General features: G+C 34.6%; 8 protein-coding genes, 1 non-coding gene and 1 pseudogene across 11 annotated transcripts; 8 read left to right on the forward strand and 2 right to left on the reverse strand.

Annotated features, from left to right (window-relative positions):
• Positions 1-438: 438 nt before the first annotated feature.
• Positions 439-3537, forward strand: LOC135151400 (putative late blight resistance protein homolog R1B-16). Its single transcript, XM_064089838.1, has 3 exons — positions 439-2613; positions 2711-2790; positions 3419-3537. The coding sequence occupies exons 1-3, from the start codon at positions 509-511 to the stop codon at positions 3535-3537; spliced, it is 2304 nt and encodes a 767-aa protein (XP_063945908.1). The 5' UTR covers positions 439-508.
• A 1755-nt stretch (positions 3538-5292) lies between these two features.
• LOC108212336 (putative late blight resistance protein homolog R1B-16) lies at positions 5293-8463 on the forward strand. Its single transcript, XM_017384065.2, has one exon. The coding sequence runs from the start codon at positions 5407-5409 to the stop codon at positions 8386-8388; it is 2982 nt and encodes a 993-aa protein (XP_017239554.1). The 5' UTR covers positions 5293-5406; the 3' UTR covers positions 8389-8463.
• Positions 8464-8839: 376 nt separating this feature from the next.
• On the forward strand, positions 8840-12176 carry LOC108212337 (putative late blight resistance protein homolog R1A-10). The gene is made up of 2 exons (XM_017384067.2): positions 8840-11259; positions 11550-12176. The coding sequence occupies exon 1, from the start codon at positions 8840-8842 to the stop codon at positions 11240-11242; it is 2403 nt and encodes an 800-aa protein (XP_017239556.1). The 3' UTR covers positions 11243-11259; positions 11550-12176.
• Positions 12177-17928: 5752 nt separating this feature from the next.
• On the reverse strand, positions 17929-24679 carry LOC108214066 (uncharacterized). The gene is made up of 6 exons (XM_064089839.1): positions 24562-24679; positions 21874-21910; positions 19354-21328; positions 18866-19107; positions 18665-18770; positions 17929-18576 (listed from the first exon to the last, which is right to left on the reverse strand). The coding sequence occupies exons 1-6, from the start codon at positions 24677-24679 to the stop codon at positions 17929-17931; spliced, it is 3126 nt and encodes a 1041-aa protein (XP_063945909.1).
• A 1382-nt stretch (positions 24680-26061) lies between these two features.
• On the forward strand, positions 26062-28624 carry LOC108212338 (putative late blight resistance protein homolog R1B-16). The gene is made up of 2 exons (XM_064089840.1): positions 26062-27415; positions 27486-28624. Exons 1-2 carry the CDS (start codon positions 26062-26064, stop codon positions 28622-28624), a joined length of 2493 nt encoding a protein of 830 aa, XP_063945910.1.
• Positions 28625-28965: 341 nt separating this feature from the next.
• On the reverse strand, positions 28966-33034 carry LOC108212339 (kinase-interacting family protein). 3 transcript variants are annotated; one of them, XM_064088760.1, is made up of 4 exons: positions 32817-32832; positions 31928-32008; positions 31674-31795; positions 28969-30140 (listed from the first exon to the last, which is right to left on the reverse strand). In XM_064088760.1, exons 3-4 carry the CDS (start codon positions 31783-31785, stop codon positions 29137-29139), a joined length of 1116 nt encoding a protein of 371 aa, XP_063944830.1. In that variant the 5' UTR covers positions 31786-31795; positions 31928-32008; positions 32817-32832; the 3' UTR covers positions 28969-29136. The 3 variants fall into 3 exon arrangements, with proteins under 3 accessions (XP_063944831.1, XP_063944830.1, XP_017239558.2); XM_017384069.2 differs by lacking the exon at positions 31928-32008 and having other exon boundaries at positions 28971-30140; positions 32817-33034; XM_064088761.1 differs by lacking the exons at positions 31674-31795; positions 31928-32008; positions 32817-32832 and adding an exon at positions 31268-31667 and having other exon boundaries at positions 28966-30140.
• A 2295-nt stretch (positions 33035-35329) lies between these two features.
• On the forward strand, positions 35330-36124 carry LOC108212340 (uncharacterized). The gene has a single exon (XM_017384070.1). It carries the CDS (start codon positions 35330-35332, stop codon positions 36122-36124), a length of 795 nt encoding a protein of 264 aa, XP_017239559.1.
• A 7515-nt stretch (positions 36125-43639) lies between these two features.
• LOC108212341 (putative SWI/SNF-related matrix-associated actin-dependent regulator of chromatin subfamily A member 3-like 1) lies at positions 43640-45495 on the forward strand. Its single transcript, XM_064090679.1, has 4 exons — positions 43640-43910; positions 44010-44622; positions 44706-44997; positions 45083-45495. Exons 1-4 carry the CDS (start codon positions 43768-43770, stop codon positions 45085-45087), a joined length of 1053 nt encoding a protein of 350 aa, XP_063946749.1. The 5' UTR covers positions 43640-43767; the 3' UTR covers positions 45088-45495.
• A 1286-nt stretch (positions 45496-46781) lies between these two features.
• LOC135151846 (small nucleolar RNA snoR60) lies at positions 46782-46852 on the forward strand. The gene has a single exon (XR_010290756.1). It is a non-coding gene; the product is annotated as a small nucleolar RNA snoR60 (small nucleolar RNA).
• A 2866-nt stretch (positions 46853-49718) lies between these two features.
• LOC135146731 (putative SWI/SNF-related matrix-associated actin-dependent regulator of chromatin subfamily A member 3-like 1) lies at positions 49719-50552 on the forward strand (annotated as a pseudogene).
• The last annotated feature ends 21537 nt before the right edge of the window (positions 50553-72089 follow it).

Raw genomic sequence — 72089 nt, forward strand, 5'->3', positions numbered from 1 at the left:
TTCCCAGTTTTACTTCGACAAAAACAGATTTGAAGAAGCCCAAGTTGGATTGCAGGTGCAGGGTAGTATACTAGATATTAAATTTCTGTTTCACTGTTTGTCACTAGAAGTAAATAGGCTTTTTACATATCCTCACTGGCTTCTTATTGAAAGAGCTCAAATTTCCTTTTATTATCAAAAGCTGAGCTCCTTCTCCAGTGACTTGCAAAGCTTTACAGTCATAGATGAGGACTTTATACATGCGTTGGCAAGGGACAGAACTTTACATGTTCTTGTTAGTAGGATACTCGACTATAAAAGTGCGAGTACAAGCATTGAAATCTTAGATTTTAATGATCCTCCTGATCTCAACAGTGTTGGAGACAGACTAGCGAATCAGGTGGCTATGATTTATAAAACTTTTCAAGATTCCAGTAAGGCAGTAGAATGCAAGTCCCATGATTTCCCATCCCACTTTCACTTTGATAAAGACAAATATCTAGAGGAGGAAGTTTTCATAGGATTTGGAATGGAGGTTAATAAATTACTCCAACAACTTGTGTCTAACACAAAGAAACAACTTGAAGTGATCTCCATTGTAGGAATGGCTGGACTTGGTAAGACTACTTTAGCTAAAAGACTTTACAATGATCCTTATGTAGTATCTTACTTTTATGTTCAAGCATGGGCCACTTGTTCTCAAGTTTATCATAAGAGGGATCTTTTGCTTTCCATTTTAAGGTCAGTGACTAAAATCGCGGATTATGTTTGCAAAAAGAATGAAAATATGTTAGCCCATGACTTGTATTGTGCATTAAAAGGTCGGAGATACCTTATTGTAATTGATGATTTATGGAGCAATAAGGCATGGGATGATCTTAAGAGATGTTTCCCGGATGACAACAATGGGAGTAAAATTATGCTGACCACCCGGCTCAAGGACGTTGCTTTGCATGCACAATCTAAAGGGAGTCCACTTTCTTTGCGTTTTCTAACAGAAGAAGAAAGTCTTGATTTATTCAAGCAGAAAGCCTGCATAACCGGACCATTTTTTGAGTATTTGAATTTGACTGGAAAAAGTATTACAAGAAAATGTCGTGGTTTGCCTCTTGCAGTTGTTGTAATAGCTGGAATACTTAAAAACAATTTGGAGATGGACTGGTGGGCACAGGTAGAGAAAAGCATAAGTTCATACATTGTATCGCATGAAAATCAGTACATGAATACACTAGCATTAAGTTATAACTACCTTCCTCAACATTTGAGACCTTGTCTTCTCACATTTGGAGCATTCCCAGAAGATCATGAAATCCCAGTACACAAGTTAATTTGGATATGGATTGGAGAGGGATTCATACATCAGAATGGCACAAAAAAGATCTTAGAGGATATTGCAGAGGATTACTTGACAGATCTTATGTGGAGAAGTCTAGTTGTTGTAGGGAAGAAAGGGTCTAACGGAGCAATCAAAACATGTCGTATTCATGACCTGTTGCGTGATTTGTGCTTAAAAAAAGCAGAGGAAGATCATTTTCCGCCAAATATTTACAGGTACAACAAACATTGTTATTCATGTCCTCATTCTTCAACAAATCTTTCATCAGACTGTACTTGCTTATCTTCTAAAGTTTCCCAATCATTTTCCAAGGACCTATCAATGATATGTGATACCTCCAAACATATCCGATCTTTGGATATATCATCCATCGAATTATTTGTATTCCCAAGCGAAGTATTGCAACTAGTACACTTGAGGTACCTGGAACTTCGGTTTAGGTCTGGTAATCCTCCGGAATCTATATCTTGCCTTAGAGAACTCCAGACACTTATCATGTCATCCAGGATGAATATGGTTGTTCCAAATAATATGTGGAAGATAATAAACTTGAGGCATCTTTGCATTAAGTCAGGAGAAAACCTTGTGAAATCCTCTGATGTTGAAGAAGAACCCAGCTTATTGGAAAACTTGCAGACCATGTCACTAGTGAGTCCTACTAGGCCATTTCAACACATCTTAGCCAGGACTCCAAATTTAAAGAAGCTAGGTCTTTGTGGACAATTGACAACAAATAGTGGGGATTTACAATTTCCTGATCTTGGCCTTCTAATGCACCTCAAAGCATTAAAGTTGCTAAACACAATTCCTTTGTGCAAAGCCGGAAGACTGAGCGACTCAATCATATTCCCCAAAAGTCTTACAAGTCTTTCCCTCTCAAATACTTATCTGGATTGGAGTGAAGCTTGGGCCTTTGAAATGATACCTAACCTTGAAGTCCTCAAGTTGAAATTTCATGCCTTTGTCGGTAAAGACTGGGAAACAAGTTTGGGAGCATTCCCTCGTCTTAAATTTCTGAAACTTGATGAACTGGATATCGTGACTTGGACAGCTTCACGTGATCACTTTCCAGTTCTTCAGTGCTTACAGGTGCACCGATGCTCTAATCTGCTTATGATTCCAGAAGACTTTGGTAATATATGCACACTTGAGTGGATTGAGTTTAGTGAGTGTAGTGATGATGCAGCAAATTCTGCAACTTACATGCAGAAGGAGCAAGAGAAAAATGGTAACGATTTTCTTAAGATCCTTCACAACCCTGGAGAAACTTCCAGCTACACAAACACAGAATACAGCAGGTCAGGTTGCTGAATAATTTCAATGGTTTCTGGTTTATTTATGATAAAAATTTATGTAATTTATATTTTCGTGATATGGATGTTTTTGCAATCGCAGTTTGTTGATCAGGCGATCTTGTAAAGTTCTAGCACTATGTCTGTACTCTATGTTATCCCCTTTTGAACTTGACAATACAGGTGCTCTAAATTTATTTTCAGTTTCATAAGAGACTTGGATACGGAGCATTTAAACTTTCGCTATAAGCTGATGATGATGCTGAACCAACCGGAATGGCCTAATTAAAAAGCTTTCTGGATGATTTCTTGAACTTGTATGGACCTTCCTTCTAACGTTAGGTCATGCAGTTGCCTACATTACGGCAAACCAATGAAGATGCAGGTTAGCTTGATTTGAATAAAAAAAAGCTGCTACTCTCTACAGGCAAGTAACCAAAATTAGGTGTCTTGTTTAATCGTTTGTTAGGAAAAGTGAATAGGCTTGTTACATTTACCAACTGGCATACTGTACAAAGATCTCATTTCTTGTTATCATAACATGATGGGCTCCTAGCCTCCTACTTTACTTCCAGAGCTTTAGAATCGAAGATAGTAGGAGGTCCGCCACTAAAAAGAGGAACTTAGAAAAATTAGGGAGAGTTCGGTTGACAGAGATTACTTAGAGATTACTTAGTTTATTATTAGACAACAATCTTGTGGAATTATTTCATATGATTAAGTATCGATCTGATTTAGAATTGTGTTTCATCTTTTTGAACACTATTGCTAGTTCATTGTTTTTGTGTATTTTTTGTTGTTGTTATTTTAGAAAATATGGGAGAAGAGAACAACAATCACAACAACTATGACAACGGGAACAACAACGAAGAAGAGAATGTATTTGATTTACTAGCTCAGACTCCATCCGGACTTGTGATCAGCTACTGAAACCGAACATGATCTCTCATTTTAAACGCTTGAATCCGCCAACATTCAATGGGGCGTCTGATCAGGCCATAGTCGAGATGTGGATACCAGAGATGAAAAAAAAGCTTTCCTTGCTAATGGATCTCCTATCTCGTTTTATTTTAAGAAGTTCGAGTGCTTGTCGAATTTATCTCATTTGCATAGGATTACAGATGATCCAGATTTCAGAATTCTTGAGTATATATGATCTTGTTGGTAGGATATACACTTGAGCACATCATACTCGAATTTTGCATGTATAACCTGATGGGGATCCTCTATATTGAGGCTTTCATTGGTAAGGTTGTAAATTTATGTGGCAGCTGCAGTTTGAATTTGATTAAAATCGCGCTCAACTTCTAACGATTAATTGAATTTGATTAAAATCGCGCTCAACTTCTAACGATTAATTTATGGGGTACCTAGAAATGAAATGAATAGATGAGAAGGAAAAATTAAGAGACTTTTGGATCATGGTTAATGAGCTCGGTTAACGGATATCGGAACTTCAAATCGTGTTAGTGTTCGAATTAGTCATTTTATTGTATGAAATGGAACCTTTGGTGGGTAGATCTTCCATGCCTTTTGGGATAGTCATCTCCGTACCCTTTATTCCTATACCCCTTATTACCATTTCCGCTCCCCATTTTCATTTACCATCCAAACGACCCCTAAGAACATGCGACTTTAAAATGCTGATATTATAAAGTACCTAATCTAAATTATTTATACCATTTAAATTAAAGCCAGAAAGGCTACAGAGCATTCAGTTGCCAAATAAAAAACAGATAGAAGAGAAAGTAAGAATCGATCAGGCATTTGAATATTATGTATGTGAAGTGAGTTGAAGGGGTTGTATGGATCATGTCCGGTTAACGGAATCAGAATCTCAAACCTATGTATTTTTATGTTGATTATTAAATTTTATTATATTTTTCGGTGAATCATTCCCTTCACAGCTCATGATATACGCATTCTCATTCCCATTTCTATCCACAATTCAAATGCTCCATAAAGTTTTGTGTAAACCAGATTATCTTAATTCTTAACAATAGTTAAACAAATGAACATTAAAGAGATGTTTGAATCGTGAGTGAGTATCAAAATCGGAAATGAGAATTAAGGGTATGAACATAAGGGGTATTAAATTGGGTATTCAAGGGGAGTGTAACCCTCCAGGCATGGGTTTGAGGTTGCGATTCCTGTTAACCGGGTTCATTAACCATTAACCAAATGCCTACTAAGAGATTGTTTGGTTTTAACGAACAGGGCGTAACATACTATGCATTGCAGAAAGTGATATGAAGTATTCCCAGAGCCCAGAGGTGTATGAACTATAGATATTGTGTTTAATCAGATGCTACTACAACTGCACAGGCTTCTTAGTTTTCTTAACTCTAAAGGATTTTTTTTACATAGTATTGCTACTTTACTTGTGAAGTGTGATAATTGACATCTTTGTCATCTCTTGTTGGAAATTGTTTACATGAGGAATGACGACACTTACCACTTCATTTTCTTTATTTTGCAGACCTCCTTTCTTTTGTAAGAAACATTGTTGTTAATTTACTTCACCGACTTTTTTTTCTTCAGGTAAGACATGAATTTGTGCTTTCTCTGTTGCTTAAAAATCCTTTTTTTCTTCCAATGAACTAAGCTGTGATTACCTTCTCTACTTTAGCCTTTTCATGTTTGCAGAACTACTTTCTCTTCTTACTTCCTCTAATATTAAGAAACAATTCCCAGCAGTTAAATTTACGAAGTATCAGCCATTTGAATACGAGGAAAGCTGCTTGCTGCCCTCGTAATTAGGCTTCTTGGCTTCAATATATATCCTCCAGGCAATTTAAAATGGATATTTTGTTTCGTAGTATGATACAGGAAGTCAATAGCCTTCTTCGGTATCCATATTGGCTTCCTAAAGAAAGATCTCAGATTACTTATTATTCACAGCAGCTCAGGTCCTTGGTTAAAGAATTCCATAGATATCAAATCACAGATCAGGGTCATATATCTGAGTTATTAATCGATCCAACACTACACATTCTTGTTACCAGGATACTTGAGTATAAGAATGTGACAAGGCTTGAGTTTTTCAAATTTGAGGATCCTCCTAATCTCGCCCATGTTGGGGATCGACTAGCATTTGAAGTGACTCATATTTATGAAGCCTCCAAGCAAGATTCCACAAAAAGAGAAAAAGAGAATTCTGATTCCAAACACTTCTCTACCCGGTTTCTCTCTAACTCTGATCATAACAGAGGGAGCACTAAGGCATGTAAATCAAAAATGGATGTTCTGTTTGATCGATTGTTTGAACAGGTGAATAAGCTTCTTAGATATGATGATTGGCTTCCTTTTGAAAGATGTCAGATTTCTTTTTATTCTGAAAAGCTCAAGTACTTCTCTGAAGCATTTGCAACCTTTACAATTACAGATGAGAACTTTAGATTTCAGTTAACTGAAAGTGTAGAATTAAGTACTGCTATTAGAAGCATACTTTTTTCTAAGTATGTGACAAGCTCTGATCCTCCTGATCTGACCCGTGTTGGAGACCAACTAGCACTGGAAGTGGCTGGGATTTATAAAGCCTCCAACCGAATTGTTAGGAAGACGGAAGAATGGGATCCCCCAGACTTCAGTTCCCACTTTTACTTCGAAAAGAAGTATATTCAAGAGGTCGAAGCTTTTGTTGGATTCCAAGCTGAGGCAAGTGATTTACTCCAGCAACTTGTCTCTATTACTAAGAAGCAGCTTCAAGTTATCTGCATTGTAGGGATGGCAGGACTTGGTAAGACTACTTTAGCTGAAAGACTATATAATGATCCTTATGTTGTTTCATACTTCTATGCTCGTGCATGGATCACTTGTTCTCAAGTATATAATAAGAGGGATTTGTTGCTTACACTTGTAAGCTCAGTTGTTGAGATTACTGATGATGTTTCTATGATGGATGACAACATGTTAGCCCATGCCTTGTACCGTGCTTTAAAGGGTCGGAGATACCTTATTGTGATTGATGATATATGGAGTAAAGAGGCATGGGATGATTTTCAGATATCTTTTCCTAATGACATCAACGGGAGTAAGATTTTGCTGACCACCCGGATCAAAGATGTTGCTGTGCATGCACAACCTAAAGGGAATCCACATTGTTTGCGTTTTCTAACGGAAGAGGAAAGTTTTGATTTGTTTAAAAAGAAAGCCTTCATAATGGGATATTACTCTGGACAAATGTATTCGATTGGAAAGAGTATTGCAAGAAAGTGTCGCGAATTGCCTCTTGCAATTGTTGTAATTGCGGGACTTCTGAAAACCAATCTGCAAATGAGTTGGTGGGCGCAGGTTGATGAAGCTGTAAGTTCATACATCTTAACTGATGAAAATCAATACATAGATACACTAGCATTGAGTTATCACCACCTCCCTCAACACTTGAGACCTTGTTTTCTCTCTTTTGGAGCATTCCCAGAAGATCACGACATCCCAGTATGTAAGTTGACTTGGTTATGGATTGCAGAGGGTTTCATACAGCAGGATGGAACAGAAAAGAGCTTGGAGGACGTAGCAGAGGATTACTTGATGAATCTCATAGGAAGAAGCTTGGTGGTTGTTGGAAAAAAAAGGTCTAATGGAGCAATTAAAATGTGCCGTATTCATGACCTCTTGCGTGACTTGGGCCTAAAAAAAGCTGAGGAAGAAAATTTTTCACCAGATATATACTGGTACAATAAACATACCTATTCATGTCCTCATTCTCTAGACGACTCTTCTACGAAACCCCAACTTTTTCTCAGCACTAATGTCCTTAATATTCCATCAAACCCTTGTTGCTCTTGTTGGGAAGTCTCCAACTCATCTGTTAAGGATGTATTAGTTATATGGGATACCTCCAAACTTATCAGGGTTTTGGATATATCATCCATAGAATTGTTGGCATTTCCATGTGAATTATTGCAACTAGTACAGTTGAGGTACTTGGAACTTCGGTTTAGGTCAGGTAACCCTCCTGAATCTGTGTCCAACCTTAGGGAACTCCAAACACTTGTCATGTCATCAAGGACAAATATGATTGTTCCAAAGAATATTTGGAAAATAACAACGTTGAGGCATCTTTGCATCAAAACAGGGGAAAATCATGTGAGTATCTCTGATGTGGAAGAGGAAGCTATATTAATGGAAAACTTATACACCATGTCACTAGTAAGCCCAACTAGGCCATGTCAAGATATATTGGCCAGGACTCGTAATCTGAAGAAGCTGGGTCTTTGTGGACCATTGACAACTAAGAGTGGTGAGATGAAATTTCCTGATATATGTCATTTAAAGCACCTCAAAACATTGAAGTTGCTAAACACAACTGCTTTGTGCAAAGCAGGAAGATTAAGTGATTCAATTATATTCCCTGAAACTCTTAAAAGTCTTACTGTGTCAAATACTTATTTGGATTGGAAGGAAGCTTGGATCTTTGAAATGATACCTAACCTTGAAGTTCTCAAGTTAAAATTTCATGCCTTTGTTGGTAGAGACTGGGAAACAAGTACGGAAGCATTTCCTCGTCTCAAACTTCTGAAACTTGATGAATTGAATATTCTGACTTGGACAGCTTCTCGTAATCACTTTCCAGAGCTTCAGCGCTTGCAGATTTGTCGATGTCCTTACCTAATGGAGATTCCAGAAGACTTTGGTAACATATGGACGCTTGAGTGGATTGAGTTAAGTGGCTGCAGTGAAGCTGCAACCAGTTCTGCAAGAAATATTCAGAGAGAGCAAGAGAGCTATGGCAATGATTGGCTCAAGTTCCTTCTAAACCCCGCGCTAGCTCCTAGCTAAACAGATATATATTCCTCATTTCACAAAGTTAATTTTAATTTTAATTTTGAATTATGTACTCGAAATGGTAATTTAGCATGGAACTTATTCTTGATTACTTTTTTAATCATGCAAATTACATGCCTTATTACTACTGGCATCTGAGGACTTTTTGGAGTACAGGATAAAACACAAAAAAACATGTGGTCTTAAATTTGCAAAGACAGAAGAAAAGTCTGATGTACTTAACTAGTAAGATTGAATGTTTATAAATGCTACTCACTACAAGCAGGTAATCAGAGATGAATAAGTTGTTTGATCGTTTGTTAGGAGAAGTGAACAGGCTACTTACATTTACTAAGTGGCATCCTTTACAAAGAAACCAAATTTCTTTTTACCACCAAGTGCTCAGCTCCTATATTGAAGAATTCCAAACCTTTACAATCAGAAATGAGAATTCTCTGACTTTCATATGTCAAATGATACAACACTTAATCTTCTTGTTAGTGATCTACTTTCATATGTCAGAACAAGCGTCGATGTTGCAGATTACTCAGATCTTAGTCTCTTAGTTGTTGGAGACCGACTGGCCTCTGAAGTGGCTCAAATTTATAAAGCCTCCATGCAAGACTATGATTTCCGGGACATCACTTCTAAGTTTTACTTCGACAGAAAGAAATTTGAAGAAGAACCCGAGTACGCTGAATCTTCCAGTGATCTTCCGGACTCAGAATTCAAGAGGGAAGTTTTTGTTGGATACCAAGCAGAGGCAAGTAGTTTGCTCCAACAACTTGTGTCTATCACTAAGAAGAGGCTTCAAGTAATCTCTATTGTAGGAATGGCCGGACTTGGTAAGACTACTTTAGCTCGAAGACTTTATAATGATCCTTATGTCGTTTCTTACTTTTATGTTCGAGCATGGGTCACTTGTTCTCAGATCTATCATAAGAGGAATTTATTGCTTGGCATTTTAAGGTCAGTTGCTGAGGTTACTGATGATGTTTATCAGATGGATGATAATATGTTAGCCCATCACTTATATCGAGCTTTGATGGGCCGGAGATATCTTATTGTAATTGATGATATATGGAGCAGGGAGGCTTGGGATGATTTCAAAAATTGTTTTCCAGATGACAAGAACGGGAGTAGAATTATGCTCACCACTCGGCTCAAAGTAATTGCTTCGCATGCACAATCTGATGGGGATCCACTTTGTTTGCGTTTCCTAACAGAAGATGAAAGTTTTGAATTGTTTAGAAGGAAAACTTTCATTAGGGGAGCTTACTTCAGTGATTTGAGTTCGATTGGACATGGTATTACAAAAAAATGTCATGGTTTGCCTCTGGCAATTGTTGTCATTGCTGGACTACTCAAAGATAATTTGGACAGGGACTGGTGGATCCATGTTGCGAAAAGTGTTAGATCTTACATTGTAACTGATGAAAATCAATACATCGAAACACTAGCATTGAGTTATAACCACCTGCCCCAACACTTAAGACCTTGTTTCCTCTCTTTCGGGGCATTCCCAGAAGATTATGGAATCTCAGTACGTAAGTTGATTTATTTATGGATTGCGGAGGGATTCATACATCTGGATGGCACACAAAAGACCTTGGAGGATGTTGCAGAGGATCACTTGACAGATCTTATAAGCAGAAGTCTGGTTGTTGTAGGTAAGAAAGGGTCAAATGGTGCAATGAAAACATGTTATATTCATGACCTCTTGCGTGAGTTGTGTGTAAGAAAAGCCAAGGAGGAGAATTTTTCCTTAAATATCTCCAACTACAATAAACATTCTTATCCATGTTCTCATTCTTCGAACGATCCCTGTAGAGAATCACAACTTCTGCTCAGCCCAAATGTCCCTGGGATTCCATCAATATGTCTTTGCTATTCTACTGAATTATCTGTGAAATTTTTTGATGGTGTATCAATTGTATGGGAAACCTCCAAAGTCATCAGGGCCTTGGATTTATCATCCTTAAAATTTTCTGTATTTCCCATTGCATTAGTTCAACTAGTACACTTGAGGTACTTGGAACTTCGCTTTAGAACTGGTAACCTTCCTGAATCTATATGCCGCCTCCAAGAACTTCAAACACTCATCATGACATCACGGATGAATATGGTCGTTCCAAAGTATATTTGGAAAATGATAAACTTGAGGCATCTTTGTATCAAAACAGGGGAAAATCCAATAGATTTCTCCAATGTCGAAGAAGAACCTAGTTTCCTGGAAAACCTGCAGAGCTTGTCACTAGTTAGCCCTGCTAGCCCATGTCAACATATCTTAGCCAAAACTAAAAATTTGCGGAAACTAGGCCTTTGTGGAACATTGACAACAAGAAGTGGAGAGTTCAAGTGTCCTGATCTAGGCCTTTTGATGCACCTAGAAACATTAAAGTTGTTAAACACAACTCCTTTCTGCAAAGCCGGAAGACTTAGCAATTCAATTGCCTTCCCTGGAAGTCTTAAAAAACTTACAGTGTCAAATACTTATTTGGACTGGAAAGAAGCTTGGGTCTTCGAAGTGATGCCTAACCTTGAAGTTCTCAAGTTGAAATCTCATGCCTTTTTCGGTGATTGCTGGGAACCAAGCCCTGAAGCATTTCCTTGTCTCAAATTTCTAAAACTTGAGGAATTAGATATTGTGACTTGGACAGCTTCTCGGAATCACTTTCCTGTGCTTGAGCACTTACAGGTGATTGGATGCCTACTTCTGATGGAGATCCCCGAAGACTTTGGTAATATATGCACGCTTGAGTGGATTGAAGTAAGCGGGTGTAGTAATGCTGTAACAAGCTCTGTAAGAGAAATCCAAAAAGAGCAAAAAAGCTATGGAAACGATTTGCTTCATATCCGGATCAGATGAACAAATATGCAGATCAGGTAACTCAATATTATTATCAAGTCCAGTAGTAATTGATTTTAACTTTTGTTCGTAAAATTGTTTGAGCAAACTGGGCATGGTCAACTATTACATTAAATTTGTATTGTAATAAGATAATTATTACTCTCATCCATGAAACATAATTAGTAGTATGTTACATTTTGCACGAGCTGCATCGTTTTTCTGCTGATCCGATGCTAAATAACACGATTCTATAAATTTGCAAGATTATTAAAGTTGTATAGCCATTGTCATACAAAATCTTAGTAATGTTTTTATTTGGAATCAGAATTATTTTGAATGAGGTGGAGTGGATTTTGCTCTTTGGGGCTTGGATGTCGATATGATGAACATAAATTACTCAGCTCGATAGGATTGATCCTTCTACTGGCAAAATTCTGGTCATTGCCATCATCAAGGCAGGTCAAATCAGTTTAAATTTCCCTCAAGCAAAGAAAATTTTAAATCTTTCTCAATGCTGAAAGTCAGTACATGTGCTGCCGAGTCTTGTGTTTGCAGAGAAGGGTTTGTTTCTGGCTTCAGCCAGTGTGGAGTTTACATGGGTGTAGGGAAGTTGTTAAGAGTGTAGTTTTGTTGCTGGTGCCTCAGTTATATTTACAATGACAAGGAGAATAACCTTGGGCCAAGAAGAAGAAGATAAAAATATGTGATAATTTCAGTACTAGCACTATAATGAATAATGCCACTGATATATAATCAAATCCATTTTCAGATATTTGGAACATAAATTGATTTTTAGAAGTTGATTGAAAAGCTAGTGCCAAAGATAACTCGGAATTTTAGTTGTCGCCTTTGTCTGAATTATAGGTTCTGGGGAGCATAAGGTAGCAGGGAGTAAATTTGAGAAATATAACCTGCAATTGCTGGAAGTATACAAAGTGTGAATAGCTAAGATAAGGTGTAAAAATTGCTATATTGTTTGTAAAAGATAATGTAATATTAGCTGTATGTCATTCCCACAATCATGTCTATTGATTGTTTTGTCAAATAAACTTTGCACTTGACTCTTTTGATTGTTTGCCTCTTGCAATTGTTGTAATAGTTGGGCTACTTAAAAACAACTTCGAAATAGAAATAGATTGTTGGGCACGGGCTGAGGATAGTAGTTCAGCTATTCAGGTCCTCGATATTTAACAAATACTCCTAAAAAATTCAAAGTGGGTGTTTGGCAACCCATTATAAGCCGGACTTCTCGGCTTATAAGTTAGAAGCACTTATTCGTACCGTTTGTGTAAAAAGTCAAGAAGCACTTATAAAAAGCTAGGAATGCTAGCTTTTGTTTCAGGACTTCTACTTATTTCCCAAACACTTTGATCACTTATAAGTCTTATCTTGCTTCTAACTTCTACTCCGCTTATTTATTTTAAGCAATAAGCACTTATTTTAAGCTCACCCAAACGGCCCCAAAATTTTCTTCAGCACCAATCATGGCCCTGCTATTACATCGACTCCCAACCCAATTTCAAGGATATATCAACTGTATGGGATACCTCCACACTCATTAGGGTTTTGGATATATCATCCATAGAATTGTTCGTATTTATACTGCAACTAGTACACTTGAGGTACTCAGAACTTTGATTTAGGTCAGGCAACCCTCCAGAAAAACTACAAGAAAACAGTCAATAGACATCGGTTTTTAACCGATGTCTATGTTCTTTCAGGACCGATGTCTTTGTCGGTGATGTCTATATATAGACATCGGTCAAAAACCGATGTCTGAAATATATTTAGACATCACCCCTACCATTTTTCATGATGTCCATGCAACCATTATTTACAAAACATGTTGAGAGGTAAATGAGTTTATAATCAAATTAGTCTTACGACATGATATTAAACATATAAGGAGCCTTGTATTTTTCCACATAGACATCAAAACCTTTCCTGAGTGTGATGTCAAAGTGAGGTTTAGACATCTTTTAACATTTTTGATGATGTCCATGCAGCCATTATTTACAAAACATGTTGATAGGTAAATTAGTTTATAATCAAATAGTCTTACTACATGATATTAAACATATAAGGAGCCATGTATTTTTCCACATAGACATCAGAACCTTTCCTGAGTGTGATGTCAAAGTGAGGTTTAGACATCTTTTAACATTTTTGATGATGTCCATGCAGCCATTATTTACAAAACATGTTGATAGGTTAATTAGTTTATAATCAAATTAGTCTTACTACATGATATTAAACATACAAGGAGCCATGTATTTTGCCACATAGACATCGAAACATGTCCTGAGTGTGATGTGAATATGAAGTTTAGACATCGGTTTTTACAGTATAAAAATGATGTCTTTTATGTTTTTAACATCGAAATATAACCGATGTCTTAAATTTCTTCAACATCTATTGTTGAAATATATTTGATGTCTTTTAAGTTTTTAACATCGTTGTTTGAAATATATTTGATGTCTTATATTGTTCTTTAACATTTGTTTAAAATATAAGTGATGTCTTACATTGCATAAACAAAAAATAAAACTTGCCAAAAAACAATAACCAACCATATATATATATATATATATCCAACAAAACCAACCATTCAATAACCAACCAGCAATATCTCCAATCAGCAATATCCAACCAGCAATATCCAACTTAGTCCAAAATGACAACTTATCCCCAAAAGCAAACCACATACTTACTAGCTAGCAATTCAATCCATCCGGAAACTCATACCAAAACACTAGCTAGCTACCATACAAAATGACCATACCAGAACACTAGCTACTTATCCAGTACAACCAAACAAAATGACCATATATACCAAACTGTCCAACTAGTCCACTACATTAGCAGTTTACCACAAATTAAAGATCAGAATATGCAAAGTCATCAGACGTGATCTTGGATGAAGTGGAGTGCCTCAAGACGTATTTCATTTAGCTCGTCCTCAGTGTAAGAAGCTCGAGACTTGGGCAACCACTACAATAAGGTACAAGCAAAATCAATAAATTACAAAAAGAAAGTATAGAAAGTATACAAGACACATAGCAGATAAGGTAGCATAAAATAATACCTTTTTAGCAAATGTCAATTTTGTGTCATTGATTATCTCTTTCATATACCGCATTACTACATAGGCGCACTCATGGCCACCAGGTTGCTTGGGAGATCCCTATCCCGTAAATTGAAGAAACATTAGACATGTTATATAAATAAGCAATATATATCAACTATAACTATGTACTCAAAATTCAGTATAATAGTACTTACACTGAGAAACTTTGCCTTGCCTATCTTGTTGCCGCCCCTACCAGTTTCTACATTAAATTTTTTCAATGCCCTGCATATAAACATAAATTGTGATTAAATTGTCAGAAGATTTTATTTTTTTAGTTTCCCATCAATCTCAGTTCAATACTCTGTACTTGCATTTTTGAATAATAAATCATGTGCAAAATAAATCATGCGCAAAATATATATTTTACCTTGCTAATGCATTCCTCCAGTTCTGGAAACTGTGTCGGGTGAGGGAGTGGATTCAAAATATATATTTCGCCTTCCCAAATAATGGACAAAATCCAATGCATGCTGTTCACAAAAAACAGACCAGGCCAAGATAGTTTTGGCACATAATATATAAGTCTTTGTATTTTTGTCATTTAAAAAATTGAAATTTTGAAGAGAACATAACTTACTTCTTATTATGCGGCAAAAAGAATAGTCGATCTGGGTTACCCTCTCTAAACCGATTGAGAATGTAATCTTCAAATTCAGAATTTACGAAAAATGAGCTTGCTGGATCAACAAAAGCAAAAGTTTCCACAAGTTCCAGGTGCTCACTGATCTCAGCATGCAAGTGCCTACCGAAAAAGTACACACACAAATAAATAAACTAGCCGAGACAATTGATAAATTACTGACACTGCTCACATTCATGTCATATTGAATAAAGGAACTTATGCCATGTACGAGGCAATTACAGCTTGCCCAAGCATTTTATACTCCAACAACGACACAACATTCTCATGCAGCACATATATTATCTTTTGAACGCCAAACACCTCTTTCTCGCATTTAATCTTAATCGAGACCCCTGTTGTTTTCATCCAAGTTGCTGCATGTTTGTACAATAAATTAAAGCCCTTTGGGACTTTTGCACTTGGCTTTACTCGATTGAATTGTGCCTTCAATTTTTCCAACTCATCATTCTTGCGGGTTTTTTCTGCACTTGCTCGAGACCTTTCTTTTCTCTGGATCTGGAGACAATAAAGCAGAAAAAATATGAAGTAGACATTATAATAGCATAATATCCTCAAATGAAAATTTTAAATTTAAATTCTCACCACAGCAGTTGTGTAGGATATTAACTCGTCAGGCCATGCGAAAAAACAGCCAAGTGCATCGCGAATTGTCACCAAATCACCACCTATCTCAGGGGGGAGCACCGCATCTGGTTGTATCAGGCCATCAACAGAGACACATTGGTGTCCATCTGGTATAGTAACTCCATGCATTGAATTACTCAAATTATCCTCGCGAGGATACATCATACCAAATGCAACTTTATTCTCTATCGTCTCGATGGATAGCTCACAAGATCTCAGGCCCTACAATATTTAAATGACCAAATGAAAATCATAGAAGTATCCAAAAAAAAAAAACTGAAATGTATGAAATTAGATTAATTTACCGAATCTTGAGGAGGTGAAGGCCTACGGGGGGCATCTGTAATAACGCATTCTTCATCATCAACTTTTTCAGGTGCCGAATGTGTCTTTTCCATCATTTCATTGTCAAGGTCCTTAGCTGCAGCAGGCTTATCTAGCTCCTCTTGGGGCATTGCTTTTTCAGACCACATTGGGGAATTAAGAGTACTTCCAGAATTCATAATCATCGTCTTCAATAGAGCAATCTCTGCCTCAAGAGCACTTGTTTTTTTCTCAAACTGTTCATCCCTTTGCCGATCACGGGCCATCAACTCGGCCTTTGTGATTCGAATTTTATTCGGCAAATTAAAATATCTTTTTGGAGTGACGTATCCTCCAACTGCCCTAACCCTGCCAGAATGTTCATTACTCCCTAAAGCTGTGGTCAACACATCTTCACCACATTCGAATTGTATTTCACCCTTCACCTTTTTTTCCAACAATTCATCCTGTTGACATGAAATTTATGAGAAAACCGGAAATAATCTTATCGTATAAAATAGGCAATTATTCATAACTTTTAATATTATAAGAGACTTACAATCTTATCGCATACAGTTGACAAATCTTTCTCGACCACTTTGACTTCTTGGCCATTTCTTCTTTTACGAGCTTTTTTCCAAAATATTGCCCTATCTGGTTCTTCTCCCGGCTCTAGCCTTCCTTTTTTTATCTATTAAAAGTACAACAATATTAAAACAAAACTTACTCACACATTTAAGTTATTTTTAGACATTTTAATAATTTTTAGACATTTACTTTTGGAATAAATTTAGACATCTAGACAGTTATATTCAGCAATAATAGCAATTATTTTTAGAATCAGACACAATTAAAATCAAACTTACTTCATCCTCTTTTAAACCGATGTAACCTTTTCTCGACAATCGGTGATGATACTTTCTCTTAGAGGTTATTTCGCTCTGTGTTTGATGAATATCCTAAACAAAAGAATATAAAAGAACATGTCATACAATCCAGTTACTATAAAATCAACAAATGACAGAATTATATGAAACTGAACCATACCATCCACTTAGGATCAGTCCTCTGTTTCACAAACCTTCTCCAGGTTGACTTACTAACATAGCCATAGCCCCTTGGGGGCTTACTCAGTTTCTTCTTGTCTCCAAGAAAAGGCATCACATATTTCCTCGTCAAATCAGCCTTAAATTGTCGCCATTTGGTGCCGGCTGACTTTAGGACCAGATGCTGAGTATATGATTTTACTTTGAAGGTAGACTGAAAAACACACAAGGTAACATATATTAGGAAAATTGTTCAGTTATATTAATTTCTAAATAGACAGTTTCTTGGAAAATTCTTCAAGTACCTGAAGATCTAGCCACAGCTTGGATTTTAATTCAGGATCGACAGTTGGCCAAGAAGGAATGTCGATTGGAATTGTAGTCCTTGCCAACATACCAATATAGGACTGCAAACGGGCCCTAGTTTCCCCACATGGAATTCCCCATTCATTGGTTGTCACTTTAAACTTTTTCCCTTTAGCTTTCTTGACTATCACTTTGTACATTGCACAGACACCGCGCTTCCCACCCGACTTTCTTGTAGCTGTGTCAGTTGGTTGTTCATTGTCGGCTGGTTGAGGTTCTGAGTTGGCTGGTTGATTTTCTGCCTCAATAGCCAGCTGTGCAGTGCCTTCACTACTTACTTTCTTACTTCCTCCCTTTTTTGATTTCTTTTGCTTAGGTGCCATTCTCTCGTCTTGCTTTGATCTGAAAAAAACTTAACATATCTGACCAATTAGAACAAGTACAAATAATCATGAAAAATATGCAAAATGTTACAAAACAAATCATGGAAAATATGCAAAATGCTACAAAGTAATCATGGAAAAATATGCAAACTGCTACAAAATAATCATTGATACACTTGCAAAATATGCAAAATTCTACAAAATAATCATTGATACACTTGCAAATTTTTCAAAATATGCAAAATTCTCATTGAAATTTAGCTAGACATCTATGGACTTTTCAACCAAATCCCTTCAACATTTTCTCTTTTATTACTAACACGTGCATCATCGGAATCATGAGGGTCACATGTAGGGATCTGAGAACAGAATGGGGGAGGGTTCCAGGAGTTGTGTTCTGGAGCATCTTCATTGTACACATCATGGTAGTCTCTAGTTGCCGATGATAGCACAACAGACCAGTTTTTATCACTTGGATCCTCTACATAAAAAACTTGGTTGACTTGGTCCACTGAGACATATTTGTCCTTTTTGTGACCAGACCGATTGAAGTTCATAAGCGTGAAACCAAGCTCATCAGACTTGACACCTCTGTCATTTGAAGCCCATGTACATAAAAACAAAGGGGCCTTGAATGCGTGGTAGTCTAACTCCCATATTTCTTTGATAACCCCATAAAATGTTAGTTCGCTCTCTATAGGATTTATATCCTTAGCACTAGACACTTGGACTGTCCTGGCAACCAACGACACCCCACTATTCTGAACTACCCTTGCATTATCTCGGTCTTTTGTGTGGTAACGGACCCCGTCAACAACATAACTTTCATAAGTCAAGACTGAATATGAAGGTTTTCCAGCCAACCATCGTATTGTTTCAGAAACGTCTCCAGAATTTTCCCTCATTTCTGTACTGACCTACAAGTTTTATTGCATATAAGCTCATTGAAATTAAAGGCATGACTTGCAGAAAATACAAATAAAAAGGAGAAGATTGCAAACAAACTTTTTGTTCAAACCAATCGGCAAATTGTCGATTGTGCTCTCCCAATAGCCACTGCACACTCTTCTTATTCCCTTGATATATGCCTTCCAAATATTGTTTATGCAACCTGATTTAAGTAGTTAGGTTAATTAGTTAGGTTAGCTAAGACTCTACCACATGAAATAGAACTATAATATGTGTACATGTAAAAAATTGACCAACCTAGCATATGGTTCCACTTCAGTATTATTGAGGAGGACTGCAAGATGCGCCTCACTTCTTTCTTTTTCTGGAACTGACTTCATTGTTGCACCACCTACTGGACCAGAAACTTTTTCATCTTTTTGAAGCCCTGCTGTCCTGCTACTCCCGCTAAAGAACTCGGTGCAAAATTCTATAGATTCTTCTTTCAGATAACCTTCAGCTATACAACCTTCCGGATAGAATCGGTTTCTTACATAACCCTTCAATATTTTATTGAAACGTTCAAATGGATACATTCATCTGTAAAAAACTGGTCCACATAATCTCAATTCTCTTACTAAGTGGACTGACAGATGTATCATAACATCGAAAAATGATGGCGGGAAAATTTTCTCCAACTCACACAAGGTCAAAATAACATCTGATTGTAGTTTATTCAACTTTGACACATCGACAACTTTGTTGCACAAACTGTTGAAGAAAAAACACAATCTTATTATAGAGACCCTAACATTTTTCGGAAGCACTGATCGAATAGAAACCGGTAGTAGCTGCTGGAGGAGAATATGGCAGTCATGTGACTTAAGGCCATACAATTTCTGATCAATCATTGATACACAGTTTCTGATATTTGAAGCGTGCCCGTATGGAAGTTTCATGTTGTACAATGAGGACAGCATTGTTTTTTTTTCTTTCTTGGACAAGGTAAAAGGGGCAGGAGGTAAGTATGTCTTTTTTTCACCTATTTCAGGAGCTAAATCAGGCCTTAGTCCCATCTCAACCAAATCAAGACGCGATGCAAGGCTGTCTTTCGTCTTGAATTTCAAATTGAGAAGTGTCCCAATTATATTATCACACACGTTCTTCTCGACGTGCATGACATCTAAACAATGTCGAACATGGTGATACTTCCAATACTCTAACTCAAAAAAAATTGATTGTTTTTTCCATGCAGATTCGACCTTTTTCGACTTCCCCCCCTTTCCAAAACTAAATTTAAGAAGTTGTTGCTGCGCCAAAACTTCTTCTCCGGTAAGTGGTTCAGGCGCAATACCTAATTCCTGTTCTCCATTGAAAGCTGTCCTAAGCCTCCTATAGGGATGATATTTATCTAAGTAACGACAGTGGCCTTGGTAGGACATTTTCCTACTATGGTTTAAATACTTAGCTACAGTCTGATCACCACAAATTGGACAAGCTTTATAACCCTTATTAATGCATCCCGACAAGTTGGCATACCCCGGGAAGTCATTTACTGTCCACATCAGAACTGCCTTTAGAGTGAAAAAAGAATCAGTATGCGCATCGTACACGTTTGGTTCACCTTCCTCCCACAATTTTTTTAAATCATCAATTAGCGGCTCGAGATATACGTCAATATTATTACCTGGTTCATGCGGGCCAGAAATTAATGTTGTTAACATCATAAACTTCCTCTTCATGCATAACCATGGAGGAAGATTATATGTTACTAACATAACTGGCCAGCAAGTATACCGGTTGTTTAATCCGTTATTGTGCGGATTTATACCATCAGCCGCTAATCCCAACCGTAAGTGTCTTGGCTCACTACCAAAATCAGGCCACCTATAATCTATATTTCTCCATGAAGGAGAATCAGAGGGGTGGCGCATCTTCCCATCATTAGACCGATTCACTGAATGCCAATCCATTAATTTGGCAGTAGAAGTAGATTTAAACATTCGTTTAAACCTGGGGATTATAGGAAAATACCACATAACCTTAGCCGGCACATTTACCCTAATTTTACCATCTTTCCCAATTTTCCAGCGAGACAAATGGCAATTTGGACACTCAGAAGAAGACTCAAGGAGTGGACCCCTATACAATACGCAATCATTTGGACAAGCGTGGAATTTTACATACTCAAGTCCTAAATCAGTCAAGGTTTTCTTGGCCTCGTACATATTAGACGGAAGCACATTGTCTTTCGGAAGAAATGACCCAACAGACTCAAGAAGATCAGTAAAAGCCTTATCACTAACCCCAAACCTAACCTTCCAATTATGTAATTTCAAGACTGTTTCTAGTTTAGTGCACTCACTTCCCTCAAATAGAGGTTGTTCTGCATCTGCAACAAACCTCTTGAAGTCTTCAGACTCATCATTATTGTAATCGTCCTTACTATAGGCTGCGTCGCATACGTTGTAGGTTTCTGTTGGTGGTGTGGGCTTTGGAGGAGGGCAACTACTACCAACAGCTAACTTAGTACTGTTACAAACCTCTTCACCATGCCAAATCCATTCAAAATATCCTAAACTAAAACCCGAATCATACAGATGACCTCTGATTATATCTACCGGGAATTTTTTGAAGTCAACGCAGCGTGCACAAGGACAACGAATTTTTTTTGGGTTTTTTGCATTATCCTCGGCAAATATCAAGAAATTTTCAACACCTATTTCATACTGTAAGGAATCCCTATCAGCTTTTATCCACGACTTATCCATTTCAAAGCACCTGGTATGTCAATAAAAAATTTAGTATTACCATAGTCATTAGTTATTTATCTATATCATGGCCTATAAGAGTTTTATAGGTTAATTATCTTCGATATGTCTTAAAACTATTCAAAATCAGGGCATTTCATACACGACTAAAGAAACTAATATTACATGTTTAATCAATATAAATTTAATTACTCAGATCAGACCACATACATGCATACAAATAAGATGAAATTCAAATAAAATGTATAATCATAAGCATACAAAGATGCATAATGGATGTCTATTCTCTATCACAATTATAGGCTTATGTAATATGAAATTCAAACCATGCGTATGCACAATTAGAAGCATACAAAATGCATAATCAGATGCATGATTCGCATATATAGGCATACTTAAATATAACTTAAATCATCTAAAATATTTTGAAAATTTAAACTATATGAAACATGCATACAAATAATGATCATAGTTTGAGCATAAAATGAACAAGTCAGAGGTAAGAAAGGGAACGTGGGATTACCTCTGAATTAATTAGTCCAAGCTTGTTCCAACCTCTGAATTAGTATAGTCTTGCTGCCTCGGGTCAACACTGTAAACATAAAAAGAAAAATCATCAAATCTTGCTAACAAGATTAAATATACAGTCAAACATATAATATATCATCAACCAGCTAATAAACCCAAAGCAGGGCAATTAAACAATACAATAGCATAGAATTTCATAGCTTGTTTACAGTTGCTCTTAAGACATTTGTATAGATAATTGACAACTATATTGTCTCTCTAATAAAATATCTCTATATATATTAGCAAAGAAGATTGAATATAATACAGAGAATTAAAATACTAAAGTACTGGAACGGAAAGAGCATCATCCTGCATGCTAATGAACGGTTTAATAACACATCAGCCCATAAACCTAATCTTATCATCACCCAACTTCATTCTAATTAAAATTATATCCACAATATTGACTAGAGTCCAGCAGATATACAAGGAGATGCACATATATAAACTAAATTTGATTGTGTGGTGGGAGTATATAAATTTGGATAAATATACCAACGTGTATGCAGCGTAAAACATCAAATGGAAACAACTAAACACATTATTTCAAATCAACACACAAGGCGACTAAAAATTTCAACACACAAACCCCAATTAAAATTTCAACACACAAACCCCAAATTTAAATTAATACCTGAAAATTTAATTCCTGAAGAAAGGTCCTGCAAAATATACAAAGGCAGAGAAGTTAATAGGGTTTCGATTTGAAAAAACCCCAAATTTACAAAATTTGGGTTTCGATTTGAACAAAACCCCAAATATACAAATTAGGGTTTCGATTTAAACAAGATATGTGTGAGAGAAGACGTACCCACTTCGATTCAAGCTTACCAAGCTGAGTAGAGAGTAGAGAACACCGGAGATAGGTGATGAGTGGTGGTGAGCGGAGCGGCAGTGATGAGTGAGCAGTACTGTTGAGCGGAACGGTGGTGAGCGGTGGTGAGCGGGCTGAGTGGGTGGTGAGCTAGCTGTGGTGAGTGGGTGGGCTGAGTGAGAGAGATGGTCGAGAGATCAGAGAGAGATGGTCGAGAGAGAGAGGTCGAGTGAGAGAGAGAGAGTCGAGTGAGAGAGTTTGTAAGAAATGTTATTTTAGTTATTAGTTTAGTTTTTTGATTTTAATTTTATGTTAAATATGTCTGAAGAGAAGGAGGGAAGCCTAAAATGTTCTAAGGCGGGGGAATATTTGGTTTTAAGGCGGGGTTTTTTTGACTAAGGAGGGGAGAGAGGGATGGCCGTGTGTTTTGAAATTTTTTAATGATATTTTAGACATCGGTTTAAATTTCATTGATGTCTTAAATTGCTAAAGACATCGCCTCTAGAAGGGGTGATGTTAAAAACATTTTTAACATCGGCGGCAAATCTGACCGATGTCTGACCTATGATGTCTATTAACAGTTTTCTTGTAGTACTAGCACTGTAATGAATAATGCCACTGATATATAATCAAATCCATTTTCAGATATTTGGAACATAAATTGATTTTTAGAAGTTGATTGAAAAGCTAGTGCCAAAGATAACTCGGAATTTTAGTTGTCGCCTTTGTCTGAATTATAGGTTCTGGGGAGCATAAGGTAGCAGGGAGTAAATTTGAGAAATATAACCTGCAATTGCTGGAAGTATACAAAGTGTGAATAGCTAAGATAAGGTGTAAAAATTGCTATATTGTTTGTAAAAGATAATGTAATATTAGCTGTATGTCATTCCCACAATCATGTCTATTGATTGTTTTGTCAAATAAACTTTGCACTTGACTCTTTTGATTGTTTGCCTCTTGCAATTGTTGTAATAGTTGGGCTACTTAAAAACAACTTCGAAATAGAAATAGATTGTTGGGCACGGGCTGAGGATAGTAGTTCAGCTATTCAGGTCCTCGATATTTAACAAATACTCCTAAAAAATTCAAAATTTTCTTCAGCACCAATCATGGCCCTGCTATTACATCGACTCCCAACCCAATTTCAAGGATATATCAACTGTATGGGATACCTCCACACTCATTAGGGTTTTGGATATATCATCCATAGAATTGTTCATATTTATACTGCAACTAGTACACTTGAGGTACTCAGAACTTCGATTTAGGTCAGGCAACCCTCCAGAAAAACTATCCTGCCTTAAAAAACTTCAAACACTTATCATGTCATCGAGGATGAATATGGTTTTGTTCCAAATGGTACGTGTAAGATAAAACGCTTGAGGCACCTTTGTCTTAAATCAGGAAAAATCTTGTGGACTTCTCTAATGATGAAGAAGAGCCTAGGTTATATATCAGAAAACATGCAGACCCTGTCGTCAGTAAGTACTACTAGGCCATGTCCAAACGTCCTAACCAGAAATCGTAATTTGAAGAAGCTAGGTCTTCGTGGAGCATTGAGCCATAATTGACACAAAGTGTGGAGATTTAAAATTTGAGCTTATTGCAATTCGCACCCCTGTACTTCGGCCCCAAAACACTTTAGTATGCAAGCTTTAGATAATTGCACGTCGCCATCCGCTGTTATTTTGTGCGCGGCAATATGCACCCCTTCCGTCAAAATTTAACGGTTCCGTTAAAAAATTAAGGGCAATTGTGGCATTTAAAAAAATTAAAATACAAACCCATTATTAATGGCTTAATTAGACTCTGTGTTCCAGCATGAAGGAAGTTTCTAAAATCATCGATTATTTTGCTACCTTTGTCAACTTCTTCTATCCTGGTCTCTGAAGAGCAGTCGTTTCTAGACCTTGGGGTGGCAGATGATTTACCAGAAGATAGACCCAACCGAAGCTCAAGGCCATTGTCATCCTCCATTTGGAAGTGACACAAAGTGTTCAATATGATTCACAGAAAATAATCAAGTTTCAAAATTGCAGCTTCAAGTGAAGCATTACCTTGATGGTCAACGATGTCAACTTGAAAGTCTACAGACCATCAAAACTGAACTGCGGCATGAGAGAAAGCTTTATTAAAGACTAACTTTAGTCTTTTGCATCAAAACATTTAATTAAATACATACAAGATTTAATCATCAAGCACTAGTTGTATTAAATTAGCCCAGTGGTAGTTAGTGTGGTTTTAAATCTCTTCATAATTCACATAAAAATTACAGGTATACAACAAATATAGAAAACAAACTCCGTTGGGTATCACCCACAGAAAATGTTATCGAATCACTTGATACACCAATATCCTCTTTATTCTCCCTTCATCATCAACCACATTGTTGCAGCGTGTAATATTCCAGTAAATTAGGGTCAATGAACATGAGATAGGGCTTATATAAAGTAAAATGGAGAAGAGGGCAGATAAAAGCTTGATTTCCCGTTTTACCCCCGCTAAAGTAACGTTAAATATGAATAATTTAACGGAGATTGACGGAAGGGGTGCATATTGCCGCGCACAAAATACCGGTGGGTGGCGAAGTACGATTATCTAAAATTTGCATACTAAAGTGTTTTTGGGCCGAAATCTAGGGGTGCGAATTGCAATAAGCTCTTAAAATTTCTTGATCCAGGTCTTTTGATGCACATCGAGACATTGAAGTTGTATAATACTATTCCTTTGTGCAAAGCTGGAACAAGAAATGGCCAGCGCTCCATGGTCCATATTGGAGTTGAATCAGAGAGTGAGAAAATTAGTGATACTACTTTTGGGCTACTAACTTCTGCAACTTGTCATATTTCTTGCCATGTATGTGGTCCAATGACTTGGACTCTCTTCAAATTAAATAATATTTGGGTTGCGTTTCCTACACGATACATTTAAGAGGGTTGAAATCTACATATTTTTCAAAATATATTTGGGAGTACATAAAATACTACAGAGCTTGGATTCTTGTTCAGAGGTGTGCTACTCAGATACTGACATCTTATGAAATTTTTAACTGATGTTTAGCCACTGAACTGTTAATTAATAAGCAGATTTGGTCAATAAACTACAGCAACAACATGTATCGTCCAGTCATTCACATGCTACACTCTATTAACAAGTCTTGGATCAGTATTCTTTCTTTCCAAGATCCATTAAGTTTTACAACTCGAGTTTTGGTTGCCTGAATTTATTCATTTATTGCAGGTAAACAATAAGTTCATATCGGCCAGAAAGATAATACTCCTACTAGAAGAGGAGAGCGTATCAGGCACTAATTTGAATACGTATCAATCTACTTTGTTCCACAAATATACATATCATCCATGGCATTCCAAGTAGATCTTCTGTTTCATGATATGATCCAGCAGGTGAACAGGCTTCTTGAATATCCTAAATGGCTTTCTGTAGAAAGATCTCAGATTTCTTTTTATTCTATAAAGCTCACCTCCATCTACATGGCATTCCAAACGCGTCCAATGAAATGTCAGGATAATTTGTCTGAGTTGTTAGTTGATACAACACTCCATATTCTTGTCAGGAGGATACTTGATAGTAAGAATCTGGGAACAAGCGGTGAGTTTTCCAACTTAATTGATCCTCCTGATCTCACCCTTATTGGAATGCGACTAGCTTTTGAAGTTCAGGTGATTTACAAAGCCTTCATGCAAGATTCTTCATTGGATCTTTCCCTTCAAGATAAGGATTTGAATTTCACTTTCGGTCCATATATGAATCCGGATGGGGACATGAAATTTCAAGAAGTGTTCATTGGATTCAAGTCGGAGGCTAGTGGTTTACTCCAACAACTTGCTTCAATCACAAAGAAAAAGCTAGAAGTTATTTCCGTTGTAGGAATGGCTGGACTTGGTAAGACCACATTAGCTACAAGACTTTATAATGATCCTTACGTTATGCATTACTTCTATATTCGAGCATGGGTCACCTGTTCTCAGGTCTATCGGAAGAAGGATTTGTTGCTTTCTATATTAAGGTCTGTTAGTGACATTACTGATGATATCTGTGAGATGGATGATAATGTGGTAGCCCATCACTTATATAGAGCTTTGATGGGACGGAGATATCTTATTGTAATTGATGATATTTGGAGCAATGAGGCTTGGGATGATTTTAAAAGATGTTTTCCAGATGACAACAATGGAAGTAAGATAATGATGACCACCCGGCTCAAAGATGTTGCATTGCATGCCCAACCCGAAGGGAATCCACTGTGCTTGAGGTTCCTAACTGAAGAGGAAAGTTTTGATTTGTTGAGAAGGAAAGCTTTCATATGGGGGATATTTTCTGGTAATTTGAGCTTGATTGGAAAGAGTATTTCAAGTAAATGTCGTGGCTTGCCTCTGGCAATTGTTGTTATTGCTGGAATACTCAAAAACAAATATCAGGTAGATTGGTGGGAGCAGGTTGCAGAAAGTGTAAGTTCATATATTTTATCTGATGAAAAACAATACATGGATACACTGGCATTAAGTTATAACCACTTGCCTCAACACTTAAGGCCTCTTTTTCTCTCTTTTGGAGCATTTCCAGAAGATCATGACATCATTTGGTTATGGATTACAGAGGGATTTATACTTCCTGACAGCACAAGAAAGAGCTTAGAGGATGTTGCTGAGCACTACCTTATGGATCTTGTAAGTAGAAGTCTTGTTGTTGCGGGTAAGAAAGGGTCTAATGGTTCAATTAAAACATGTCGTATCCATGACCTCTTGCATGATTTGTGCTTAAGAAAAGCTGAGGAAGAGAATTTTTCACCTGATATCTACAAGTACAATAAACATTCTTATACATGTCCTCGCTGTTCAACAAATTCCTCTAAAAAATCCCATCTTCGTCTCTGCACTACCAATGCATCAAACTGTTCTTGCTATACTTTCTGAAGTCTCACAATCAAATCACGTGGATGTATCAATTACATGTGATACCTCCAAACTTATGAGAACTCTGGATCTTTCATCTATAGAATTGTTAGTATTTCCAACCGAGTTGTTGCAACTAGTACAATTGAGGTATTTAGAACTTCAGTTTAGGACTGGTAACCCTCCCGAATCTATATCCCACCTTAAAGAACTCCAGACACTTATTATGTCATCAAGAATGCACATAGTTGTTCCAAACAATACGTGGAAGATGAAACACTTGAAGCATTTTTGTATAAAATCAGGGGTAAATCTCGTGAATTTCTCTTCTGTTGATGATAATTCTAGCTTGCTGGAGCACTTGCAGACCATGTCACTTGTGAGCCCTACTAGGTCATGTCGACATATGTTAGCTAGAACTTATAACTTGCAGAAGCTTGGTCTTTGTGGACCAATGACAACAGCCAGCGGGGATTTGAAGTTTCCAGATATCTGCCATTTAAAGCAACTCACAACATTGAAGTTGTTAAATACAATTCCTTTGTGCAAAGTCGCCAGACTAAGCGATTCATTTCTATTTCCTGAAACTCTTAAAAGTCTTTCTTTATCAAATACTTATTTGGGTTGGAAGGAAGCTTGGGCCTTTGAAATGATACCTAATCTTGAAGTTCTCAAGTTAAAATTTCATGCCTTCGTGGGTAATGACTGGGAAACAAGACCGGAAGCATTCCCTCATCTTAAATTTCTAAGACTTGATGAATTGGATATTGTGACTTGGACAGCTTCTCGTAATCACTTTCCAGTGCTTCAGCGCTTGCAGGTGTGGCGATGCTCATATCTGATGGAGATTCCGGAAGACTTTGGTAATATATGCACACTTGAGTGGATTGAACTAAGTGGGTGTAGTGATGCTGCAGCAGATTCAGCAAGGGATATTATGAAAGAGCAAGGGAGCAATGGCAACGACTGGCTTAAAATCCGTCTTAACCCTGGACTAACACCTAGCTAAACAGGAACACAAAAGGGCAGGTGATCTTACTACATATATTAAGCATTAAATTTTTCTGAAGGTTTATTGAATGTTTAAAAAACATTGGTGGTTTCTCTTTGACGACATTTCAACAATGACTTTGCAAACAGAGTAAAAAAAAGTATCATACCAGAAAACTGGAGCTATGGGAATTCAGTGATCATGCAATGCTGAAGTTTTGGCTATGCAGGGGAGGAAGAGTATATGCAAACTCGACTAAAGCTCCCTCTATAGTCACCAAGTTTAGATCAGTTGATATCCACGACTGTGAAGAATGGAAAATATATGATGTCATAATGCTATTAAATAACTTGTAGCATCAATGCCACAGGCTGATACATAGCAAATTTGGCTTACAATTTGTATACAGTTTTCTTTTTAGCATATTGTAGAATCGTATCATTGCAATTAAAAACAAAGCGTAAAATGCAGTGGCAACAGTAATATCATCTTCATCAAGTCAGCTAATTAAATTAAGAGGAACTCCTATATCAGCAACTAGACGCGTTGTAGTGTGGACCACATAGAAGCATGTCAATGTTCTTCATCCTATCCCAAATCTTGGAAACCCTCCTGCCACTCCCTCTTACATTGCCACCACTGCGCTGCCATCGCGGTTTGGGATCACCATCAGCCTCCTCCTCCTCCTCCTCCTCCTCTTCTACTTGAAAGAAATCCTCCAATGTTGCTTCTCCAGCATTGTGTTTCATTATCTTCTTCATAGTGATCTTAGTCTTCTTCTCCTCTTCTTGTTTAACAAGTTGCTCATAGTACTCCTTGTTCCTCTTTTCCAAACTATATATTTGAGCTTGCAGGTTCTCAATTTTTCGGCTAAGCATACACACTCTATAGTCATCTCTCATCTTCAATACACAACGTGCAAGCTCACCGGCCTTTCTCTTCATGAACAAAGACTCAGCAGACAACCCTTTGTTCTCTTCCACCAGTGTACCTACTCTGTATCCTAACCTAGCATTCTCATTTAATAAAACCAGCCTCTCTGATTCCAAAACTTCCAGCAAGCTTTTCTGGAGCTCTATTTTTCTTGAAAACTCCTTCCACTTGTTCTCTTCTCCATCCAGCTCATTAACAGTGACCTCATATTCCACGTTCTTATTCACAAGGTCAGCAATTATCAGGTCAGCATCCATAACAACTTGATGACTCTTGCATGGGGTCAAAATTGGAGCTTGGAATGACAAAGAGCTCTCACCATACTCATTGTCAACTTCACTACCACAAAAAATTTCTTCATCAGAATTCAATTGAATGCTTGGAATTGAAGATGCTGATGAAGAATGTCGATGCTTATGCTTAGCAAGCGTTTGGCAGTAACGATCAGTTAAGGTGAGATAACCATTGTGGAGGTCATGGAGCAGAGCCAATAGCTGAGGGCGCTTCTCGTAATACGTTGCAGCTTGTTCTGCAAAACTGTCCCCCTTGGCTTCCTCTTTGTTAGCGTTTGAAGACACCATTTTCATCCTATTGTCCAAGTCTGCAATTACCATAATATACATTGACATCATAAGTAAATTTTAGTTCTGTAATCAAACAACAGTGCAAATCCTACTAACTCCGGTCTCCAGATATAGAATAACATTGAATTTAAAACAGATTAATGTACAGTGACAATTTTTCATAACTACTAATCTTAAGAATATATCAATCATTTAGGCACTTCTACTTTGAAAATATGTAAACATACAAATATTATTCCTGGTACCCTAAATTAATAATCGAAAATATGTAAATCCTTATGCTATCAGTCTGAATGATAATATTTTACTAGTCCTAATACATCATATGGTTGTAACGTCTCTATACTCCTCGAAGCAGGGAAGAAGGTCATATGAGACACACTCTCTGTACCCTACTTCCGAGTGAGGATGTTTTGTTTGATTTTATATATCATCGAGATAAGAAAGAAACATTTGGAATCAGAGGAACAATAAATTTCAGCAAATTGGCAATTTTACTGCATGTACCTAAAGTTCATAATTGTTCTTCTTTTACTAAAGATAAAAGGGCAGCCAAAAATCATAATCACAGATCTAGACAAGTCACTGTCACAGTATTAGGTGAGACATAAAATCCAATAACACAAACATCCCTTTCAGCAATAACTTCATAATAGTGCAGTATTCAAATTTTGAAAAACACATAACTCAAAGTAGAAAGACAAATATGAACATCAATGTAGAAGATGGTTACAGCTTTTGCTGTATAGGCCTTTTCATCATCATATTTATAGATCATATACTGTGAACAGAGAGTGACCCTTCAATTAAATCCTCAAATTCTGGCAATTTGAAATCTTTTCCCATATATAGGGCCAAAAGTTTGTGGATCCAGCACAACATGGGCCAATCAAATTATTAATTGAATGGTAGATTGTAGATATATTCTTTGGAGTATAAAAAATTATAAAGTGGCTATTAAAGTTTTTAACTTTTATCTTTGTTCCACTCTGCCGACAAATTGGTCAATTTCTTGCATACATTTTCCCATAGGTGTTAAAAGAGAACACCTTTTTCCTAAAGAAAAGGGATGTCAAAATTTTAAAAGTAGATTACATATGAGTGAAAATAAGAATCAAGATTAGAGTTACAAGTAAAACTTAACCGTTCTTGCCCCACCAATAACCTCGTGGTCACATGGCATCCCTCTCGCATCACTTATCAGAAGCCAAAGACAAGAAGCGTAAGTATACAATATTTGATTTTAAAAAAAAGGTTTCTAGCCTCTTGGTGGGATATTGTAGTACATTGTTTTAAATCTAATGCTGGAAACTTAAATACTGGCACGGATCATTTACTTCACAACTTCTGTTAACGCATACCGTTGCAACTCACATTAATCTCGATGAACATTTTAAAATCTTTAGCAAAACCCGCTAAACTTAAATATATAGATTTGTGACAAATTATAACCATAAGTACCATAGAAAGAATACAAAGGGGCAAATTTTGAGAAAGAACAAAAGAAGAATGAAATAGAGATAGTGCAAAAAGAGGAAAGAAAAACGTACCAGCCACGGAGAGAAGCAACCAAGAAGGCTTGGAACAAGTGCTGCTGCTGCTGCTGTTTTTATTTGATTGCTTCCATACATTATTATCACATTTTTCATCCATTTTTGACATAAAGAGTGTCCTACAACATTATTAATCAATCTTATAACAAATTTGCATGTATTAATATTTTATTTTTAGAAGAACGTAATACAACTTTAAAAACTATGAAATTACAAAATGCAGAGTATATACACCAAACAAGAATTCAAACCTCGACACCGGCAGGCAAATTATGTATGTCTGTGCTCACAGATTGTGTGTGAACATGTTTGTATTGAGTTTCGACAAATTCCTTCAGAATTTCAAATAGTATTAGTACTCTTCTAGGTTTGACTTTTCCCGATGATGTTTTATGCATATAAGTAGGTCTTAATTACTTTAAGCACAAAATAAGGTCCTTAAAATAAGACACTCATAACAAACAAGGGCAAAATCCTACACTATATTTGTATTGATAAGCCCTATACAATAATCAAGAAGTTTTAAACTGAAGTAATGAGACTAAAAATCACTAAAATACATTCAAGATTTGGTGAAGCAACATGTGTGTAAAAACAAAGGTAGCAGTTGAAAATTGAAATGTTGAATACAGTGTGGGGATCCCAATACAGTTTTAAACAGACACAAAATATACTTTAATGTTGTACAGAACTACTGCCAACCCTTTTTTACTTGTGTTCATATTTGGTTTACTTTAAATCTTCAACTTCAGAAAACATTGAAATGCTTATCTATGAGATTGTTGACAGAGAAAGAAAAAACAGAACCCACAGTCCACAGACACGTATGAACATGCAATTCGAAAGAGTACTAGGAACGGGCAACTTCTTGCTCAAAGAAAGCCAAAAATGGGTGGAGTGACGGAACCAGGATTTCGAAACGATTCACAGTATAAATAATTAGACATATTTTTGGATGGCAGCGGAGACATAAAATGTGAATTGTGCAAGATATGTGAATGTACAAAACTGAGTATAACTTGACAAGTATTTGGCAGAGTGAAACTTATAAGATGGAATATACAGGTGAGAATTTAGCAAGTGTCCATGTATGACTATGCATCAATGACACTATATCACTGTATTTTATGCAATGCTTACCTCAGCAAGAAATCGCAGCTGCAGCTTTTACTGTAGACGAGAGAGAGAGAGAGAGAGAGTTAGTTTTTGAGTGTGTTTTGCTTCTTGTCGATCGAGAGAGAGATTTGAAATTGAGGTGCCCAGTGGAAATGGAGTATAAATAAGGGGAACTAGACGGGCTTTGCAGGTATTGGCGTATTCGCTGAAGTGACAGGGGAAACTAAGTCCGAGGGGAGGGGCACTACAGAATTTTTACAGACCTTTTTCTATTTTACAGCAGGTTTTTTTAATTTTGCAAAAGAAGAACTTTAATAGTTTTCTTTTTACTCAATCATACAAAGCAAAAGAACAACTTTAATAGTTTTTTAAGGTTTTATACCCCTCGTCCCAGTTTGATGCTCTGTTACTCGTATATAAGATGTTAAAAATATCTCACTTAAATATAGTTAATTTTTGAGCGATTAACACTTTGCACCTCTTCTCTTATGTTTAGGCGTTTTTTTGATTTGGTCTCAAACAATTTTTTTTGACAGTATGCACTCTAAAGTTTGAAAAGCGCTTCGCTTTGCACTCCTTTAACCACTCTCCGTTTAATTGACCGTTAAAGTTAACAGATGTTGGGTTTACACTTTGCACCCCACATTTATTAAATTTTTTTTCTTGAGTATTTTTTCTTAGTTACCCCAAGTTAAAATAGAACATTTTATGTGTTAATGAATCCGAATAAATGCATGAACACGACACAGACTAAAATAACTGCTAGGAACGACGTAGTATACCTAAGCAAGGAGAAAGTGCATTGCATGATTGAGGTGGTTTTAGATTAGCAGAAACTAGTAGGTAGACTGTCACTCTTCACCCGTTGTGGTAAGGAAAGGTTCACTATATTAATCTTACCGCCAGCAATGCGAACCGACCTTGTAATACATAGTTAAATTTGTATACATGATCTTAGCATAAATGTTTAATAGAATGAATGGGTAGTGCTCTAGAGGTCTTCTTTCAAATTTCACTTAACCTTTTATGGTAATGAATACACTTCTCCATCATCTATCTCTCACTCAATTCTTAGGAAAAGAAAAAAAGAAAGTCCTGTGTGTAGAAAAAAGAAAATACTCATGAAAAAAAAATACTCATAAAAAAATATTAACAGATTTGGGGTGCAAAGTGCAAACTGTGGGGTGCAAAATGTGAATCCCGCATATTATGGTGCAAAATGTGAATCCTGCATAAACGGAGAGTGGTCAAAAGGGTACAAAACGAAGCGCTTTTCAAACTTTAGGGTGCATACTGTCAAAAAAAATTGTTTAAAATTTTAAACAATTTTTTTTCCGTAATATTTTTTAAAATTTTAAAATGTGTAACTAAAATATCAGACATTAATCAGTTAAAATAGGAAAGAAGAAGTATAATACAAACCTAATTCATAATTGTTTTCCAATTTTGTATATATATTATTAAATTATTCTGAAATTTATATTTGAAGATTATTTTAATTTATTGATGATTTTTCGATCCAATAATAATAATAATAAAATAATATTACGTACAGCATCCGTCTTGGAGCAAAAATTAAGTCGCCCTCCAAAGGTCTTTACACAGTGCGCCAGCTCTAATAGCAATTAGCAAGAGAGTTGTATCATTACTCTCCATGTAGTACTTGTTTTGTAGGATTGTTTTATAGTGTTAGGTAAAGGTATACTATAAGTATGAATTAGGAAAAAATCTATCCAATGGATCTAGATTTATCTTTTTAGATATCTTCATATACTTTGTGGCAGTTTCTTTTTCCGTTTTCTTTTCTTTTTGTTGCTAAATTCTTTAATTTGATCTTTTTCTCTGGTACTATAATATTGAGCATGTTCTCATAATAATTTTTATACATTTATTTATCAAAACAGTTACCGCACTTTCTCAAGAAATCTTGATGTTTTCTAGGTTACAAAATACTCGTGTATTCTCGTTATATTATGTAAATGTATAACTCAGTCATTATCAATTTCTATACATTCATAGCTACCAACATATCAATCACTTTCTAATTTTTTAAAGATAAAAGATATTTGATAAGATACAGATAATGATGATACTTCTGATAAACTTCAACTTTAGATCCAATGCTCATTGAATCCGTATTTGTAACAAGATCTATAGAGAGATCAGAAGGAGGATCGGCTTGAGCCATATTGTTGGAATATAATTTAAACTTATTCAGTTTTATTTTATTTGTATTCATGCATTAAGAAATGTAAGTATCAGCCCTACAGTTACGTGGACGTGGTTAGTAGTTTCTTTCAGTGTTATCAGGAGTGTAGGTATAGTGGAGATATTGCAGAAGTTATGTTGCTGGTTTTTAGGCCCAGTTTCTAGTAGTTATCTGCATAAATACTCTGCATGTACTCAGCCTTATTAATTATCAGATTAAGAGTTTGTTTACCTCAGTTTAAAAACATATTCTATCGGCTTCTCTATCTTCACTTGGTATCAGAGCTTTGTGAGTGCCCAAATACCAACCCAAACACACAAACGTAACCATGGAAATAACCAAGACAAAAGAAGGCTCTGTGGGTTTACGCTATCCAATGCTAACGAAAAGTAACTATACAACATGGTCCCTGAAAATGAAGGTTTTCATGAAGGCGCAAGGTGTTTGGGCTGCGATCGAAGGAGACCCAAAGACTGTTGTTGATGAGAGGACGGTACAGATAGCTCTTGCAGCTATATACCAAGGCGTGCCAGAAGACGTACTGCTGACTATTGCTGAGAAAGAAACCGCAAAGGAAGCTTGGGAAGCCATTAAAACGATGAGTGTAGGAGCTGAGCGAGTGAAGGAGGCTAAGGTACAAACGTTAAAGGGAGAGTTTGAGTCTCTTACCATGAAGGAGACAGATAACATCGATGATTTCTGTATGAAGCTGAGCGGGATAGCGACCAACATACGGGTTCTTGGAGAAGTGATGGAGGAGTCAAGCGTTGTGAGGAAGATCCTACGTGCAGTCCCCGATAAATTTCTCCAGATAGCTTCAAATATCGAACAGTTCGGAGACATGAAAACTATGACGGTTGAAGACTTAGTGGGTCGTCTTAAAGCTCACGAGGAGAAAATAAAGGGCAGGTGTGAGAGCGCAGACAAACAACAACTTCTCTTGGCATCTCAGAATCAAAGACCTAGAGCTGGTTATTTCCGTGATAAGAGTAAGATCAGGTGCTACAACTGTAACACCTTGGGTCACTATGCATCAGAATGTAGCAAATCACGACGGGAAAGAGAGAAGAGGCAGGAAGTAAACATGGCAGTCGTCGAGGATGATGAACCAGCTTTGTTATAGTCAGATTATTAGCCATACGGGCTCAGTTGAATAGCCATACGGGCTCAGTTGATTAGCCACGCGGGCTCGGATTATTAGCCATACGGGCTCAGTTTAACCAATTCTGTCAGCAGTGAAGTTTAAAAGAATGAAGGCACTGCTGGGAATCAAAGACTTGCAGAAATAAGTTTTAATTATGGGGGAGATTGTTGGAATATAATTTAAACTTATTCAGTTTTATTTTATTTGTATTCATGCATTAAGAAATGTAAGTATCAGCCCTACAGTTACGTGGACGTGGTTAGTAGTTTCTTTCAGTGTTATCAGGAGTGTAGGTATAGTGGAGATATTGCAGAAGTTACGTTGCTAGTTTTTAGGCCCAGTTTCTATTAGTTATCTGCATAAATACTCTGCATGTACTCAGCCTTATTAATTATCAGATTAAGAGTTTGTTTACCTCAGTTTAAAAACATATTCTATAGTCTTTTCTATCTTCACATATTACATGTATTAATAAAATTTTGCATCATTTTGGAATGCAAGATGCAAAAAGGTTATACTGATGCTAGCTTATAGACATACAAAGATGATTATGTCTCTCAGTCTTGTTTCTATCTAAATGAATTAGGTGCTGGTAACAGGAAGAGTTCGAAGTAAGAAAAAGTAATTAACTCGTTCTACGATGGAGGCTGATTATATATATTGCTGCTTGTGAAGCAGCCAATGAGGTTGTTTGGATTCATTAGTTCGTTACAAGACTTGGACTATGTGTGTCAGCCAAATTTTGACCGTGCTTAATGGCATAAGTGTTCGACCTGTTGCATCTGTTGTCAACCTGCTAACCAATGCCGAAAAATAGTATCCAATCATCTCACTGACAGACGCTAATATAATTACCATATGCGGCGGCTTATGTGCTTTATGTGGCAGCAGTGATTTCGACGACGCTGTAGGAAGAGAAAAATAACTTTTTAGGTGGGTAAATTATAAACTGACGCTATTGTATGTATTTTATGCCGTAACAGTATTTTTGCGGACACTGTAAGATAGAAAATTAACCAGGCTTAAGTACAGACTATCCTTTCATTCCATTTCATTTTACTTTTTGCTCGAGTATTTTATCTTCACATCACATATTTTTTACTCATTTAGGATTTACACATCTATTTCACCATGCCTTAAAACTGATTATTCCTACAAATAGAACATATTGTCACATGACTTAAAGCTAATAAGATAGTAAAAGTACTTGTAGAGTTAAATATACATGCTGATATAAATGGCAGTATGTCGTCGCAGATTGAGAATCTGCCACACTATCAGGCTAATTCCTCTGATAACACAAAATATTTATAACTTTGTTTACTACTGCAAGTTGAAACATAGATTTCTTGCCATATTCCAAAATTTTAATTGAAATCTTATAAACCACATTTGAGACATGTCATACACATAATTCATTCAAATTGTATTTTCTGGACTCTACTTCTGCTAGTTGACTTTTTTAGAACAATCAATGTATATCAGTTGCAACTTATACATTATCAACATTATCAATTGAGTGTACCGAATTTAGATATGATTGGATAAGAGCACATACAAAACCTACGGAGACCTGAGGTTATTACTCAAGACTAAAGAAGTGTTTCAGAAAATGGTATATTACTACTGTACTTCCTTCTAAATTATAGATAAAATGTTTGGCTATCAGTATTTCTTTTCGAATTAACATGATGAATATGAAGAATTGCAGAAGCAAGTTTTAGATTGGGCATGAATGGACTCCAGATGGACGTCGGATGACGTATTGTCCCATGTACTTGGCCGTAAGGAGCATGGAGGATGTGTTAGAGGGTCAATAGAGAAGTAATAAAGATGTATTCGGATCAGGGAAGAGTAAATATAGTGGAGTTGTCTCGGTGAATGAATTGGCTGCAATCACACGAGAAAAGCTTAATGACCTTTTAGCCCTCGAAGTATGAGTGGAAGTTCCGATGCGGCCTCGAAGTTTAAAAACGTACCTTTCGACCCTCAAAGTATGTTTGTCGTACCTTTTAGTCCTTTTTAAAAATACCGGTATAAATCGGGGAATAAACTTGACAATTCATATTCGGGGTAAAGTTTGGGCGTATTTTTTAACCCTTAAAGTATACATCTCGTTCCTTTTAACCCCTAAAGAATACATTAAAATACATTAGATGTTCCTTTACACCCTTAATGTTTAATGCCCCTTTTAACCCTCACGTGTGAAATGTCAACTTTGTCCACCCCGTTATATACCGGTATACGCCATAAGGGCTAAAAGGTACGACAAAGATAATTTGAGGGTCGAAAGGTACGTTTTTAAACTTCAAGGCCGCATCAGAACTTCCACCCAAACTTCAAGGGCTAAAAGATCATTAAGCCCACAAGAAATTACTAATTAGAAAGTTTAGAAGGGATATAATGCGAGGAAAAAATGAACGAAATAATGAAATCAAAGATTGAAGGTATATTTAATCAGTTAATTAAAGTAGATGGATTTGTCCATACCAGATGCTTTTGATACTCCTTAAAATGAAATTGTTCGAAGCAGTTGCCAATCGGGAAGATCATTTTGAAAATATCAAGGTACTTCAAATAAACTTGCTGGTAGAGTTATTAACTCTTGCGCACAAATATATGGTCGGTGTATTTCTGTAGTGGTTGTCGGGTATCAGCTGCCCGGTCCTCTTCTATGTGCTTTTTGCCTGTTCAAATGTTCGGATACAATTGCTCGTTCCTCTCTCCAATATTTGCTTGCATGAGAAAGGTAGTTGTCTTGTGATTTTTTATGGGATTTTCTATGGTGTGCCTATAGGCACACAATAGTCACCAACTTTCATAAGAATGGTAAGTTTTGATTGGTGGATGAATAATAAATGTTGATTACCTCTCCCGCATGCACACCAATTCCACCAATTAAAAAAAGCCATTTTCATGAGAGTTGGTGCTTATTGTGGGCACACATTAGAAATACCAATATTTTATTATGCCATCTTTTACTTGCAGGTTATCGACTGAGCGTCCCTAACCAGAGCTTATATATGTAAGCTTTTTGTTTCTTGAAATATTGTTGAGGATCAGGGCTTAAGAATCGGCTCGATAGGTTACTTTAGCGATTCATTTAGAGTTGGATAAGTCTGATATATGTGGATAGGTTTAAATTTCATCATCTATTAAAAGTGCTGAATGCAGAACTTACCAACATCCTAAATTTTTGGAGCGAGTAAGGTGTTTAGGTTGCACTGACGATGTTTGAGAAGCTCATATACAGGCTGCTCCCTCCTTCCCCTCTAATTTTTGTACATACACACTTAGATACGTGCAAGGATTGATCGTAGAGTATGAATTTACATCTACACTTAGAGCAAGTCCAATAGGTGTGCTAAATCAAGTCTTAAATCCAAAAATGGGGAATATGGGATAAAATTGCACTCCAACACTATGCTAGTGATGTGCTAAATCACTAGCACAAGCCTCCCCTTCCCTATTTTTAGAATATGCTAGCCACTTCTAAACTATTTTTATTATTAAAATATTCATTTCCCTCTCTCCTCCACATCATTTCCCTCTCTCCTCTCATCCAAAAATAGATGGTAGTTGTTTAAATTTAATATCATTATAATAATAGGGAATGGATATAAGGAGTACTATTGGAGCTCATGTGCTAAATCTTGTGCTAAATCCCTAAGACATATTATTTTATAATATTTTTAGGGAACCTCTTAGCATAGTGTTGGACTTGCTCTTATATCATAACTAGATGTGTTTGTTTGACTATTCTTTTCTTCATTTGAATTAATCTTTCTTATTTTTTGACAGTATATAACAATGAATCAATTACCTTTACCTACTCTATTATTCTTGTTCTTTCTTCTTCTTGTTCCTCGCTATTCGACCGTGTTTCAAAATCATTGCAAGCTGAAGATAAGTTACTCAAATTCCTCCCAAGGAAATCATAAATAAATAAAGCAAAATCAAGTTTCATATGCTTTTAAACCGTTTAAATTAATATACTTAATTTGTTTGCAATGGTTTTCCATATTTCATGTTCTCAATAATTACTTAAGACATTTTAATTTGGATGCTAAGAAATTCATTAGAATTTGAGGACGCATGACAGGTATAATGGCAGCATAATGAGTAACCAGTTCAAAATATGAAAGAATTTATGTCAATTTCTTGTGCAAGCATCTGTCTAGAGTTGAAGTAATTCTTTTTTACGATTATGCTATTATGAATTATTCGTGCAATGCCTCCAATTATATGCGTGTAACAATTACTAAAGCCTACGTAAAAAAGACCGGTCTGTTAATTCTAAACATGTATCTTATTGCTTACTGAAATTAAAGCACAAATAGTTGCAATCGGTACATCTTCGGAAAATTTAGTGAAAAATATTAAAAAGTATTTATTATATTTTTAGCTTAGGAATTATTTTGGTGACTATTGGTTAATACTTCATATGTCGGTCGAGAATATAGGTGTGATCGAAAAGATAGGTTCTTGTGTATTATTATTGAGAATGTATTTAGTTTATGTCAAATGATGTTAAGGATATATAACTACTTGATTTAAGTACAAACTATGCATGTGGCCTTTAGAGTTTAGATAATGGAATTGGATGAAACTCAAGCTTAAATAACTTGAGTGGAACTTGAAAAGATCTTTTTGTTCAAAGGATTGAGGAATTTTTAACAAGATTTTTTAGAAATCCTTCTTTATGTTTGGCAATTCTTTTCTCCTCTCCTTAGCCTAAGATCCAAGTCGCTTAACAAATCCAACTGCAATGAATACTTCAATCATGACGATTAATATGGAGCAATTTAGGTTAAGTTTAGTTGTGATGGTGTTTTATAATTATGGTAGTTCACATACTTGGCATTCACAAGGACATATTATTTTTAGTAAAGTGGACTTAAAAGTCATATCCTATATCTTATATATCTTGAAAAGTAGTTTTAAGTTTACAATCTAGAAAATTAGTTTTAAAATTTTCATTCTAGTACAAATTTCCAATAATGTTTTGTCGAAATTTTTCGAATGCGATGCTTCCTAGCTTATATATTTTTCTCCTCCCAAAGCTATAATCATTTTTTAACTATATTTGCGAATATGATGACTCTTTATATTATATTAATATAAAGTGTAAGTTAGACTTTAGGTTACATCACAATTATCTTTTTACCTTATTAAGAGTAGAGTTGGTTTCAAAGGAAATCTAGATTGTGTCATATATGGTTTATCATCTAATATGATGCTTGAGTTCTTAATTTCAGCGGTGTCGCAAGTATCGTAAATTGATAATATTTTTTTCTCACATGTGTTCTGACAAAAAAATCATGTATTATTGTTAAATATATACCTTTTATTTTCTTGAAGATCGTGTTAGTACTTGTATGACGATATTTTTAGTTTTTTGAGATGGTTTATTCTTTTGTGGTTGCTCAACAATTTCATACACATGAATAATTAGTTATAACAAACTTCTTAGAGTTCCTTTACATTAAATATTTATGTTATTATTAGGATGCCTGATGAAATTTATAATATAACTTTTTACTTCATTTGATATTGTGCCCGAGTCCATTTTCGGTGTTAATCATTATTTTACTAATGAATTTTTAAATTGTGTTCTTCCGATTTAGAAAGTTTTGTATTATAAATCTTTTTCAATCATATTAGGTAGAGAATCTATAATCAATTTTTATACAATCTAAATTTTTTGTGTCATAGGTGCGCATCATGAAAATATTCTTTTATCTCTAAGAAAAATGCTAAGAAAAACCTAAAATGAATATGACCTATCGAGAAAATAAAATTGTTTTAATAAAGTTAATTTGTAGCTAACATAGGGCCTTATTTTAAATTATTTAACAGAGTCATGAAGTACTAAATGGAAATTCAAGATAAAGCTCTCAAGAAATCAAAAAAATGGAGGAAAATGAGATAATAGTGATTGGACAAAATATTTTTTTTTTTATGAAATGTTGTTTTAATTATGATAAAACATGAAAAATATCTTTCAAAAATAGCATTAATTGTCAAGAAATAACAAATTTGGAGTTTGATTACAAATATTGTCTTAAATGTCGAAATTTATAAATTTTAAATTTTAGTGACCAACAAACCAAACTAAAAATGAGATATAGTATAATATATATAGATAGACTACAACATTGTAAAATAGATCAACTTTAATTTATGCTATATTTTGTTATGTTGTGATAGATGTAAAATGAATATATTTTATTGATTCGAAATGACTTTTTAAATAATAAAAAAGATAATATATATGTATAAATAATTAGGTTAGAAATATAATAGTTATTTTAATCAGAATGAATTATACAATTTTTCTTCTTAACAAGTTATAATTTGTAAACTATTTCCACTATTCCTCGTTGACACATTTTATTCATAGTGATTCGAATTGAACATATCAATAATATAATTCAATTGTATTTTCAAATTAATTTTAGATTTCATTTTTTTCATCATATCTATAAAATAGTTAAATATTTTATTCAAATGATTCACAAAAAATAGTGGCCAAATTATAATTTCCTTTTTATTAAATGAGAAATTCTAGCCATTTAAATAATAGAAGACATTCACAAAAATTAAAGAAAAATAAGAACTTAAGGGGTGTATTCAACTCAGATTTTAATGATCTTATATAGTGTATGTAGTTTAATAGATTATGTGTGATTTTGATTTTATACGGATTTTTAAAATATTATAGAGTCTTTAGGATTTAAGCACAATACTTGGAAATCTAAGTGAATTTTGGAAGGATTTAAATATCTTTAAATAAACGGAATAATTTCACAAAATCGGTCATTTTATGAAGTTCCAAAAAATCTATTAGCATCTGAATGCCATCAAATTTAATGGATTTTAAATATCCCGATTGAATATCATCAAATTTTTAAGTAAAAATTAAAACCCTCATTAATCATAATTGAATATTCCAAGATTATGATACATTTTTTAAAATCCAAGTTGAATATCCCCTAATTTCATAAATGAAACAATTCTTTTAAAATCTTTGGAGTTTGGTAGGATTCAAATATATTAAAATATTCTAAACAATCCTATAAAATCCATCCCCAAAAAAATTCATCACCATCAATTTAATTTTAACTTTGTTCTAAGAGTCGATAATTAATCATGATTAATCACCGATTAATCCATGTTTCGTAACTCGCCGAACTGATTAAATATTTGATTATTTCATTAATCATCTGATCAATTCCCGATCAATCATTGTTCTGTAACTTCACCGATTAAGTCATACAATATTGGATTTTAAATAATTTCAATTGAATACCATCCTATATTTTTAAGCATAAATTAAAATCTGCATTGAATGCTACCAGATTTTATATCATCATGATTTAATATCTTAATTGAATATCCAAAAAATCTTTTAAAATCTCAATTAATACCCCCTGCATGCCTTGAATTTTAGCTATCATTCACCTTGGTTTCACAGCCTCTTGATATCTATATATTCATATCATCCTATCTACATATCTCTCCATCCACCGATAAAAAGAAGGAACGTCCCGTTTTCAATTCCCATCTATATTACATATGTGGGTACTGTAATCTATATTACATATGTGGGTACTGTATAGATGTTATACAGATCTACATATATATATATATTCAAAGTCGTCACATCACCGGCACCGTCCTTTCCAAAGGAAGTATCGATGCAATTGCTATGGTGGAGATCCATTCAAAAAGTAGATGGGATGATTGAAATTGTTGATTTTAGGTATGTGTGGTGTTTTGATAAAATTGATTTGATTTATATTTGTGTGTTCAAATTATTTGTTTGATGTCAATGATTGAATCTTGTTTTTTAACCTTTTAGGTGTTTTATCATCGGGATTGTTCTTGGTACATCAGTAAAATTGGGTTTTAATTGGTCTTCAAGTGTTACTGTGCAAGTATGCAAGTCTTGCACAGTAACATTGGTTGTGTCCTCTGCTGGAAATGCGTTTAATTTGATTGATCTTGTAGCTTCCAGGACAACATTGGTTGTGTCCTCGACTTCTGTGTTTTCGACGTGGAGAGAGCAATTGGAAAAGCACACGAAGCCCGGAAAGTTAAGTGTTTACTTGTATTATGGAGAGAGGACTAAGGACCCAATGGAGCTTGGAAAGTATGATTTGGTACTGACCACGTACTCTTTATTGGCGTCTGACCTGGAATCGGGATCACCCGTATTCCTAGTACCTTGGTGGAGGGTGATTTTGGATGAAGCACATCTGATTAAGCACTCCACTCCTACACAAGCCTCTGCTGTACTTAAGTTAAATGCTAGGCGGAGGTGGCTGGTCACAGGAACTCCCCTACAGAACACTACAATGGACATGTATTCTTTCATGTCATTTTTGAGTTATCAGCCATTTACAGATAAACACTCCTGGAAAAAGACGCTGCTAAAGCCAGTGGACACAAGTAGCGAGGTCACTCGGTTAGAGGTACATATATTTCACTGTCATCAGTTACACATTTTAACATTCTTTGCCTGTATATTTGAAAGATTTTTCATGTTCTGTGTTAGGCTGTAATGGAAGCCATCTGCTTGAGGAGGACAAAAGAGCAGGGCATACTCGGATTGCCTCAAAAAATTATGAAAATATGTCATGTCGATCTTTCTGCTGAGGAAAGAGAGCTATATGATCAGATGGAAGTGGAGGCTAAGACTGCCGTTCAGGATTACATCTCCACAGGCACAGTCAGAAACCACTATATAGCCTTGCTTAGCATAGTTCTACGACTCCGCCAGATATGTACTCATATGGACCTATGCCCTAAAGGTCTCGTTGCATCTCTTCCGTGCAGCAATAAAGAAGGTATTTTACAGAATTATCTTTTATTCACATTTATAGACTACATAGTTTTGTAAAGCTCTAAGACCCGTATATTTTGCCTTGTAAGCATGACCTCTGAGATAGTTTTAACATACACATATCCTCTTCCTGGAGCCCTGGTGAAATCGAGCAGTTGATGGACAAGCAATAACATACACATATCCTCTTCCTGGAGCCCTGGTGGAATCCATCAGTTGATGGACAAGCAATGGACAGAGTACTTCGGATAGGGCAAACGAAAGAGGTGACATTAATTGTAAGAATCATAGCCCGAAAAAGCATCGAGGAGCGGATACTGGAGGTCGGGGATGGGAAGAAGAGGATGGCATCCAAAGCTTTAGACAGGAAGGCTGGGCATTATTACTTTAGCTGTGTAAAAAATTCTGTACTGAATTCATTTCCTGTCTTTGCATATGCAATACACGAACTGTTGGAATATTGTATTATAGAACCAATAAAATGGAAAAGATATCTGTGAAATCTATTTTGTATCTTTATATATTTTTTATTTTAATGATGTGAGCTATCCTTCATACTTTGTTGTATCCGTGAGGATAATTTCGCTAGTAACCTCTTAGCAAATTGTCTATTAATTGGGGCGAAATAAATCCTTAAAAAAGTGATAGTATCACGCCTCAAAGCAATCAATATTAGTTAATTTTCCCGGATATTGGTGTTCTAAAAATTCCATCTCCATTTGTCAATTGTGCTACCAACACAAACTAACTTTTCAATATCTATATTTGATGAAGCTAAAGTAAAGTTCATGATCCCGTCTTTTAATGTCAAAGATTAAAGAGTATCAAGAAACAAGGGGTTAAGATTGTATTTTTATAATTATGCTCTACAGTTGCAAAGATTTTTATAAGAAATGAGTAAAGTATATATAAATCTTTGTTATTCATGTGTTAAGTGGGTAAAAACATCTCGCGGGATTGATGTATGAGTGGTTTTAGTCGGGATCAGACCTTAGGCCTCCTAAGTTAAACATGCATTTCATTTCAAATGATGGATTTCAAATGACAAGATTTTACTTGTCATTTCAAATTCTAAATCTGATATTTGAATGTTTGGATTTTAAATGAAATCCAAATCTGAATTCTCAAACAGGTTATTTGATCAAATCCAGAATTTCAAATAAAATCATAGTTCCCAAACAGACCATTATTTAAACTGGCTTCAGATTAAATAATATGAGAAATTATTTAATCACTTATCTATTTATCATTATATTAGTGTGTGTTACAAAGCGTGATCAAAGGTATTTTTGGGTAAATTATAAATTTTTCCTTTTAAGAAATAATGCTCGGTGTTTTCATTTATATACTCCCTATTCATAAACAAATGCTCACATAATCTGTTCAACCCTGATCTCCTCTTTCAATGCCTTTTATATTAGCAATTTTTCCCTATGCCTTTTATATCAGCAATTTTTTTTGTGCAACTCCTTTATGAGTTGTGCAGCTGATATAAGTCGTCCAATACTTTAATGTTTTTACTATACATGGTTGATTAAATTGAAGGAGAGAGATTAAAGTTCATCAGTTTAGGTGTATAAACTTCTAAATTCACGTTGTTTCCTCTCAACTCCATTTGGTTGTTCATCTTTCTTTTCTTTTCTTTATTTGAATTCATCTTTTTTATTTTGTGACAGTATATATAACAATGAATCACCTTTGCCTACTCTATTATTCTGTTCTTTCTTTTTCTTGTTCTTAGCTATTCATGTATATACACCTATGTTGTTTTATGCAATTATTTTCAGCAAGCTGACGATGAGTTACTGAAATTCCTCCCCAGAGCATCATAAATGATGCAAAATCGAGTTTCCAATGCATTCTAACCTTTTATCAAGGTTAAAAGAACTTCAGTGGAACTTGGAAAAAAAAATTGTTTAACGGATTGAGGAATTTTTATCAAGGCTTGTTAGAAATCCTTCTTTATGTTTGTCAATTTTCCTCTCGTCTTCTAAGCCTAAGATATATCTAAGTTCGCTTAGTAAATCCAACTGCAATGCATACTTCAATGACAATTCACAAAGCAATTTAGGTTAGGTTTAGTTGTGATAGTGGTTTATAATTTTGGTAGTTCATATACTTTGCATTCAGAAAGACATATTATTTTTTAATAAACAATCATAGGACTTAAAAATTCACATTCTATATCCATATATTTCGGAAAGTAGTTTTAATTTTTTAGTTTTCAACATTAGTTTTAAATTTCTCATGCTAGTACAAATTGCCAATAAAGCTTTGTCGGAATTCTCTGAAATAACCTAAATAGTTTTCTCCTCCTAGATTCTAACCTACTCTTTTTAACTATATTTGCGGATAGGATCACTTTTTATATTATATTAATATAAAGTGTAAGCTAGACTTTAGATTACATCACAATTATTTTATTACCTTATTAATAGTAGAGTTGGTTTCGTGGAAATCTAGATCGTGTCATATATCGGTTGTCATCTAGAAAGAAAGATCCTTGAGATGTTGATTTCAGCAGTGCCCAAAATATCGTGACTTTGATTATATTTTTCTCACATGTATTCTTACTACAAAATCTTGTATTATTGTTATATATATACTTATTCTTTCCTTGAAGATCATGTTAGCACTTACATGGCGGATATTTATAGTTTTTTGAGTTGGTTGTTTTATCTTTTGTAGTTGTTCAATAATATCACACACATGAATAATTAGTGACGGTCATATAAGTTATAAGAAACTTCTCTGAGTTCCTTTAAATGATATAATTATGTTATTATTAAGATGCCTAATAAAATTTATGAGATAAACTTAGTTGGTTTGATACTGTGCATGCCGAGTCCATATGTTGTGTTAATCATTCTTTTACCAATGAATTTTAAATTAGGTGGAATATGTTTTTTCGATTTAGTAATTTTTGCATTTTAATATTTTTTCCCAATCATATTAAGTAGAGAATCTATGATCAGTTTTTGTACAATCTAATTTTTGTGTCATAGGTGTGCATCATGATATTATTCTTTGTTCTCTGAGAAAAAGCCTAAGATGAATATGACCTGTTCAGAAAACAAAATTGGTTTAATTAACTTAATTTTCTCAACCAACATAGCACATTTAATTTGTAATATTGTTTAACAGAGTCCAAAATCATGAAATATTGAAGAGAAATTCAAGATAAATCTATCAAGAAATTAGAAACATGGTTGTTTAATCACGGAACTTGTCGAACTGATTAAATATCTGATTATTTCAGTAATCACCCAATTAATCTCCTATTAATCCTTGTTCCGTAACTTCATCGATTAAGTCCAATTCCCGATTTTTACAATATTGGATTTTAATGGATTTTAAATAAGGGTCATGTTCCCTGACAACCGTGTTTCTGGGAGGGCTTATCTAACACACTATACTGGGCCGTTGGATCTATATTTTAAGGGTTCAGATTCAATCTTATTTTTTAATGGACCTGCCATTAATATTCGCAGACCGGAAAGTTTCATTCCGCGAATATTATCCACCAAAAGGCGAATTTCCGTTCCGCGGATATTTATAGCGGATCCATTAAAAAATAAAATTGAATATAAACCCTTAAAATATAGAGCTAACGACCGCGTACAGTGTGTTAGATAGATTCTCACTGACACACGGTTGTGAGGGAACATGACCCTTGAAATATTCCCAATTGAATACCATCATATTTTTAAGCTTAAATTAAAATTCACATTGAATACCACCATATTTTATAGCATGATTTAAAATCTTAATTGAATATCCTAAGAATTTGATACATATTATAAAATCCGAATACACTATCATCGAATTTAATAATTGAAAAAAAATCTTTTAAAATCTGAATGAATGACTTTTAGCAATCATTCACCTTGGTTTCACCGCCTCTTGATATATATACATCTATTTATATCCTCCAATCTACATCTCTCTCCATCTATTGATAAAGAGAATTAACTACCAGTTTCCAATCTATTTTACATATGCGGGTATTGTATAGATGTTATACAAATCTACATACATATTCAAAGTCATCACATCACCAGCACGGTCCTTTCCAAAGGAAGTATCGATACAATTGCTATGGTGGAGATCCATTCAAAGAGTAGATTGGATGATTGAAATTGTTGTTTATGGGTATGCGTGGTGATTTGATAAAAGTGAATTGATTTACATTTGTGTGTTAAAATGATTTGTTTGATAAAATCTTGTTTTTAATCTTTTAGGTATTTTATCATCGAGGTTGTTCTTGGTACATTAGTAAAATTGGATTTGGCGACGTCTTCATCCGTGTTACTGTGCAAGTATGCAAGTCTTCCTGTAAGTAGCACTATTTTTGCTTTTTATTATTCTTTGCCCAATTTTTTTCACTATTTAATTAATAAAAATATAAAGGTATAATTATGAGCATTCTTGGGATTTTATAAGTATGCGGATTGCTTCACAATCCACATGTTAAGAGATGGTGTAAAATCATTTTATAAATTATGGTATCATATTAATTAATATTGTTGATATGTTATGTTTTCTGTATGCCTTAATTTCGTTTCTACATGTTCAAAAATCGAGATCTAAAGGGCGTCCATATAACTCGATTTATATGCTTATGTGTTATATTGACTATATTATGTCAAAGTTTAAAAAGTTTTGGGATGAAACCTTTGTATACCCTTGAAAGATGTCATAATGAACACTTACAAGCATAATTGAATGCAAGCAGAGCTCTATAACAACCCAGAGTTGGTGATCGAAGAAGATGGTGGCAATACTAGACGATGGTGAAGAATTTGACTGTCCGATCTGCATTCGTCGCCAACAAACATTGTGATCACACGATGTGCTCACATATGATGCCAGTCCTGCATCCCGAAGACCCTGAGACGTGGCAGACGCCGCTGCCCTCTTTGCCGGCATGATCTATCGGAGTCTGATATTTTCTCAGCTCCAACAGAAAAAAGTAATGCCGAAATGGCCTCTTCCGGTAAATCATCCAAGATAACTGCTCTCCTGAAACTTCTATCAGAAGCACGGGATAAGGACCCCACAGCAAAGTCTGTTGTCTTCTCACAGTTCAGGAAGATGCTGATGTTACTTGAAGAGCCTCTGAAGACTGCTGGCTTCAACGTATTGCGTTTGGATGGATCAATGAACGCAAAAAAGAAGGCTCAAGTCATCAAAGATTTCTGTGTGCCAGCTCTTCACGGTCCCACGGATTTGCTTGCCAGTCTAAGGGCATCATGTATGGGAGTTGATCTCGCGGCTGCTAATTAATAGGGTGTACCTCCTGGAGCCATGGTGGAATCCAGAAGTTGATGAGCAAGCAATGGGCAGAGTACACCGGATAGGGCAAACGAAAGAGGTGACAGTTGTACGGATCATTGCCCGAAACAGCATCGAGGAGCGGATACTGGATCTCCAGGATATGAAAAGGATGGCATCCAAAGCTTTAGACAGGAAGGCTAGGCCTAGGCATTATTACTTAGCTGTGTTAATAATTCTGTACTGAATTCATCTCCTGTCTTTGCATATATATATATGCGATACACGAACTGTTGGAATATTGTTTTATAGAACCAATAAAATGAAAAAGATATTTGTGTGTTTGTATCTTTAGATTTTTTTATTTAAATAATGTGAGTCATCCTTTAAACTTTGTTGTATCCAATAAGAATAGTTTCGCTAGTAATCTTTTAGCAAATTGTTTATCAATTGAGGCGAACAATATGGTTTAGTTATATTTGCTGGATATTGGTATTTTAAAAATTCCATCTTCATCTGTCAATTGTTCTAATGTCAATTGTTCTAACAACACAAACTAACTTTTCATTATCTATATTTGATGAAAATTAAACTAAGTTAAAGTTCACAACCCCGTCCTTTAGTGTCAAAGTTCAAAGAGTAACAAGAAACTGGGGTTGAAATTGTATTTTTATAGTTGAGCGTTACAAAGAATTTTGACAAGAAACGAGTACTGTATATACAAATCTTTGGGTCCGTTTGGGATAGTTTAAAAGAAGTGACTTTTTGCTTAAATTAAAGAAGTGGAGTAAAAGTGAGAAATAATTAAATAAGTTAATAAAAAGTTTGGAAAAGAAGTAGAAGGTTTGAGAGAGAAGCTAGTATTCTCATCTTCTTAAAAGTGTTTCTACTTATTTACACAAACGGATCAAGAAAAACAAGCTAGAAAAAGAAGGGACTTCCGCTAAACAAACAGGCCCAAGTTATCCATGTGTTAAGTGGGTAAAAGCATCTCCCGCGATTGATGTATGCCTGTATCAGTGCCGGGAAACTTGGTTTTTCTCTCCATTAATTTGGAATATGGAAATTTGACGATCAAATAAATTTAAATTAGCGTCATATTAAAAAATATTTAATCACTTATCTATTTGTCATGATATTAGTGTGTGTATTACAAAGGGTGGTCACTGATTATAAATTATAAATTTCTCATTTTGAAAATAATGATTGTTGTTGTATAATATTTTACCAAAAAAAGATTTGAATTAAAAATATTATTTTTTATAAACTTATTCGTTGCCGTACCTGATTTTCATAAATAGTCATTATAGATAAAATAACTATAATATAAGTTTTAATTGATTAAATGAATGTTATATATAGAAATATAATTAAAACAATAGAATGAAATAATTTTTAATTTATTGAAATCGTCTATTTCATATATAAATGCTGCAACAAAAACGGTATGCGAGCACAACTATATGTGTGTAACAACCAAAGCCTACGTAAGAAAGACCAACCTAGAAAGACCAAGCTATTAATTATAAACTTGTATCTTATTGCTTATTTGCATAAATGGAAGCACAAATAGTTGCAAGCGGTACATGTTCTGCAATTTACTAAAAAACATTAAAAAGTAGAGTGGTTGACACTTTGCATCTTTTATGTTTAGGCGTTTTTTCGATTTGGTATCAAACAAATTTTTTTGGCAGTATGCACCCTAAAGTTTGAAAAGCGCTTCGTTTTGCACTTCTTTCACCACTCTCCATTTAATTGACCGTTAAAGTTAAGAGATGTACCCTTTTCACTTTGCACCCTAAAATTTTAATTTTTTTTTTCATGAGTATTTTGAGTATATTTGCCGCTGCTGGTGGTGATTCTGCTTAATATGTCAATGAATGCTTGCCTCTTGTCCGGACTTCAGAAGCTCGGTAATCATAGGTTGGCTAGAACATGCAATCAAAACAAGATCTGCTCATGCTTTACCTCTAACTGCTATTATTCTTGTGTCAAGCAATGATCTACCATCACTAAGAATTGGTTGATTCTTCACAAGTTCCTCGACGCTAGGTTTCTGAAGTAAATTTTCGACTAGGCAGGCGGAATAGCTTTCACTGAAAGTCCCAGTTTTTGATGCCACAATTACACCATGGTTGGAAGCAATGTCAAGAGTTATTGGAACAGTAATAATGCAGGAAGTATCCTCTGGAAGAACCATGGTGAATGCATCAAAAACTGGAAGAACATCACCAGTCATAATTAATATTCCTCCTACAAATATGTGTTCAAAACAATGTTAACAATGTTAAAATACAATTATTATTATTCTTTTGTGTTAAAAAGTAAGTCTTATAACTAAGTTTAGCGGTATAATATGCTGAGCCATTTCAAACAATAAATTTAAAATCTTGAAACTAATAATGTATTAATGTGTAGTGTATGTATCGAAATAGTCTGATCTTTTTTATTCCAGCACCTGTTGAAACATGTACATGTGTCTGTCAATGTCCATTGTAGAACCTGCAAATCTTTATTGTGTGGTCTGATTTAATTAATTACCCGCAAATTCTTTTATGAGATTTCCAGCTTAACTGTAAAAAACATCATATACTGTTGACAAGAAGCGAACACCAATGCATTGTATCATGATCTCGTGAACTGCTGTTAATTTGACATCAGTTGCTTGATGAGACTTTTTTGAATCATAATTAGTTAATTTTGGAAGGCAATTAAACTGAATCAATGATTAGTACACTTGAACAATGATTAGTGATGTGATTAAGTTGTGGAGGCTTCGCTATAGTCACCACTTTTTTGTTGGACATTTGGAACCCATCAGGTCTTGCCGACCTGATCTGTTGGTAAATATATTAGTAGGCAACTGTACGTTTTACTATTTTCCAACATAAACAGGCATCAATGTAAATGGAAAAAAAAATAAACTGAGCCCGAAATAAAATCTTACATTAGCCAGTGCTAGTAATTGGGTCCAAACTTAGCAACTCTAGCTAGCCGTTAAGAATATGTGTTACTGTTAAATTTTCTTTAATTTTTTTTGAATTGGTCCGGAAAAACTTACATACAACTGAATTTTCTTTTCAAGAGATTGCATGTTCAATCAAATTTACCAAAAATAATAAAAACTGAAAGGCTAAAGTTTTTTTTACCCTCAAATATCATTCAAGCCGCCCTCCACTACAACAAACTGGGCTATTTACGTCGGAAATTAAGCCTAATATCCGTCGTAAGTTTCCAACTTACAACGGAAAATATCCGTCGTTTTTCTCAAGTAGTAAGTTCGAAAAGTCGTCACAATTTTCCTCGAGCGTCGTAAGTTTGATCTAGCGTCGCAAGTATTAACAAGCGTCGTAAGTTAATCTGGTGGAGCCCACAATTCTAGCATATTTTTAATCGATTGATAGGGTCTTAACAAGTTAAACTTACGACGGAATGTCCGTCGTAAGCTAGCCATTTTACAACGGGAGTTTACGTCGTAAGTTAATCGTGGACCCACATGTTCATATTTTTGATTCCATTCTTGCGACGGAAATTTTCGTCGGTAATTATCTTACGGCTGAATCTATTTAAGAACATCCGTCGTAAATTATAGAGAAATCGTGAACTTACGACATATATATTCGTGGTAAGTTTATATTTATATTTTAAAGCACATGCTGCTTTCTATATTTCTATCCTAACAAACATTTTAATTTCTATATTTCTGTCCATGAAAATGTTCAATACCTAACAAACATTTTAATTTTTATACCAATAATTCACAATAACATAGTTTTCATTAACAAAATATCCCAAACACATATTCATACACAAATGAAAGACTAAAACACCCCAAGGACTAAAACATCCAAAAACATCCCCACAAATTCAATTAAATTCACAAAACTTAATATCAACCTTTAATAACCGGACCTCCCCTCCATGTTGGCAAACATTGATCATGCTTCTGTAACTAAACATAAATTTTCTGATGTATATGATATTTTTCGCTTGACATACAAATAAAATTATAATTCTTCAGCTTATACACAACCAAATGAGAGACGACAAATTAATATATAAAATCCAATAACTCCCAACTAGAAAAATGGATTTTTTTTCAATCTTATAATTAGTAGAAAATATAAAATTGATGAAAAATGTACTAATAAATAATTGTTACTCAAAATTATTATCAGTTGAAAATGATGTAACACTTCCATTTAATTTGGAGTCACAAACGAACTTTACAGTCAACATGGAGGGCGCATGAGATGAGATTCCCAAATATTTTTTTTAAGGAATGAACATTGAAAGATGTATCCCGATTTTTGTTGAGCAAATTTATAATAAATCTTAGCCATGAAAATTAAAGAGTAAGAAGTATAAATTTATTATTAGATTAGCTTGTTCAAAATAATTTAAAAATAATGTGAATAATAGTGTAAAAATTCCTCCCCATTTCTTTCATTAAAGCACACTAAGAACACTTAAAAAAAGACGATAAAACCAACAGTTAAGATGTGAAACGGTCGATTTTGAGGCTAAAATCGACCGCCAAAGATGGTCAGTTTTAACTGTGTCAAAGTCTTGCTACCTAAATAAAACGACGTCGTTTCATCTAAAATCGACCGCTTCTATAATCGGCGAGTTTTATCGTGTCATATTTTTTTAGTCGGTCGGTTTTGTCGACTTTTTTTAGTGGAAGTTAGGTGTTCCTGGGAAAAAACACTTCATCTTTTTTTTTTTGACAAGTAAACATAACATTTTTATTTGAAAGGAAAATGCAGATTTTCTAATTATTGAGAAAATACAAAATGGACAAAACTGTAAATTGTAATTAGATGCGTATTATTTAAATTGTATATTTTATCTTATATATGAATTGTTTAACAAACTTAAAGGGCTCTTTGTGTAGCTGAGCTGGGTTGGAGAGACAACAATTATTTAACTATTGAAGTGTTTGATATCATAGCTAGGTTCATATATATAGTAACTATCTATGTATATTATCACACCATTTGCGCCACTTTCCTAATTTGGGGCCGTTCTGGGTATAGGGACGGGAGCTCTCCTAAATGTGATGTATGTATATATATCTTTGGATTTACTATAAATATGAGTTACATAGTGTAGAAGCTAAGCTCACGATCAATAGAATTTTTATCTATTTTCCCTACTATACATCAGCGTGGTTGAGATGGTATTAGAGCCTAAGACTCTCTAGGGTTTGTTCTTCATAATTAAATGTCTATATGCTCTTACTCAACTGTAATGAGCGCTAATCCTCTTCAATCAGATCTAATTACCTGATCTGCAATGCCAACCTCTTCAATTGTAGTACTTTCAACTGTTACCCTAAACATAGTCCTATTGAAGCCTAATATTTCTTCTTGCTAGAAGAAGTTTAATAGGAGTGTCATCCCATTGATCTGTTACTAAAAATGTGGCACGTTAAGTTTAATAGTAACATTTTTCACAATGTCTCTGCTACTCGTTGCAGGAAAATGCCAAAATCATGAGTATCTCCATTAATTGAGAATTCTATCAATTGATCAGTGGTTGCCCTCCAGAGAAGTATTTTTGAATACAACATACCTAATTGATATTAAAACTTTCTAAACTTCAGAATTTAGAGACTCCTTATCTAAACTATCTAAACTTCCACTGAAATTGTTACTATATAGCCCCGATGTGAGCAATGTTTGATGCCGATATAGTTCCCATGTTAGGTGATATGGGAACCTTTATTTTGAACTCATTTTTCTACAAGCATCACCTACATTTGGCCTTTCTACAGGAATGACTTGATTTCTGGTTAGTGCATTCTCTTTATGGGTGATTTTTCTTGTATTACTTAACTTGGACCATTATTTGGTGCAACTTAGACATTGTGGGTAAGAAATTAATAATGACCTTAATTATGAGTGTTTAGGTTGTTCGTATGGAGATTATTTTTAGTGGTTCGGGGGTGTATGTTTCTACATAATTCACGATAGCTCCATTCATTTTCACATGTCATCAAAATATAGAAATGAAGCTATGGGGTTTGCCTCTACTTCACAAGTTTTTCAATGAAATATATATATATGCATGTGAGGTTTATATATATATATATATATATATATATATATATATATAAATATATATATATATATATATACACACACACATATAGGGGAGGTTCAAAAGAGACGGAGCCTTAGCGAGAGACATGAGAGACGTGATTTCTATCCGTTGGATCAGTCTTGATCTTGCAATCAAATTAAATTATCTACATACTGTATAAATACAAACAATTTCGTACAAGGGCAGTAGATGGAACAATTTGCACTGTTAAAATTTTCATACGTATCTATGTATGTATGGACTGCAGCATTATTACAAAACTTTCCTTTATTAAGGAGATAATGAATATAATTAACTCTCCTTGATTGATTCTCATGTCTAAAGTATAATTTTCCTTTTTGTACGTAGCAATTCTCGTGTCTGTTTGGCTACACTCATATCAGAAGCTTATTTTGATGGAGAATAATCAAGCGAATACTGAAGAACAAAGCAATTCTGGTTGGATTGATTCTAGAACCTCTCTGCAACATTCTTCTACATTTTTAATGGTTCAAACGCCATTAATAGAAACTCGGAAATCTACACAGGGTACTCATTCAACTGAAAACTTAGTATTGAATCAAACCCCGTAGAGCAGATTCATGACTTCTGATCATGTGATAGTGAGGATAGAACTTCTACAAGCAAACAAGGTTTAACCCTAACAATGGGTTCGATTTTTTGTTCTATTCATGTTTCATATAGTATATGATATAGAACCCTAGTTCATTACATATTTTTCATTCCGGGCCTTATGCTTTTATAGGTTTTTATAGCAACAACCCATTTGAAGGTTCTTGTAGTTCTGATGTTTATGATATTGATTTAAAAGATCTATGCAAGGACTGGATTCCGGAATGTCCTCCTGGGTCAAAACCATTATTAAATCAACGATTCAATTTCATTTATGAAGGTTTTCTCTACTACAAAGATTATGGGAGATTGTATGGGTTTGATGTTCGTCGATCAATTGAGAGAAGTGATAAAGATGGGAACACAATATTTTGTATGCTCTAGGTCAGGACCAGATAGTAAAGATCAAGAAACAGAAATCCAAAGAAGGAGGACTGTATCTAGAAAGTTCGAATGTCCTGCTGAACTATTCTAGAATTTTGTGTGTGTCCTGCTGAACTATTCTAGAATTTTGTGCGTGTGTGATAGGCTTGTTTGTTTCTCCCTAGTGTTCTTCTAGTGTTCTTATAGAGATTCTTCCTTTCCATTCTTTAGGATTCTCTTCGGAATCTTACCTCCAAAGTTAATATTATAGTTTAACAAATAAAGAAACAACAACTTAATAGAATTTTTATTCTCAAATAATAAAATATTTAATCTTATACTACAATATTCAAATATTTAATCTTACACCGGAACACTAAAATGAGATCATGATAAAATAAGTGAAAATATAAATAAATATGAAAATTGTTTAAAATTGAAAATTCACAATATTTACTCAAAAAAATTATATTAAATTTCATATCAGAACAATTTATATATAATGCACAAACCTAAATATTACGAGCAAAAAAAGGTTCTAGATTTCTCATTACAACCTTAGTATTTTTTAGTACACCTTAATGAATCTCCATATTAATCAAGTAATAAACTTTAAAAAAACACAACTATATATTTTTATTATATGGATACGTAACACCTTAAAGAATCTCTATGAAAGAAGATATTCAATTAATATTTGAAAATTTTAAAGTAGCAGGACTCTTAATGAATTTATTTATTTATTTTTAAATTTATCATCTAAAATTAAATAAAATACAAATGTGCAATTTTTATCGTATTCGTAAGTAACATTGAAATCAGTAAGAAAAAATTTGAAAATATAAATTATTCCATAAGATATGGTACATTTTTGGTGAAGAACTCATGCATTAATATAAATCTTATTTAAATAATTTAAAATATTTATACATTGTCATCCAATTGTTGATAAAATTGGATATTTTGATCATGAAATTGTTATCATGTATCTAAGGAACACCAGAAAGAATCTTGTAAAAATAACTTAGTAATTTAATATTAAAAAGATATATATTAGTAGGTAAAATATACTACAACAGTAAAGAAAGAATGGGATTTTCTTCTTCAACTCAGAATAGTAATAAATACAAAAGATTTTGCGGATTTTAAAAGTAGACCTTATTGATATTATTTTAATTTTAATTATTTTTGAAAGAATTTGATATTAAAATACATAATTATTTTTATCACTTTCCACGAACACGTTATAAAATTTTCATATAAATTAAAATATTAAATCCTTAATACAAACTTTTTCAAATCTCTATTCACCTTCCCAAAAAGTCCAGATAATTTTTATCACATTTTTAATAATAATAAATTTATTAGAGATTAATTTGAATATCTATTGAAGTATTTATTTTTTGAAAATTAATAACGTCAATATCTAAAATTTTAATAAAAATATTATCTACTTTTAACGGATGGTAAAGGGACATTATTGGTTGTGTTATGTATTTAAAAAAAATAAAAGTAATAATTCAACTTAAATTAAATAAAAATGCATCATTCTTAACACTGCATTCATGAACACCTTAACGAATCTCTCTCAATTATACCTTGCCATTTTTAATCAAATTATAACCTTAAACCACTTTTAACCATAGATTTTTCATCAAAATTTTATATTTTAAACTATATTTGAAAAATAACAAAAGATATCGTGTACAAACCTTTGAAAAAGATATTGTGCACAAACCTTTGAAAGAGAATCCGAATGAAAAAATTTAAAGAACCCCTTAATGAATAAAGTTATAAGTATTTTATTGAGATTCTTTTAAGTGTTTTCCTCGTTAAAAAAGAATTCTATTTTAATGGTTCTTCTATACTGATATATATAAATTATTTAATCTATTGTAATGAATATTTGATCAAGATTTTTTTTACTATAGAAAGAGATATAAAATGTGAATAAAACACTTTAAAGAATCTCATTTAAAAATAAAATACATTACGAAATAAAAAAAAATTATAATATGATGATGTAGTTTGGAGGATAATTTAATATATGATTTCTATAAACTTTCAAAATATTTTTTAATTATATTTCTAATTATAAATTTATTGTTCATGTCAAATGAATTTTTTTTATAATTTATGACTCTTTATAGTGTTTTTGAATCTTTAATCTCATAGGTGTTCGTGTATTCTTCAGTTTTTATTAACGTCTCCTTGGAGGAATATATTTTTTAGGTTCTACTAAATAAAATAAATGGAAAAATATTTCGAGGAATATTATAATGAATCTTTTAGAGATCAAAATTCTAAAACTATCACATATGATTTGAGTTAGTATGATAGTAATCAAAGTCATGAATTTAAAATAATATAATTTCTGAAATTATGTGGTTTAGATTAAACATGTCATTCTTGAATTATCTGGTTATATGAGAACACCTATAAGAACATCTATTTGAACAACACATATATAAAAAATTACAACCAATGTTCTGTTATATTCACCATCATTATTGTTTACTCTGATAAAACTAAATCTGTGCAAGTTTGGGTAAAAGTTCATCTGGACAACAACTCTTATAAGCCATACAATTGGACGATCATTCCACATGTCGGAGAACACAATTTGATGAAGCTAAATCTTTCAGGCGTCTCATTTCGTTCTCTCATGCCTGCACAAAAAGTACATAAACATAAGATACACGATTCTTTATACTGTTCTCTGAGTAAATCTTATACAAACAGTATTCACATCCAAAAACACAAGATCCTTTGAAGAAACTCTTTTTCCTGTTTTGATTCCAAACAACAAACTGTTCTTGTAAGCATTGTATGAGATACCTGCAGCAATTATATATATTGTAATTATCAATATCACCCGCAAACTGAACCATATTATTGTTCACGTACGGAGTAGATGAACCCTATATTAATGCATTGCTCAAAAGCACGATAAAGTTCAATTTGAACTCTTCATCAACTGCTTGGTTTGCAGTGATAGCTTTGCAAAGATCAGAGGGAGTTACTTGATAACAATGCTTTGCCCTTGTTAAATTATTCGCCAAGCTCTTTATCACATCCGTCCTTTCAACAAAAATAATATCTTGTTCGCCAATGGGGAAACCCATGATTTCACGAACATCTATTCCTTTGACTGGAAACTTAATACAAATCCAAACCTAGTAGAAGAAATCCATGATTTCTGATCATCAGACAGCGCGGACAAAACATCAACAAGCATAGAAGGTTTAAACCTAATCATGGGCCTCTCATGTCTGGACAAAAAACACATAAAAGAAAAATAAGAAATGATTCTTTACAGTGTTCTGTAATAACTTCGTATATAAAATAGTGATTCCGAAAGAACACATAAAAGAAGAATAAAGGAGAATTCTGAAAGATGAAAAACCAAAAACAAACCTTTTGTCACCAACGTTAGCTTAAGTCGACGTTGACATTAGAAAGCTCTGCAACTTTTTTTAGTATTTACTGGCTTGGTTTTGAGATATATTTCGTATATATCAATCACTGCAAAGCTTCCTAATATAAAGAATCCCATGATTGAAGCGTGAAATCAAAAGAATATACAGCTTACCATAAAAAAAACGTATACGGATCGTATCCCTGCAAATATATATTAGCGTACACCCTTTTTTTACCAGCGTGCCCCTGTGCTTGTTGACAGAGTACTGATCTCATCAACGGCCAATATCATGTCTCTCTCGTCTCCTGATAAGGTGCGTCTCTCTAGAACTTGACCATATATATATATATATATATATATATATATATAGGGGAGGGTTCTGGTACAAACTTACAAACTTACAAACTTTTTTTGTTCAACACATATATAACTTGAGTTCAACATTTTTTTAACATATTTTGTTGAACATCGATTAAAATAGTGGTGGAGAAGTACGTAAACCAATTTTTAAATGTAAGAACTAAGGGAAACATGTTATATAACTAATATTTATGTTTCTAGACCCTACCCAAACCCCAGAGGTATAGTCTAAACATCTTTTTAGATATATTCAACACAATGATAATTAGTGTTCAACACCCGATGTTGAACCCCAGTTATAAATATGTTGAAAACGCGATTTATTTATGCGTTATTTTTAAAAATTGTGATTTTTTTTGAAGAATTTTCAACATGGATACTTTATATAACTAAGGATTAACACGATGGGAGAATAAAAAAAAGTTTGTAAGTTTGTAACTTAAAAAAGTTTTTATTTGATCCTATCCCTATATATATATATAGGGTTGCACTCCACACAGAACATTTTAAAAAAAGAACAACATAGAACACTGTCATAACACTTCATTTTTCACAAATAATTATTTGTTAAGGTTATAACTACATAGCTAAACACTAATTAAACTTAATATATGAAATCTAACATCCAAACTCATCCAAATTACTAATATGAAATATTATAGAATCCAGAACGGAATCTAGAATAGAATCCAGAATGGAATCATATAAATATATTTTTTGCACGATTATTTTACATAGAATCATGTTATTTTTAATAAAAATTTATTATTAAACATGGTGGATACCATTATCATTCATAATAAAACGTTATTCAGTTTAAAATTTGAATTTAATTCAAGTTTTAGATGAGATCCTATATTTGATTCTAAAGTGTTCTATGTTGTTCTTTTTTTACAGTGTTCTGTTTTGAGCAATGGCCTATATATATATATATATATATATATATATATATATATATATATATATATATATATATATATATATATATATATTATAAACTTTATATATGTGTGGAATTAATCAAATACAAACAATTAAAATACAAACTAACATACAAATCAAGAAAAACCATTGCTACTATCACTCACTTCCTCCCCGCCCCCACTCAATCCACACTGAGGCCACCACTACAGCCTGGCCAATACTACAGACAGCCCGAGAAAAAGGCCTAGCTAAGAGCCAAAATTTGGCCCATCATGATCCCATGCCCCCCCCCCCACCCCAATCTACTAGGCACCACCCATGCCCCATATAGGCCCATCTAGAGGTCTATCCTCGACCCAAAATGTTTTCACCTTCTACTTAATTATATTGGGTTGTATTTAATTTTAATTAATGTATTGATGTATATATATAGAGAGAGAGTTGCACTCCACACATAATATTTTAAAAAAACAACAAAGAACACTATCACAACACTTTATTTTTCATAAAAAATAATTTGTTAAAATGATAATTTCATAATTAAACACCAATTAAACATAATATATGAAATCTAATATCCAAACTCATCCAAATAATTAATATGAAATATTATAGAATCCAGAATATATAGAATCCAAAACAGAATCCGGAATAGAATCATGTATATATATTTTGCATGATTAATATTACATGAAATTATGTTGTTTTAATCCATATTTATTATTCTTAAACATATTAGATACTAAAATTATTTATAATAAAAGATTAATTAGCTTAAAATTATAATTTAATTCTAGTTTTGAATGAGATTTTATATATATGCGATTGTAAAGTGTTCTTCTTTGTTCTTCTTTTAAGGGCGTTCTTCTTTAAACAATGCTATATATATATATTTGAAAGAAAGAACAAACTTATATATTTAGCAAAAAAAAAAGAACAAACTTATATTATTATATAAAAAGTGCTAGGTACCCCAAAAATTGTTCTCATAGTCAAACCGTCTTTTAATTAAGAAGAAATTGTCACGGTCTCAAATAGCAACTTATAATTGTTCAACTCACACTAATAATAATGAGACCGCGCATCAACCACCTGATTAAAATTAATCATATATTTGTCAAGTCATTTGAAAAAAAATTGAAAATAGATCGAATTTGGTGTAGCTAGCACTACTTTTATTGTCACAAACTTTTCATTGACACGATCTTTTTAATAATTCCTTCAAATCTACACCTAAATTTTGAAATATTTATTTGGGTTAAGTGTGAATGTATTTAAATTATTTGATATCAATAAATCCTTTAGAAGGTCCCACATAACAATATTAGAAATACTAATGCATTTATTAAGACATCATTGCCTAGTGAGATATGCCAGCTTGTATCATCTAACGTATTTTGGATTTTTATCATGTGGCGGAGTTTCTTATGATAATTTTTTTTTTGAATTTTAAGTAAAACAGTATGAAGTATTAATGTTGTTATGCAATTAAGATAAATCTAAAAACTAAAATGTGTAAATGTTAATGTGCAGTATGCATGTATATTGTATAGCTGTACCCGACGTTCTTTAGACGCTGACTGCCAAAAATCTCCTGTAGAACACCGCACCACTCTAAAGACATATCCATCTATTTTACCACCAAAATCGAAAAAAAAATTAAGAAAAAAATAAGGCTAAAAAACTCAAAGCTTCACTGCTAATACTCCAGAATTCAGCGAAGAATCTATCAACCATTGGTATGAAATTACACACCTAGAGGGGGGGTGAATAGGTGTTATGGCTAATATGACCGATTTTTAATTGTTACCGAATAGTTAAACTGTCACAGACAGCTTGCTGTTAATTTCAGAGTAAACAGTCAGCTAGCTAACAATGCAGATGCAATGCAAAACAGATATAATCAGTAAGCTAGCAACACAGAGAATTTTAGCCAGGTTCGACCCCTATCCCTATTGGTCTACGTCCTGGTCCCCTACCAACTGGTAAGAGATTATATTATTAATCAATAATGTTAACAATTACAATGATTCAATAATATAACTCCCTTTAACCCTTGTTCCCGTTATCAGCTTGCTGAAACCCCTGAACCACGAACCAAAAGCTCTCCAAGACCTATACTTCCCAAGTATACTCTTCTAGCTAACTAGTCCCCTTGTTCCCTTGTTTCACAAGCTCGATACACAGCAACAAAACATTACACTTTGAACAATACAATGTGTGAGTGTAATACAACCGAAACTATGAACTCAATATAGATATATAATCAAATATAAGTACTAGAGCTCAAGTAAAGATTTTGCAATGTAAGTGTGTTGTATTTCAGAAGCTTGAAGTGTGTTCTTGTTCTCTTATCAAAACGGAAACCACACTCAAGTTTATATACACAAAGTCCAACGGTCAATTTGCTAACAAATTCCAACGTTCTTGTTCCAACCGAACTCACGTATAATTTGTTCTCAATTTGAACGTTTAAACTTGTGAAGATTACTGAGTAAAAAGCGTAGAAGCGTTGTAAACCAACTCAGTAAAACGTTTATGTATAAAACCATAATTTGAAATAAGATAGGAGTAGTTTTAGATAAGATCGAAATAGAGATAAACACTCCTACAAGTTAGGAAATCGTTTTTGTTTGAAATACTGATTTAAAACTGAGCTCTAATATTTATATAAGTCATATATAAATATTAAAGTCCTTACAAATCGATTCCTAATAAATCTCCTTGCTTTTCGACTTTGATCCTTATCCATTTGTTATTCTGTTCGCGCTGTGAGCTCGCTGATAAGCCTGAATGATAACCTGTAAGCTTGCTGACAGTTGAACATAACACTGAAACTCATTAAGCTGTTAGCACATGCATATATTCCATTGATAGCTCGCTAACAAGCATCAGTTTTATGCTATTAGCTTGCTGGCAGTGTGATCATCAAAACCTTGAGAGTATCAATCTCCCCCTTTTTGATGATTACACCATATTTAGGAAAAGTAATAATACTCCCCCTGAATACAGCAATCTAATATCATTAAACTTAACAAATATATCAATTCAGCATATAAATCCAATATAACAAATATGACATGCAAGACAGTAGATAAATCAATCATAATATACAACCAGAATTCCTAAATCAAGTACTTGCATAAATAGATAAACTAAACATCTGACCAGGATAAACCACCTGGATACAGATCAGCATCCAAAACAACTTAAACAAATTTAAACACATTCAACTCAGGATAAACCACCTGAGAACCAAATTCAAATCCAACCAAACAACTTAAGACTTAGTCTGTAGCAAAACAGTAAAACACATAGGGCCATAACAGTTTGTACTTAAACAAATAAGCACACACAGATTTTATTATTAAAGTTCCTAAATTTCTCCCCCTTAATCATCCAAAAGGTGAGAAAATCAGGATTCTTCATCGTCCTTATCACTCTTCTCCTGAGCAAACTTCTTCTCGAGCTCCGCAGCAATACGATTCTGCTCCATCACCAAATTTCCAGCATCAGCATAGACAGAGTCAGTGCCTGCAGCCTCCTTAAGAACATCCATAGCAGTACGTGGCCTAGGACTGTCAGTACCATCCTCAGTAGAAGTAAAAGTGAACTTGACATCAGAAGACCCGCAAGACCCAAACATCCTCTTGCGTAACTCATATTGAAGACTCCCGGAGCTACACTTCTCAGGAGTGTTCCCAGTCTTGCCTCCAAAAACAATGTCCTTCCAAAAATCAAACTGATTTGACAACTCTTCCATCTGTTCAGAGAGTTGTTTCTGACCATCTACCAGCTGCTTGTGATTTGCCCTTAATTCCTCCATATAATCCAGAATCTCCTTAGCAGAAATGCCCAAATCAACACCAACAAACTGAGATGGACCTGGAGGTGGTGGTGACACCAAAACCTCAACAGTGGATAAGGTTCCATCTTTCTCCAGCTTCAAATTTGATTGAGTTAAACACTTGAGATCCAGAAATTCTTTAGCCTGGATACTCTCAGCCCCATCAAAGTTCACACCAAACCATTCAAACACTCTAGTAAGTAACAACCCATATGGAAGTCCAGTTGATGACTTCCCATCCACAACACTCATCATAGTTTTCAAAACCAAGTCAGCCATATCAAACTGTTTCCCAGACAACAACATAGAAACAATAACCATATCCTGTGCAGACAAATTAGAACGCGTACCCATCCTAGGACTCACATTCTCTATAGAAACTTTAAACAATGCATGAGCAAGAGGAACAATGGTAGTAGTGGATGGATATGTGATATCAGTAGCACACTCTACCCCAGTAATCAAAGTAAATTGTTCTTTCCCAGACAGACCATCAACATCCTTAAATCCTCTTTTTGTAAAAATTGACACAGGGGAGGGAGGAGTTTTCAAGATAGCATTCAGAAACAGAGGTGACAATGTAATCTTAGTGTCATTTACAAAAGACACAACCTGACCCGATTCAGTTTCAGTTAAGTTCCCATAAAATTCCCGGACCAAAGATGGATAACAGATTTTAGGTAAATCAACAAGAAATGATTCAAAGCCTAGTGAGGAAAATAACTTAACCACACCGCAAGAATGAAAGGCCTTACCAGACAAGGGTTTCCCCAAGATGACCTTTCGACTAGCGAAATCAGAACCTTCACCCTTTTCTTCAGACTTAACTCTTTTCTTCCCAGATTTCTCAATACCAGACCTCAGAACGCCTGATTGTTCATCGCCGCTTTCAACATCGACCGGAGCTACAATCTCCTCAAGATCATCTTCATCAACCAAAGCCCTCTTCTTGGAAATAGGGGTGTGACTCTTGATATTCGCTCGCGTCTTCATCCTCATGGCAACTCGAGCTCCAATCGTAGCAATGGCGAAGAATGTGTATCGGTTGAAAAAGATTGATGAAACCCTAGGTTCGGGGGCGCTTTTAAAGAAGAAGTGATAAAGACTCGGGGAAAGGATAGACTTTAACCCTTTTTGAATCATTATCGGGGGATTTATTTTAGGAATTTTATTTACGAAACCGACTTTATTTAAATACTGCATTGTGAGATAATTGTGAGATAATTAAGATAAAATCTAATAACCAATCTAATCTCAGTTCCACTTATATAGTAACGGATAATATTTGAATTCATAAACACCAACCATAATTCACATAGATTAGCACAAAATCACGTAACAATATTCAACACATAAAATCATGTTAATCTTCACATAACGGATAGTTAATTTATGAAGTGAATTTAACAAGAAACTCTTGAAATAACCCTCATGCAAAAATAATAAGCAATATGTAAAGTACAGAGAGTAAGCTGATAGTACCCGGACCAAGCTTATTAGCTTGCTGACTGCACATCACACATACCCAATTCCCTTCTCAGCACGATATAACGTTCTTCAGGAAGAGGTTTTGTGAAGATGTCAGCTAGCTGATCTGCTGTAGCCACAAAAATCAGCTTGACAGCACCTTTTGCAACATTGTCTCTCAGAAAATGATGTCGAACATCAATGTGCTTTGTCCTTGAATGATTGACTGGATTTTCTGAAATGTTGATTGTACTTGTGTTGTCACAAAAGATTGGAGTTTGCTTGCATTTGATTCCAAAGTCCTTCAATTGTTGTCTCATCCATAGCATTTGAGAGCAACAGCTACCAGCTGCTAAATACTCCCCCTCAGCCGTAGATAGAGCAACTGAAGTTTGCTTCTTGCTTAACCAAGAAACTAAGCTTTGACCCAAAAATGCACAAACACCACTTGTACTTTTTCTATCAGTTTGACTACCTGCATAATCTGCATCACTATACCCAACAAGATCAAAAGCATTTGTGATAGGATAGAATAAGCCCAAAGTAATAGTTCCACTTAAATATTTGAAAATCCTTTTAACAGCTTGTAAGTGAGAATCCTTTGGTTTTGCTTGAAATCTAGCACACACACAAACACTATACATAATATCAGGTCTAGAGGCTGTAAGATAAAGTAAACTACCAATCATACCTCTATACATTCGAATATCAACATCTTTACCATGTTCATCTGCTGTCAGCTTGCTGACAACGCTCATTGGTGTTGATTTCGCCTTGATATTCTCATATCCAAATCTTTTGAGTAGATTCTTGATATACTTGGATTGATGCACATAAATTCCTTCTGGAGTTTGCTTAATTTGGAGCCCCAAGAAGTAATTGAGCTCTCCCATCATGCTCATGTCAAACTCACTATGCATGCACTTTGAAAACCACTTACACAAAGAATCATTAGTAGATCCAAATATAATATCATCTACATATATTTGAACAACTAATATATCTTGACCTTTGAAGATAGTAAACAAAGTAGGATCAATTTTACCTCTAATGAAACCATTTTTGATCAAAAATTCACTTAACCTTTCATACCATGATCGAGGTGCTTGCCTTAATCCATATAGTGCCTTCTTGAGCTTGTAGACACGGTTAGGATATTTTTCATCCTCGAATCCTGGTGGTTGCTTGACATAGACTTCTTCCTTTAGATATCCATTTAAAAATGCACTTTTGACGTCCATTTGATGTAGCTTGAACTTCTTGTAGCATGCAAATGACAAAAGCATCCTGATAGATTCCAATCTTGCAACCGGAGCATATGTTTGATCAAAATCAATCCCTTCTTGCTGATTGTATCCTTGTGCAACAAGTCTAGCTTTGTTTCGAGTGATAGTACCAAATTCATCAACTTTATTCTTGAATACCCATTTGGTTCCAACAATTGAAGCATCCTCTGGTGGATCTACAAGTTCCCAAACATCACATCTTTCAAATTGGTTGAGTTCTTCTTGCATTGCCATGATCCAATTTTCATCTTGTAATGCCTCTTGAACATTCTTTGGTTCCTCTTGAGCTATGAAGGCAGCATAAGCACAAATGTTGGCTTGAGCTTTCCTTGTCTTGATTCCAGCTGATTTATCTCCAATGATCAACTGAGGAGGATGATTCTTTACTGTTCTAGTTGATTTTGGTAGATTATGTTGAGCTATGACTTCTTCATTCCTAGGAGTCTGCCTTGGAGGAGTCTGATCAACAACATTTTGGCTTGCTGATGAAGTTTGACCTCTGGATTCATCCAATGTGAGCTTAGACATCTTATCCAAAGTTTCTTCAAGAGATGGAGTGGATTCAGTAGCTTTATTGCCTTCTGAAGTTGTGGCTGTTGACTTGTCAGCTTGCTGATTTCCAGTTTCCTTCACTGTCAGCTTGCTGCTAGTACCTGTACCTGCACATTCTTCCTCATCCCTTGCAAGATCATCAGTAGACTCTTGAAATGAAACATCAATAGACTCTTCAACAGTATGTTTAGCAAGATTATACACTCTATAAGCACGACTTGTTAAAGAATAGCCTAAAATTATAGCTTCATAAGATTTAGAATCAAATTTACCATCCCTATCAATGGTTTTGAGTACGAAGCACTTAGATCCAAAAACCTTGAAATAACTGATATTAGGCTTCTTTTTCCTTAGCAATTCATAAGGAGTCTTGTTGAGAATTGGTCTGATAAGCACTCTGTTAAGAACATAGCTTGCTGTGTTGACAGCTTCTGCCCAAAAGCTTCTTGGCAGCTTGCTCTCCTGCAGCAATGTCCTAGCTGTTTCTTGTAAGGACCTGTTCTTACGCTCTACAACTCCATTTTGCTGAGGTGTACGAGGTGCTGAGAACTCATGTGAGATTCCTCTTTCTTCACAATAAGTAATAAAGTCTTTTTGGAATTCCCCACCATGATCACTTCGAATACCTACAAGTCTTGTATCTAGTTTGTTCTCAAGCAACTTGATTAACTTCTCAAATTCACTAAAAGCACAATCTTTAGTACGCAAGAATAATACCCAAGTGAATCTAGAATAATCATCAACTATAACAAAGGCATATTGTTTACCTCCAATACTTTTATAAGCTTCGGGACCAAATAGATCCAAGTGAAGAAGCTCTAAAGGTTTAGAAGTAGATACCATTTTCTTTGCCTTATGTGGAGTCCTTGTTTGCTTTCCCAATTGACAAGCAGAACATGTCTCCATCTTGACATACTTAAGCTTTGGTAGTCCTCGAACAAGCTTCTTTGCTGACAGCTTGCTGAGATGATCCATATGAGCATGTCCAAGCCTTCTATGCCAAATTTCTGGATTATTATCCACAGCTGCTAAACAAACACCTGCCTCCTGTTCTTCAAAGTTCAAAACATATATATTTCCTTCTCGTTTTGCAACTAGAGGAGTTTTGTTAGCACCAACAAGTATAGTACATTCATCCTTACCAAAGTTAACAATATGACCATCATCAAATAACTGACTTATACTAAGCAAGTTATAAGTAAGACCTTTGACATATTGTACCTTGTTAATAGAAATGATACTATTACCTATAGTTCCCTTGCCAAGAATAGGAAGAGTTTTGCTATCACCAATTGTGACACGTCCACCCTTCTTCATCTTTAAGCTTAGAAACTGAGATTTGTCTCCACACATGTGCCTAGTGCATCCACTATCCAATATCCATTGATTTGGCTTTATTTTAGACACGAGACAAACCTACAAAACAAACACAAACAACTCAACGTTTTGGTACCCAAATTTTGTTGGGTCCAGCAGTGTTAGTTGATAAAACATATAGAACATTAAGATCAGATTTCTTGATCCACATTTGGACCACTTTAGAACTCTTCTTCCATGTTCTGCTGGTCTTATCAGCATACTGTCTTGGAGCTGTCTTCTGTCTGTTTCTGTTGTCAGCATACTGCCTGGGAGCTGACTTCCTTTTCCAGCTTGCTGATTGAGTATTCTTCATTGGACAGTTATTAGCAAGATGGCCCTTCTTTCCACACTTGTGACAAGTCACCCAAGGCATGGCATAATTATATGGAATGCCATTTTTCCCTTCATATCTCATTGAAGAAGTGGATGTAGAAGCTGCACCAATGCCTCCTTTGTCATGAGAACCTTTAGCTTGTTTCATTATAGATTTGAGACTTTCTTCTCCTTGAACAAACTTTCCCATGGCTTTCTGAAGATCTTTGACTTCTTGCTCCAATGATTTGATCTTTTCAGCTTGAATAGAGATTTCGGCTAAGCTTTGAGATTTGCTTAACTCGAACGCCTCCAAGCTTGCATCCTTAGCTTTAAGATCTGCTCTCAGCGAGCTGAGTTCCTTCATGAGTGTATCATTCCTTCTTTGGATTTGCATGTTGTTCCCTTCAAGTTGTGAGATCTGTTCCTTGAGGGCAGCAATGATTCCACTACTAGCTTTGGCACTCTTTTCATTCAAGAAATCACCAATGACTTTCTTCAAATGAACATTTTCTTTCTCGAGCTCATAGTTCTCATTCTTCAGATCAATGAGTTCCATTATTGATAAACAACTCTTATCCTGCATGGTTAGTTCACAAGTAGTTGTATCAATAGTATGTAATTCAGAATTAATAGAGTTTACCTCACTATTAGTGTCCGTATCTGAATCCGTTGTATCAATTGAGCCATCGAGACCAACAAGAGCCAAATTCACCATCTCATCACTAGAATCATCAGAAGCTGACTCATCTTCATCATCACTCCAAGTTAGAAGTGCCTTGGATTTCTTTTTATTCTTGTAATCAGCTTGCTGTCTAGGCGGCTTTGACTTGTTTTTCAGCTTGTAGCAATCCCTTTTGAAATGTCCTTTCTTGCCACATTCAAAACATGCATCATCCTTTGGATCTTTCTTTGCACCAAACGCTTTGCCCTTTTCTCGCTTCATTTTGTTTTTCTTTTCAATCATTCTCTTGATTTTCCTGGACATAAGAGCTAGATCCTCATCTGATTCTGTTTCCTCATCTGTTTCCAGCTTGCTGACAGTAGAGTGGAGTGCAAGATTCTTCATTTTCTCTGTTGGCAGCTTGCTGCTTTCTGAGCTGTTAGCTTCAATTTTAGCTTCAAATTGTTCCAACTCAGCAAAAATAGCCAGGTGATCCATAGTATCAATGTTAAGAGCTGACTCCAATGCTGTGACCTTGGCACCATAT

Source organism: Daucus carota, chromosome 3 (genome assembly GCF_001625215.2).
Source record: "Daucus carota subsp. sativus chromosome 3, DH1 v3.0, whole genome shotgun sequence".
In the NCBI taxonomy this organism is placed as follows: Eukaryota; Viridiplantae; Streptophyta; class Magnoliopsida; order Apiales; family Apiaceae; genus Daucus; species Daucus carota.

Bases quoted from the DNA above. Each gene is read 5' to 3' on its own strand.
- LOC135151400 (XM_064089838.1), top strand. From the start codon at position 509: ATGGAGGTTAATAAATTACTCCAACAACTTGTGTCTAACACAAAGAAA. The intron at 2,614-2,710 runs GTCAGGTTGCTG...TTGCAATCGCAG, and splicing joins ACAAACACAGAATACAGCAG to TTTGTTGATCAGGCGATCTT. The intron at 2,791-3,418 runs GTGCTCTAAATT...TTGTTATTTTAG, and splicing joins TTTTGAACTTGACAATACAG to AAAATATGGGAGAAGAGAAC.
- LOC108212338 (XM_064089840.1), top strand. From the start codon at position 26,062: ATGGCATTCCAAGTAGATCTTCTGTTTCATGATATGATCCAGCAGGTG. The intron at 27,416-27,485 runs GTAAGAAAGGGT...TTTGTGCTTAAG, and splicing joins TAGAAGTCTTGTTGTTGCGG to AAAAGCTGAGGAAGAGAATT.
- LOC108212336 (XM_017384065.2), top strand. From the start codon at position 5,407: ATGGATATTTTGTTTCGTAGTATGATACAGGAAGTCAATAGCCTTCTT.
- LOC108212339 (XM_064088760.1), bottom strand. From the start codon at position 31,785: ATGTCAAAAATGGATGAAAAATGTGATAATAATGTATGGAAGCAATCA. The intron at 30,141-31,673 runs GTACGTTTTTCT...TGGTAATTGCAG, and splicing joins GTTGCTTCTCTCCGTGGCTG to ACTTGGACAATAGGATGAAA.
- LOC108212341 (XM_064090679.1), top strand. From the start codon at position 43,768: ATGTTATACAGATCTACATATATATATATATTCAAAGTCGTCACATCA. The intron at 43,911-44,009 runs GTATGTGTGGTG...TTAACCTTTTAG, and splicing joins ATTGAAATTGTTGATTTTAG to GTGTTTTATCATCGGGATTG. The intron at 44,623-44,705 runs GTACATATATTT...GTTCTGTGTTAG, and splicing joins GCGAGGTCACTCGGTTAGAG to GCTGTAATGGAAGCCATCTG.
- LOC108212340 (XM_017384070.1), top strand. From the start codon at position 35,330: ATGGAAATAACCAAGACAAAAGAAGGCTCTGTGGGTTTACGCTATCCA.
- LOC108212337 (XM_017384067.2), top strand. From the start codon at position 8,840: ATGTCAAATGATACAACACTTAATCTTCTTGTTAGTGATCTACTTTCA.
- LOC108214066 (XM_064089839.1), bottom strand. From the start codon at position 24,679: ATGGAGGATGACAATGGCCTTGAGCTTCGGTTGGGTCTATCTTCTGGT. The intron at 21,911-24,561 runs GTAGCAAAATAA...TTATGTTTACAG, and splicing joins GATAGAAGAAGTTGACAAAG to TGTTGACCCGAGGCAGCAAG. The intron at 18,577-18,664 runs GTTTGTTTGCAA...TAAAACTTGTAG, and splicing joins CCGATTGGTTTGAACAAAAA to GTCAGTACAGAAATGAGGGA.